Source organism: Pinus tabuliformis, chromosome 9 (assembly GCF_031772625.1).
Source record: "Pinus tabuliformis cultivar Carrire ecotype Pingquan chromosome 9, CPIR1, whole genome shotgun sequence".
NCBI lineage: Eukaryota > Viridiplantae > Streptophyta > Pinopsida > Pinales > Pinaceae > Pinus > Pinus tabuliformis.
In genome coordinates this window covers 1,882,666,700-1,882,738,788 of record NC_142307.1, presented here as the reverse complement: position 1 = coordinate 1,882,738,788, position 72,089 = coordinate 1,882,666,700, and the positions used below count along the sequence as shown (strand labels likewise).

Here is a 72,089-nt window from a genome sequence, read left to right as displayed (position 1 = left end):
AAACGGAGGTGAGACGGAGGAGGGGTAGCCTTGAAATTATATTTTATACCTGGGGGCATGCAAACCTTTTGGAGTGCAAGCTAAGAGCGGTTATTTATCTGTTTTTTGGATTAGTCGTTTCCGAACTAGCATGAAAAAAGGATGTGGGGCAAAAGTTAAAACTTGCCAAATTGGAGTAACTAGTGAGGTATAGCTCCTTAAATATGACTACCTCACCTGAGGCGTTCCTTGTATTAAGACTGGTATATTCGAGCAGTTTTAGCACATAGTTCATGCTCGTTAAAAAATAAACATAAGTTGTGAGCAATCTTCCCCTAGAGTTCAAGCTCACCCAGAAAAAATGAACCGGTAAATAACCTTGGTAAATGTAACCTTTGACTGCCATATTAAAAGCCATTGGTCGTGTTTATATGCCATCACCTCCATCCGTTCATTTGGCCAATCGTTCATCTCCATATGTTTGTTTACCCATTTTGAGGAACAGCTGCGAAGAGTGATTTCACTTAGCCATCCTTGTGACACTGCCGTGATTGGAATATTCCAACCTGTACCTGGAATCTGCTGCTATCCCTGTTTATCACTCGTTCCTCAAAAAACGAGTCTTCTTTGAGCTCTTTTCACTGACTCGTAAAATATGAAAAGTTTGCCGAGTTTTGGCCTTCCAGCTCGTTAAAGCGACCGGAAGAGCTATCCCTCCTCTAGATTTTAATCTTTTTGGACCTGAGGGATTATTGCACAAAAAGATCGAGCGCTTGTTTTATTCGGCTCGTTAAAGCAATCGAAAATTCATCCCTTCTGTATTGTTTTATACTTTTTCGGACTTAAGGGATTAGATGACGAAAAAGGAATTCTGGAGTTGACTTTATGTACCTTTTCAGACTCTCTAAAAATGAAAAGGACCGAGTTATCCTTGTCGTTAGACTCGTTAAATTCATTAAATAGCGACAAACTTGTCTTTAGACGAGAACGAGTTTCCCTATCGCTAGGCTCGTTAAAACATAGCGATGGGCTTGCCCGAAGGGCAGGTTATAGAACAAGCATATGTTATCCTCCTCAAGCTTGACAAAAATAAAGAGGTACTGGTCAGCAATGACTGGGGAAAAATTGGGAGAACCTCACAGCTTTAATGGTAGCAAGTCGCTCTTGAACATGACACTTTGTCCTCCATATCACATCGGGTTGGGTTGTTTCATTCACTGGTCTCATCACCATGGTCCTCGCCACACCATCCACATTTGGGGTAATGCTACCAATCCATCACATCAGTGTCGTTATATGTTCAATAGAAGTTGTTCTGCAAAGAGTCAACCGTGTCCCATCCACTACCATACATTGTCCTTCATCCATTTCATGACCGCCACCCTGAATCATACATCACAGTTTGTTTTCACCTCATCACAATCATTAGCTCCGTTCCGTGTCACTGATGTGGGATTCATTAAGGCCCTCCTTTGACGGATCGCTCCTTGTCGACATCAACTCATTATCCAAGGAGTTGATCTAGGAACAACCCCCTTCAGTACTTTGAAGCTTGCATGCCTCAATGGAAAGTTTCTCACTTCCGGCGATAGGTATACATCAATGACCTTCGACCAGAAGATTTTGCATGGTGGTCGACGCCAAGTCCTTTATTCCCACCATGTGAATTGTACTGCTGTACCTTGAGGGTCATCATCCTTATCTGTGATTCCTCTCGCGCTTGTTAACGGTTTACATCACTGACCGGTAATCAAGCGATGTCTTTCCGTGTTCGACTTCAAGAAATTCTCACATGGATCGACTTGTACATCGAGTGAAGATCGGAAGAGATTGAAGACCCCGGATCTAGTTTCATCCATCCGGGCTGCGATATATATTCAGGATATAAAGACATTTGATATGTACATCATTGCAGCAGATGATCATCCTTCTCAAAGGATGATAATTTCAGCAGAGAATTATCAGTCTACCATCAGACGATCGTCTGTTCTATGTACCAAAATGAATTTATAAAGCTGAGCATGGGAATGCCCGCCTCAGCTAGATCATGAAAAAGTATGAAAAATAATGTATTGTATTGTATCTTATTACAGGTCACTTCTCAGCAGATTGAATGAACTTCGGATCCTCCTAATAAAGCATTTCACCCGATAAACGACCTCATACTTTAGGGGGCATCTGTTATAGACAATTTTGTGCCTTGCAGCATCAGGCATGAATTGTCAATAATCCAAGGGATCCAAAGTCCCTAAACATGATGTTCCTACCCCTAGAGGAACAAGGTCAGCAAACCAACAGCTCTCAGATCAGTTCTCCACCTGAAAACACTCAAAAACAAGCAATCCTGAAATCAAAGCAGGTGCTCCACTAGGCTTCTGCGCTGAAACTCAACTCCTCCATGGTGTACCTACGTTGCAAAGCAGGTAGAACAAAGGCCACCTGCGCTGAGCGAGATGGGACAAGTGGCACACTGAGTCATTGCTTTGGAATCTTCCAAAAATGACACTTGGATCAGGGATTTCGCCTTGTGATGAGTCAGAGGCTCTGTTTCTCCAAGTGGAAGCAAGGTTCTCCAAGTGGACTCAAGAACTGAAGATCAACTGAAGAGAGAGAGGACACAAGGTAGCTACACATCAGTTGCAAGCTGACTCATCCTTTCTCAATTCATCTTTATATTGAGCTCTCTCCTATGAGCTCAGGAGGCTAGAATTTTGTGCAAAGTAATGATATGCTGTTGGTTTCACTATAGAACTATTGGGTGATTGCTTGAAGGAGGTGAAGAGGAGAAATTCTTTCTGCTGGGAGGTGTTGCTGGATTGGGGCCTTCAATGGTTGTAACACTCTCAGAACTTTACTTCTTCTATTAATAAAAGCTATTGAGGTTCTTCTATATACATTTGTTTCAATGATGTGTTGTGATAATTGTATATTTGATTTATGCTAATCCTTGAATCAGTTATGATTGCATGCTTCTTGTAGTTTCCTTCTTTGTTATTTTACAGGATCTCATTGTAGCTGGGCCAGTAAAAGAGCAAGGAGCTGGGAGAAAGCAAGCAAAGAGAAGAGTTTGGATTCGACATTAAGCGCAAGGCAATGGTTAGTGCATTTCTTCATTCTCTCTTGCTTTCATAAAGAAGTAAACCTTAAGTAGTTTTCTTTACAGTTGTTGCTGAGGTACTATCACCCTTAGAGTGGGATAGGGTCATCCGAATCGGATACTTTTCCCTACAACAATTGACACACCCTAACACCTGACACATCTTGGCATGTTTCCATGGCTTCTAATATGCCTTAACACTACCTAGCATACCTTATCACTCCCTCCTTAGCACACCTAGAACTCATTAACACTTCCTGTCACAAAATCTTAATCGTTCATTTGCATGCATTATTTTCACCTATTTCTCCCTTGTTTCCCCTAGCACTCCTTAACACTTCCTAGCACGTGTTTTTGATGGACAAAACACTATATATAGGGAAGCTCATCTGCCATTTGTGGACAAGAAAATTTGGTTAAGTCTGTAATAAGAAGTGCAAAGATAACAAACCAAGAGAAGGAAACAAAGAGAGAAGATTTTGGTGTTGTTTATGGGTCTATTTTAGGGCTAATATATCCACACATGCGAAGGAAGGAAGAACTATCCACTACAGAAAAGGTCGAAGATCTTGTTGTTGTCCAAGAAGCCGAATCAAGGAAGAAGATAAGAAAGGTTACACACCGAATTATAATAAGAGTTCATACCATCATCCAAGTGAAGAAGATCAAGTTTGAAAAGGTTAGTCAACCACACATTTTAGGGTTTATGGAAGAGGGCCAAGAACTACAGATCTGATCCATGGAACTAGAATTTCAAGGATAGTCGAGTTATTGAAGGAAGAAGCTTGATCATCGTTGACTCAAGGAAAAATAAGGAAGTTGAATCAAGGGGGCTTGTGACTTGGTCTTGGAGAGGTCATTGAGTCAAGTGTCTATGCCATGGTCTTGGTATTCATCAATTGAAGTCTATATAAGAAGAAGATCTTGTTTGGATTTTCCTCTCATGTTGGAGAGGTTTTGGCCCTGGTTAATCGCATATTCTATGTGTCTCTTGTCTCGTCATTGTTTATGCATTGGTAGATTTTTGATGAAGAATATTGTTTTGAGCATTGTTTGTTATTGTGGATTAGTCTTGAATGTGTTTGTGTATAAAAAATTGGTGGGTTTGTAAACTATGAGTAGAGAAATGTTTGATTGATGCATGCTTCCTACAATAGAATGTGTATTTTACTTAAACAATTAATTTAGTGGAAGCATGGGCATTTGGACAATTATTTTGGAATTTATGCACCTTACAAGTACATCAACTCATATAATGCATAAATATAATGGAAAGTTGTAACGTGTTGCATCATAGAAAGGATGTTGATAAAATATGATAGCTTAAATGTACATGATATTTTGTAAAGGTGGGGAATAAATCTTATTTAGTCATAGGTAGCCTAATCAATTCCTTTTTTAATATTTAAATGTCCATGATTATTTTGAAAGTAGGTGACTAGCAATTCTTACTCATGTCATAGATAGCCTAACAAGTACTTTTCTCTATCTAGAATGATACTAGATACAAAACTTTTTTGTATTTTGTGCTTCAATTTTTTTTTATAATATATCATGTTATAAAAACTTTAAAATAAACTTCTCACTTTGGTTCTTGCATTTGTGGTAAAATCTAAACCCATCTTCTGAAAGTAGTGTTATTTTGGAGGACACCAACAATATTTTTCACTCCATATAGGTTTTAACCTCTCTTTAGTCTTTGTTGAGTTTTTTTGGATGATTGTACTTTAGAAATAAGGATGCATCTGAAATTTTCTCACTTGCTAATTTAGAATGAATGAAAAACATCAAAATAATTACTTACATTTATTTGTAGAGTTTACCTAAAATTGATGGAACATGGTGATTACATCAAATGAGTGTGAAATTGAATTTCAAAATTTTATTAATGTCCTCAATGCTTGGAAAATGTAATGGGATCAGATGATAAGTTAACATGTAAGGTATTTAGTGAGACATTGCTTCTCTTCTAAGAAAAGTATATCTAAACCAAGTGCAATACCAGGGAGAGAGAGGATTCTGTAGTGTGCAAAGCTTAGTTGTGTGCATTTGGGGCTAAGGCATAGTTGCTCCATTTAATTAAAGTGAAATGAGAGGAAATGAGGCAATGCATACTTTGTAAATCTTAGCTATGAGGATTTGGGGTTCAAAGCTTAGTCACTTCAAAATTGAAATAAAATGAGATCAAATGAGACAAGGACTTGCAAATTATTAGTTATATATAATGACATTAAAGTGAGTAAACACAAAGTATCAAAATTTGAAGTAGAATCAACCCTTGTATATGAAAATTCAATCAAGCATTTTTTAATGGCTGAATTCCCCCTCCAATATACATTTGATTAATGAAAAAGCTTAGAAAGCCACATCCGTGTAATCAAGGTATCCCTCTTAGTTGCAGAAACCTTTGCCCTTGGCTTCCCATTGACTCTGAGGTTGTGTTCCCCTACACTCCTATATGGTTACTAGGGATACTACACTCCAACATGACGTATTCTAAGATATATTGTGATGGGGGGGATGAGGGTTTTGGAAATTCTTGTTGCCACATGAAAGTCTTTCCTTTGCCATGTTTAGTTCAATAATACAGAAGAAAAATTCTCATGTAGAAGGATTTATGGTGCTTTTTCAATTGTGGGAAATAGAAATGCCATACATTATGGTACTTCTTCATGTAGAAGGATTTATGGTGCTTTTTCAATTGTGGGAAATAGAAATGCCATACATTATGGTACTTCTTGGTACAATATTACCGATTCATGGAGAAAGATCAATGGTTCCTTGGGTGGAACTATACCAATGTGTGGGTGGGACGAGGCTCATGAGATTCATTTTTTACTACCATCACAATGAACTACAACCAAATTGACTCATGAGATTCATTTTTTACTGCCATAACAATGAACTACATCCAAATTGGTTATAAAAGATTGCATTGTTAAAAGTTAATTTTTAGGTTTAAAGTTTGACATAATAATTATAAAATCAAATCTCATTTGTTTAAATAAAATGGAAACCCATAATATTAGTATTAGATAATTAAACATTAATAAAAAAATATTTATATTTTTTTTGTTTAATTATATAAAATCCAAATCTGAATTTGTTTAAAATTACAACTTACAACATGGTTAATTATTTTGTAATTTTGAAAAATAAAAAATATAATTTTTTGAAATGAGTATACAATAAGATAAGAAAATATACATTCCATACATTTTGATATATTCATAAAATAGAATGTTTTTAAAATTTATAAAAAAATAAATAATTATAATTAAAAAAATTTAACGATAATCCAAATTTAAAATTTAATTTCTGTCGTGTTTTCTTTCCCACCTTGGTGTATTCGAATGAATGTTGAGTACTTGAAAAAAAAGGAAAGACCATTTTGTCGCCTTTTCTTCCCTGCCTTAGTGTATTCAAATGAATTTTGAGTAGTTAAAAAAGGAGGAAAGACCATTATGTTGTGTTTTCTTCCCCGTCTTAGTGTATTTGAATGAATATTGAGTAGTTGAAAAAAAAGGAAAGACCAGAACAAGTTTTCTTCCTTGCCTTAGTGTATTCGAATGAATGTTGAGTAGTTGAAAAAAAAAGGAGAGACCATGGGCACAATACAATCTGATCTGTGGCTATATGGAAACAGGTACAAGTAGTTGGATCAATCTTTATGGTTTCTAGATCAATGACCATTCTTAGAATTGATTTGCAAATTTGTTTTATATTTTCTCATGAAATGTATGTTGAGTAGTTGAAAAAAAAAGGAAAGACCATGGGCACAGTACAATCTGATCTGTGGCTATATGGAAACAGGTATAGGTAGTTGGATCAATTTTTAGGGTTTTTAGATGGATGGCCATTCTTAGAATTGATTTGCAAATTTGTTGTATATTTTCACATGAAATATTGCAGTAATTCGTTGGCAGTTATTGTTTCATGGTTGAATTTGGATGCATTGAGAAATAAGATTGAGGAGGATCTCTTCAATGGCTTGCTCACAAAGCATGGATCTATTTTTCACTGGGAAAACTTGGACCATGATGGAAGGATCAGAAGTGTTGGTCTCTTTTCAAGAGCCCAAGAAAATACTTGCACAGGTACTCTTTGTCTCCTTTAATTCCTTCCTCCATTTCAATTGCTTCAAACAATTTACCAACTTTTTCACCTGAAATTAGATTATTTGGATTTTGTTTTTTAAGAATTTAGTTTCAAATGAACTAGCCCCACAATTACTATATTGGCAATGAAATTTATATTAAATATACACTGAAATTTTATAGTAGATTGGTAGTATACCACACCAAAAATTACAAAAATAGTAGTTTGGTAGTATACCACACCAGAAAACAGCAGAAAAAACAACAACATAGACTTCTCAGGGTAACTCTCTGCGCTCCCTCATTTCAATGCAACATGAAAAGATTTCCTTTCTCTCTTTCCATTTAATAGTAGTTCTTAATCGGAAATCTCAATTTCAAGCTCCGTTACCAGAAAAGAATGGAAGTCTTCGTTTCTGAAAAAAAAACCCGTATAAAAAATGGAACGGTACGGAAAACAGTGTTTTATATGGTAGTTTTTGTTTTTTAATGCAAGAAACTGGGTTTTCAAAAAATGGTTCGTTTCTTGAAAATGTTTTATGGAAAACGTTAATCGAGTTTATTTGCAATATGGATCTCTTCCCGATTGGACATTGACATGAATCATAAAAGACATTGGTTTTCTGGATAGTTTTTGAAGGCATTTTCATAGTCTATGTTTAGAAGTGAACCATATATAGCTTAGGTGCTAACGGAAGGTTTGTTGCAAATAGGTTGGGTGTTCTCCCTAGTGAAAACAACTTGGAATAGTGTTTAATATATATTCAACAACATTGACTATTTAGGGATTTTATTAGTTGAAGTTATGTTGTTTTTATAATTGTAGCCATTGATGTGTACCAATGTATGGTTAAGTTTTTACAATTTTTCTTTTGTTATTTTTGTGTTGCTTTTATTTAAAAGTGGATTTAGTGATTGTATCTAATATTTAAAATATGTATTTTTATATAAAATTATAAATTTAAATGTATAAGGTTTTTATATATATATTTTTATAAATTAGTAATGTATATAGATATTATATATATATTTTTATAAATTAGTAGTTAAATAATTTAGTTAATTTTTCTAGTTAATTAATTATTTTATATAAACATTGGGACACAATATTTTTTTTTGCCATTGCTCTGGTTTATAACCTCTCAAATGATTGGAAAAGGATTTTGATAAAACCATCCTATAGAAACTTTTATCAACTATTAGACTATATATAATATTAAATATCATCAACCAGAGACATTAATTTCATATATAAAAAATAATAATTATCTATTATCCATCCCATTAATAGTTTTATCCCATAAATACTTTTTTCATCGGTGATAAAAGAGATTATGTTAGGTAATTTGCAATAATAAAGCTTAAGAGCAACAAGCTATTGATTAATATGTCTATAATACAAACATAATTTCAACTATGATAAATATGGAAAGTTTCCTAATTACATAAAAATAGTGATAGAAATAATTGTAAATTTATAAAAATAAACAAGTCCCAAAAATCAAAATACAAAATAGAAATCCATCACTTAATAAATTTTAAATACAAAACAAATAGGAGTACTACTACAAGAAAATACTCCTCTTCATTTATAAATAACCAACGTAGATCTATCTCTCTCGAGCATCAAGAGAGATTAAATCTCTCTCTCTCTCTCTCTCTCACTACAAACCTCTTTAAGTGAAGAGATTTGATCCTCTCAACGCTTGATCCATAGTTAAAATGGATCTAGGTTGCTTTAGTTATTAGCCTTTGAATAGGTTACATTGCATAAAAATACCATGGACAAAAACCATGGGTTAGGAGTACCATGGGAAAAAACCATGGGCAAGAAAAAACTATGTACTGGAGAATTTTATGTTTCTTAATTTTTTTATTTGATTTGGTTTTGTTTTATTTTGACTGAGTTAAAATGCCAAATATTATAACATATTCCCCAAGTGGAAAGGGTCTCTTGGCACAAAAATCTAACAACCAAAAATATATTAAGAGGGGCCTAGAATAAAATACCTAGATTATGACATTTATTTTCAAGATTTCAAGGTCTCTCTCCCTTGTTTTAATTTATAAAATAAAATTGATGAGAAAAAACTAATAAATTAAATAAATATTAAATACAAAACCATGGAATCTAACAAAACCATGTGCAAAAACTAGAAAATTAAATGAATATAAAGTACAAAACCATGGAATATAACAAAACTATTGGCCATAGCATTTTTTCAAAAGTTATTTTAACATAAACAAATCTAGGGACTAAAAAAGAATGGTTTGGTAAGTTCTAACCATGGGTGATAACATTTTTTAAAGTTAGTTTAGCATATTCATATTTAACAACTAAAAATGAATGGTTTGGTATGTTATAACCACAAGAAAGTAAAAAAAATCACAATTTAATAATTTATTTCACTTATTTATATTGATCAATCACACTTGTTAATTGGAAACATTGACTTAGATAACAAATTTTAATGGATCCAACAGAATAAAATGAAAATTAATAAAAAATAACTAATATCAAGAAAGAATATCTAAATTTAACATAAAAATAAATTTACTATACAAAACCATATATATGATGCATTAAAATAATTAATATAAAACATGACTACATATAATAATCATTTAATCAATGCAAATACAAATATGAGATAGCCATTATACACTTTAACAATAATTATGGTAGATAATATATACTATCCTAGATCCATCTTAATTTCAGATATACCAACACCCTAAAGGGTTCAAATCTCCTTTATAAATTAGTAATGTGTATAGATATTTTATATATATTTTTATAAATTAGTAGTTAAATAATTTAGTTAATTTTTTTTCTCACAAACTAGCAATTTAATATCTAGTTCAACTATACTTTTAAAATATATTATTTTTATTAATATAAAGATTAGTTTTCTATTATAATGGATTAAAGATAAATTTTTGAAAGTTTTCTATTTAGATTTTGTGTTCAAACACATGTTGTAGTATTTATGGTTCTGCAAGTCGCAATAGTTCAATACAACCCTCTATTTTTGGCTCTATATCCAATGCAGATCAACTCAATCTCCACCATCTTGTTACCCAACCATGAAAACAATAACCCAATAACTGTGTGGAAAATGATGCAATAGATCCCAAATTTGAGTTCCACTCATGTCACATCCAAGAATATATACAATGTATGTGGGATCATGTACTCATCTAGAAAATGTGAAGGCTAAATCAAACTTGAATTCGGTGCCAAGTGTTTCTTTACTATTGTATTTGCCAGCCTAGAGGATCAAACATGGGTATTCAAGAATGGCTTATGTGAGAAATGTAAGCTTTGTTGATCACTATAAGTATTAAGGAATGGCCAATGTGAGCAGCTAAAGCCTATGAGAAACTACCTATGAACCATAGTATTCGAGAATGTTAATGATGAATGCTTGGTTTTATGTTTCATATTTTTCTTGTTTTCTCTCTCTCCTTGTTTCTTGAATGTGAAACAAATGCTTGGTTGTATGTTTCATATTTGTCTTGTTTTTATCTCTCCTTGTTTCTTGAATGTGAACTCTCCAAACTCCGTTTTTGTCTCGTTGTCATTTCTCATTCCATTTCCCCCTTCTGGTTTCTAGTAACATAGATTTCAAGCCCTTCCTTCTAGCTTTGGGTGAATTTCTGCATTGCGCTCAACTCCAAAAGCAGGTGATAGAAGGGATGGGTAGAAAGCTTGGTACCCAAGATAGAGTTAAAGAGGAAGAAACATTGAGTCAAACACTGCAAGATTCCTCTCGTGGGGTAAAAGGATCACAACAAGGCCACAGTAAGCCCCCAAGAGAGAACAAAGATGCTACCACATGCAGTGGTAACAATCAGAGTATGGTGCAGCGCCGTATATTAAGGTCCACTAATGACATCATATTAGAAAAAATATAAGCATGAAAATAGATTGAAACAAAAACAAAAGGGAAACCCTCACTAACTCGTCAGGCCCTTGCTCAATAATTAGGCAACATTTGGGTATGAAAAATCAGGGATCCCTTCTTCAAAGTCCATGTTTGCTTTTATAGATCTCTTCATATTGATGGATGGCTTCAACCCTCCTCGAATGACCATTGGATGAGTGCTGGGTAGTTGCATTCGTTAAACTTCTTGGAAACTGTTTGAATTTTTTTTAGTTTAAAACTTTTATACAGAACTTTGACTTTCACATTTTGTAATTTGGTGCATATGTTTTCCGCTTATACCACATTTGTTTAAATAAATTACATATTTATTTTCTTTTGATTACATTTCTCAACTATGGCCATGGATTTATCCTGGACAAGTAATGAAAAAAAGATATGTTCCAGGGAATTAAACATATGTTTTTTCATCACTTGTATCGATATACTTTGACAGCACGGGCACGGAAACCTGAACCCATCACTTCATCGCACTATGACCGATAGAGACTTTCCTAGCTGTTGAGCACAACACAGCCCATATCATTCAAAGATATACTGGTGTTATTCTTTCACCTTGAGATGGAAATATGTTTGTTTTATTGCAGCAGGGAAACAACCGCTACATTACGATACACCAACTATACTCAAAGGCAAAAACTATTTTTCCTGTACAAGCACGCTGAGAGTAATAAGCATCTTCCCATGTGTCATTATAGTAACATATTACATTTTGCTAATTCATTGTGTTTCTCATTCTAGTGGCTACCATTATTGTCACTTTTTTCCTCCATGAAAGTTGATAAGAAAATGCTAAGACAATGCTAAATGTCAAATTTTAGAAAACATTCTAAAAACCTTTTTGATCCATTTTCTAACATGGTCCACAATTTGCTTTGATAGTACTACGATGTATCTCTTCGAAAACTTGATTGTCTTTCATAGCTGGACAACTAATTTGATAAATGATCTCTTTAAATCTGTGTTGGACTCGAACGTTATTGGATGTTCTTGAAGATGGGCCAAGTGTTCACCCAAAATGTCTAAACATATCAATAACAACATGTAGTGTAATGGAAATATTCATCCTCATCCAATTATTAAATGTAGAAATAATCCTCTAAAAGACTGAATTTCCCATATACTAGGGCTATTACTTATATAACCCTTAGTTTTAGTTTCTCTTGCATGTTTGGTGATTCAACTGGGATATGTCAAAATATAGAGTTCCTTGATGTCTTCACTCCAACTTCTTGGATGCCATCTCAAAGAAAGTCTCAAAGGATATTCCAAATATTATCTTTAGAGGTGGCCATTTCAACCTGAAAGACAGAGTATCCATGCCATCAGTCACACTCTTCTTTGCATGTGTACATTACCAAGCAATTTATCATCAATAAACATTGTTGCAAGACAATAATTGTTCAAATAAATTTTTGAGACGTTTTGGATATCTAAAGAGATTTCCTTATAAAGCTCAAGTTCAACAAAGCATCCAACATATGGATCATGAAATAGTGGATCCTCACACTAATATATTCACCATGGGACTAAGACAAAGATATACAAATTGTAAACTCCCTCATGTAGATGAGAAAGTGGTGTTGGAAACTCTCCACGTTAGAATTGACATTCTTACCATATTCAAATGGTGTCCTTCCTCAATGTAAACAATTCTTCAATAATATGGCCACTCTCCCACATGTGTCACTTCTCCCAATCCTCACACTTAATTGGCACATTGCACCTATGCATTTCATTCGACAATGCGTATGTCTTGGGACTTTATATCCACTGTAGTGGGCCTTCATCCCTCTTCTATTACAAAGCAGACTTCTCAGGGTAGGGGAAATCAAAACTCCCTATCCTCCCTCATTTAAATGCAACAAAAAAATATTTTCTTGCTCTCTTTCCATTTCATGGCAGTTCTTCAATCATAAATCTCAATTTCAAGCCCTTCCTTCCAAATTTGGTTGAATATTTTCATTTCTATCAACTCCAAAAGCAGGTGATAGAAAGGATGGGTAGAAGGCTTGGTACCAAAGCTAGAGTTAAAGAGGAATAAACATTGATTCGGGCACTGGAAGATTCCTCTCGTGGGGTAAAAGGATCACAACAAGGCCACAGTAAGCCCTCGAGAGAGAAAGAGGATGCTACTGCATGCAGTGGTAACAATCAGAGTATGGTGCAACACTGTATATTAAGGTGCCATTATCATCCCCTCAAGACTTCGATTGATGAGGAGAGAGAAAATATTTTAAAAGCAGAATCTGGCAAATTTGAGGCTATAATTAGCAAAGTGGAAAGCTTGCACAATTTTGTTTAAAGACTTTGTGAGCAAGTTACAAATGTTGATACACTCTTTGATCTCACATCCACACTCCTTGCTACTGTTAACAGATCACAAAACAATGATGGTGATACTCCAGTTGATTTTATTAGTAGTGATATTTTAAGAAACTATAGTGACTAGGCATATGGAAGTTGGTCTTTGGAGGGAAATGATGATCAAACCCAAATATCATGGAGAAATATTGGGCTTTTAGCTACTTCTATTTTCCAGGATGTGGCAGGAATTTGCACTATGCTTGGACCAATGGATAATGAACCCAAGCAAAGGAAATCTATAGCATAGAGAAAACAGACTAAGCTGACATAAAGCACTCGACCTGAAGCAGTGAAAGAGTCCCCGGAAGATGAAAAATCAGAAATAGACAAGAATATGGCAAGCATATTTAACATTTTTCAAAAACAAAAGCAAGCTAGATTAGAGAATTTTGTTCTAAATATAATATAATTTTCCCAGACAGTAGAAAACATATTTGCATTATCATTTCTAGTAAAGGACAGTAGAGTTGAAATAAATATCGATGAAAATGAAAACATTTTGTTGTCTCCAAAAATGCTCCCAGAGCTACAGAAATGGCATCTGGAGAAGCTTCTTATAGCCAATTTGTTTTTCAGTTTGATTTTAAAGATTGGAAGTTGACGATGGAAGCTGTTGAAAGTGGTGAGGAGATGATGCCTCATAGAACCAATCCACTTATGGTTCCTTGTTCTGAGAAGGCTACAGAGACTCCTATCAGAGAGATTTCAAGAAATAGGGGTAGAGTGGTACCTACAACTCTTGAGGTGCAGGAGGATGAATGTGGAAGTGATGATGGTGGTGGAGGTCTTCAAAGACCAGCACCAAAGAAGTGAAATAAGTGCCTCCTATGACTTTTTCTGCCTTTTTGGGTGCTTTTTGTTGGAAACTATTTATGTTTCTATTAGTGCACTGTAATTCATATAGGAATCTAATCTTTAATTTAAGAAATCTGGTATATAAACAATGCTATCTTGTTCTCATAATTATTTATAATTAAGTTTACTGGCAATGCAAACCCCCAGTCATGTAGTACACCACTTTAGGCATGGTTCCAAGGCCTTGGCAGAAGACTAGCATCACATAAAAGGAAATTGTTAATGTAAGATTTCAAGTTTTATCTATTAAACCATGATTAGTCTCCTTGTGACAGTATGTTGTAATTTTATGTTTGAAAAGTATTTTGAGATACCACACAAGAACAAAGTTTTCAATTGTGTAGTCGGTTTAATTTGAGAATACATAGAGATGAGAGTAGGGTAAGGCCAGGCAAAAATAGATGTAAATACAAAGGTTCAAAAAACTAGCTAGCAGCCCTTACCATACCCAAACCATTTTACTAGCACTACAGGGATAGAGAGATCCACCCAGAGGCATGTGGAGAATAAGTAGGGATATGCATGCTCTAGATTGACTAATTGCTTGAGCCTAGCTCAAGAAGGCGCAACTAGTAGATGGCAAGAGATTGGGAATATATATCTATTAAGTATGTGTATATGAAATTCATTATGTCCCCTTTTGATTTTCAAGGTGGGAGGAATGCAATGGAGAAAGGGAGATCGTATTTGTCCTCTATATCCCACCTATCAGGACACTAGGATAAGTCCCAATAATAAGAGTTGGGTTCACTCATAAGTATATGATTGTAAAAGGCCATCATGAACTTTATTAAGCTAAGTCATCCTTTAGTTGAAGCTTCAAGCAAGATACTCAGCCTCTTTTCAACCCTTCAGTCTTCCTGGAATAGCTATAGAACAACCCTATCTAACTCATGTTGAATGCCTCTTCTTGCTGTGATATTAAACTTCAAACTTTGGCCCTTCTCGCTACAAGATCACCCAAGAACAACACTCAAAACAACCTCTCTTTCACACTTGTACCTACAACAAAACATAAGACTTCCACATTGCTTCTAGGGCCTTTTTCTTGCTATCTTATGGATCCTTCTTGTAGTGGCTAGGGCCTCCCTTAGACTATGTCTAAGGCCTCTCTAAGTGCTGCTTTAGAGCTTCCTTGACTGCAGCTATATGCTTCTTCTTGATGGTTGATATGGGCCTCCCTCTTGCAATGGATTAAGGCCTCCTTCGCTGTAGATAAGAGCCTTTCTTTTTCTGCGTATTTGGCCTATTTTGACTATGTCTTTATGCCTCTCGTGACTGCATCTTAGGCCTCTCTCTAGACTATGCCTTAGGCCTCTCTCTTATTGTGGCTAAGCCTCCTTTTGACTGCAGTTAGGGCTTCCTTTTACTGTAGCTAGGGCTTCCTTTTTTACTGTGGCTAGAGCTCCTTCAAGACTACGTCTAGGTCTCCCCTCATGACTGCAGCTAGGGCTCCTTTGTGACTACAACTATGGCTCGCACTATTACAGCCTGCTAGCCTCGTGCTGCTCGGGGACTCCTACATTGTAGCACTCTCTGCTACTTCATCCGCATCTGTCTCTACCCACATCCATTAGTCCTAATACTCTCTCTTCGAGGCTCCCGTAGCAAGGTATAATCTAAGAGGTTGGGTACCTCAAGTATCTGCCCTTCATCACTTGTATTCCTCCTGACTATAGCTCGATGTCTCCCCACCTCTTCTCTAGATGTACATGAGCACTCCCTGTAGTCCCTGGCATGCCCTGGGATAGTACGACATGAGCACTAGTGCATTAACTATGCTAAAAGGTCACTTTCTTGTTAATTTTACCATGAATATCTCTTCTACAAAGCAATATTTCTTAGCTTTGTTTATGTTAGTGGTTTGATAAGAACATTTTTATAGTCTCTTCACTAAATTTCTTAAAGTTTTTACAGTTATGCTTTTTGACAAAAAAGGGCTAACATTTTGCCCTAGCTAAGTAAGGATTCTTTAAATAACCTTCTAGCTTGGTTCCTTTTTGTTCCATCTAAGCTTGGAAAAGTGTCATGAATTTACATTGAAAAATGTAAGAATCTAGTATTCTCCAGAAACAATCAAGACAACTCTTTCATTTTGCAAGTTACCTACCAGTTCTAGACATATTCTTTGAAATTTATATGCTGAAGGTGTTGGATTTAGGTAAGTGATACAGAATGCACACCTACAGTTCTATTGTTCGCCTATTAGACCAGTGAAAATTATAGGCAAAATTGGAAGGGTTGGACATGAATGTTCCAACCATACTCTTATTGGCCTACAATACATATATTCATAACAGATACCTACAATACTATTGTTCACCTATTCTACTAGTGCATATTGTAGGCAAACTATTAAAGTTGGACTTCGTTGTCTCAAGTTCACACACTAGTGCTAAAAATGCAACATGTTGTGTGCATCCTTAGATATGTTTGACATTGCAAGCTAACTGTTTAAATAAATGCATGTATAAAACTTCTATATTAGCAAAATAACCATCAATATTTTTTTCTAGCATTTTGGGCTGAATTCACAATAGTATGCTAAAAAGTTTCATTTCAATGTCTGGAAATTAGGATATATAAACGTGAGATATATACTCTACATCTTTGGGTTATCTTCTTTTCAAATCTGATTTTTTTTAGGCTACATGTTAATTGTTTGAACTTTGAACTTTGAATAAATTCCTAAATGGATTTCGTAAATACTCGAATGAATGGACTTCATAAGGTAGTGGTACCATAAATTGTGTTATTTCAAAGATTTGACTTCCATATTTTCACAAAATACAATGTACTCAATAAATACTTACATGTATAGATACTTATGTTTAGGATTATATATGTGTCGGAGTGGTTCCTTTATATTTTACTATAATCTTGATGCTCAAAAGCTTTAACTGACTTTTTTCATCAATTGTTCATAGAATATGCAAAAAATTTCATTGTCAAAATGTGGCAAAAATTACATTTCTCCTAATTTATTTTTTATTGTTCATGACAAGATAATCATGTTGCAGGAATGAGGTATCCTACAGTCTGTTTCAATTTGTGGATATTTTTTTTCCTCCCATTTTTTTACAAGGATGTAGATTTGATTTTCATGTTGATGGTTTTTGCATGTATCTTATCTAGCCCCAAATGTTGGTAATGGAGCAGATCTTGAGAAGTAGTTGTGGAAACAGACTATCAGAGGTTAATGTTACAATACCACTTTCACCCAGTAGAAAAAGAAGTTTAATGGTAAGTGACATGAAAAGTTATTTAATGACGGGGTTGAAAGGGCAACCTCATGTCTTAGTTCTAAGTCATCTTTTTTTTAGCTTTACCAGATCAATTATTTCACTAATCCAATATGCATGGATTGTATTTCTCACCCGATGTTAGTTACTTGGCATGGTTGATATAAAATTCAATTCTAGGCCACTTTTATTTCAAGTCAGAGATTTTATTGATTAAAATGATGTTCATATTTTGATTGCTTTACTTGGAGCTTGATTTTTATTTTTTTTTAAATTCCACGTGGATGTTATTTTTTCACAGTGATCTCTTTGCACCAATAAGGTCAGATGAGTCCTAGAACATAGGTATACAACAAGAACATCTTTGGCCTTTGGTGTGTATCTGTTATTCTTTATATCATTGATGGATGGTTATTGATTATGTAAAAATAGAGGATGTGAAGGTCATGCCAATTCTCTTGACAAAACAAAATAAAATGGAGTGGTAGAATTTTGTTTTAAAGCGTGAGCCGTAAATCAGTACTTGAAAGGTAGAACTTGAGAATGGAAAGCTATCTAATCTAGACCTAGAGACACAATAGACCATGGAAAAAAAATGATGGTATTGACGAGTCTTCCCAGAAAATAAGCTCTAATTGTTAGACCACTACCCAAATTTCAGTTATCTGCAATGGAAATAGTGACTCTAGCTTTATTTGTATGAATAATGACTTTGGCCATTGTCCTATTCATTTCCTATGAATGATTTTGATTTTCAAACTCCAACTAGTTTGTTGTTAAATTAAGTAAAGCTTTGATGACAAACTTATAGTTTTCAAATCTCTTTTCTAAATCTATTTTCTTGAGAAAATTTGTCTTTTTACTTTAGGTACTGTAGATTGCTACTATGTGACATATGCTATGATATAATTGCCTGGATAAATAGATAGAAGTGTTGTACAACATAATCTTTTAAATCTAAAGAAACAATATTTCCGAATACAAAGTTTATTAATTAAGAACATCTTTTAGACTTCTTTGCTAAGTTATGATTCTATTTTGATAGGGGATTTTGTGTACAGTGATATTGTGTTGTATCTTTTGTTTTTTTCATGTAACAATGGTTAATAAGGAAAGTGTTCTTGAGCAGCAAGCACACATCTTATTCTACTATCAATAGGAAACTCAATGGTTTTTAGGCATGGCAACAAAAACGCAAATGTTATTGGGATATACAAAGTCCATGTTGGATGAATTTAATACTAGTGATGATTTTGATTCGTTGTCAGATAAAGAATTTCATGAGCCAAATCCAAATAAACAGAAGCAACTCAAGAATGAAGGTGAAGCTATTGCTTTCTGTCCAAGTCAATTTCTTTTATTTTTTGGTTGCTGTCATGTTTTGAGTGTGGACTTGTGAAATTCCAAATTGCATGTTGGTTTATGTAAAGGGGATATATATATATATATATATATATATATATATATATATATATAATTTTTTTTTTTATCATATGTCGTTCATGGTTTCTAGAGATCCATGTTACATTTGCACAGAAGTTTAGATATCATTCAAAGATCTAAACACCAAACAACAACAACATTGAGATTTTTCTTTCACTCAACCTATAACATATTGCATCTGTCTTCATCAATGTTCTTCTTCCATATGTTATCAACTTATGACATTCCCTTTGCAATATTTGGTGCATTTTCTAGTTATAGGTCATTTATAGATTATAAATGTCTTCAGACTTTCACTTCTAATTGAGTATTCAACTGAACATATTAATTCTCTTATACATAATTATTTTTCCCTCCACCCACTTGCATAACTTCCATAACTATTAGGTAGGGACCTGTAGCTTCGATGTTCCTTTGATTGTTTAGTAAAATATTGTTGAGACTTTAATTTATTGAAAGAAGTATAATTTACAATTTATGAAGTTTCAAGGTCTAATTTTAAAAGTCTAAGTCTTTAAAGGGTGCTAGCTCAATCGAAGAGCACCTGCTTTACAAGTAGGAGGTTGGTGTTTGATTCCATCGTGCCCTGACATGATCCATATGGAATGGGCTTTTGATCCATATGGAATGAGCTTTGGTGACATTTTTCAACCGTCACCAAAATATGAAATGGTGACAGTCAACGAACGCCACCATATATATGCATCAATAGTGACGAACCTCAAAGGTTTATAACCATAAATCATTTTTGTTGATATGAAATGGTTACGGTCGATGTCTGTCATTATAGTAATTATTCATGACAGACCTTGAATGTCACCACAACACCTATACTTATGGAAATGCAGCTTCTGGTGAGGGTCAACGAACATCACCATATATATACACCAATAGTGACGGGCATGAAAGATCTATCACAATAAATCATTATTGTTCATATGAAATGGTGATGGTCACTATCCATCATTATAATCAATATTCGTGACAGACCTTTAATGTCACCATAACACCTATACATTTGGTAACACCACCTTTGGTGACAGAGGCTATGGTCCATCACCATTGCTCATATGAAATGGTGACAGTCATTATCTATCATTATAAATCATTATTGGTGATGGACTTTGAATGTCACTACAACACCTATACTTTTGGTGACACCACCTTTGGTGATGTTCAGTTTTTGGTGACGAAGGCTATGGTCCGTCACCATTTCTCATATGAAATAGTGACGATCACTATCCATCATTATAAATCATTATTGGTGACGGACTTTGAATGTCACTACAACACCTATACTTTTGGCGATGCCACTTTTGGTGACATTCAGGTTTTGGTGACGAAGGCTCTTTTGACCATCACCATTGAGCTTATGGTGACATTTTCACCCGTCACCAATGTCCTTTTTTCTTGTAGTGACTTCACGGTGCTTCCAAATTGAGGATAACGACAATCTTCACAGGGTCCACCATCAGCCCTTATTTGTAGACCACATGTCCTAGCAGGTTTCCAAAGAGAATGAGGAATGTGCACTTCTTCAGGTTCAACACAATCTGGTGTCGATGGCAAGTATCCAACATCAAACGTAAGCTTGCTACATGGTGCTTAACTAATCCAAAAACAATTCAATCATCCAGATAGACCTCCAAAAATTTGTGGATGTATTCTTTGAACGTGGCTACCATGATGCACGAAAATATAGCTGGCGCATTCTTTAATCCAAATGGCATCATGGTGTACTGAAAGACTCCCCATTCTATTGCGAAGGTCATCTTGCTCCTATATTCTGGCGTGATCTTGATCTGATGGTACCCTGAGAACCCATCTGTGAACAAGTATGCTTCCTGACTACCAACATTCTCTAGTACCTCATCTGTGAATGGTGTTGGGAATGGATCATGTACATAAGCATTGTTCAGCTTCCTGAGGTCTACGCATATTCTTATTTCTCCCTTCTCTTTTTTCTCCTGTACCACCATAGGGCTCACCCAATCGGATTCTTCCACTGGTTCAATAATTCTGGCTGTGAGCATTTTGTCTAGTTCGTCGCGGACCTTTTCTTTATACTTTGGATTCAAGAAGTAAGGTCGTTGCTTAACTGGATTCACATTAGGTTTCAGGGTGATCTTCATCATCCCTAAATCGCCCACAATCCTTTTTAAGTCTGTAATTTTGGTCGGGAACAGGTCTTGGCATTCATGAAGTAACTCAGCGACCTTATCGACCGTGGCATCGTCCCAATAGTCCCCAAGCGTTGCATATTTTGGTTCTGCCTCCATTCCAATGTTGACCTACTTTGTCTTTAGCGGAACGATGATTTCGAGGTCTTCAAGTGAAGGTTTGCCAATCTCACGAGAGCCTTCTATTTTTGAAATGTTAATGTTCTGTGGGTCCTCATCATCCTCCTCAACATTCATGTTATAACACTTCGTGTGCTACTTAACTGTACTACCCATTCTTAGTGAAGAACTTCCATTAGCTCCTATGGTATTTTAAAGATAGCGGCTTTCACTACTTGTAGTGACTCATCCACAGTACCTGACCAACGATCTTCAAATGTGGATGTTAACAAGAATCCCTCGCACAAGACATCCCATTCAACCGTACGATGGCATAGCTCTATCTCCGTATACCAATTCATGGGTATGACGTCCAGGGTATGGTAGAATAGGTGCACCCATTCGGGGTGTGGCTCTTCCCCATACACCTTAGTCCATTTCGCGAGGTGCATGCATGGATCATCTCGTCCATCATATTTGTCTACTAGTCATACTTGGGGTTTTCCAAACCGTAGGTGCATCATTCTTCTACATCTATGCCAATCTTCAAAAGTTCCTTGATGCGTACCCCACCATTGTGCGGGTGTTGCATGCAGTGCCCACTTTAGCGCATCGAACCGCTACTGCTCTAGTACTGCACTTTCAAATTTTCTCAGAAATTCATCAACCTCTAACAATCCATCATATGTCGGCAGCTCCCTTGCCTCTGTTGTCACGCAACGCAATGATCTAATCATCATGTTACAGTTTAGTGTTGTTACTTTGTGTGGCCGATTCTACCATCACTTTATCTCTTTGTCTGAATCCGACGTGCGGGAGCTTTCGCGCTCCCACAAAATCCTTCCATCTGCAATCAGATTCACCCAATCCTCGTCTTGTGCAGTTATCTTGTAGATATAGTCGAGATCGTCATCACTATCGTCATCGTGCACTGGTTCAGTGTATCGCGCTCCTTCGGCTGGGTCCAGTGGTACTACTACGCGTAGTGAATTTTTCTCAAAGTTCATTTTGCACTTCTTCAGATTTATAACTCTATTCATATCGATAGCCCAGTCTATTCCTAGTAGCATGGGATAGGGATTGTTGTCATCAACAATCTCTATCACTTCAAAATCCAACTGCGTGCTCACGACTTCAATATCGACTATCACCCCTTGCAATCTTCCCATGGGCAAAACCTTTTGTTGGTTCACTATCCGTAACTAAATAGGGGACCATTGCAATGCGGGTCTGCCCATGCATTCCCACATTTGATTTGGTAGTACATTTGCATCCGAACCTAAGTCTAGGATTACCTGATCCATTTCGTACTCACCTATTTGTGCAGTCAACCTCATCTCCCTTCATGTGTGCAATGCATGCTTTCTGAACTTCTGGACCACGTGCAGTTCTCCTGACCCCACTCACCTAGTGATAAGTTCTTGTAGCCCTTTGATTGCCTTGTTGTCGTGCAACAGTTTCATGCATGTCTCCAGAAAGGTAGTGAGCATTGAAGGATCCATCCCTAGTTCCAGTTGATCCTTACTACTTGAAGTGGAGGCCTCTATGAAGCTCTTCTTAGCTTCCATGAATTTCTCCTTCGCACGTTCTAATCCAAACTCAGGTTCCTTTGTAGGAGCCTTGCGAACCCATGTGCTTTCTTCTGGCTGCTTCCATTTATCATCTCCTATTGTCATACCACTCCTAAGCATCATGTTTACATTTGGGTCTTGTTCGCATAGTTCAGACCTCATCATTTGTAAATTCTGGGTCAGAGGGGGCTGGAGTACCGCCTTTTCACGCATCTTTGCTATTAGCGAAGGGAAATATTCTGCCTCATGATCAAACTGATTACAGTACCACTTGATATCCTAGTCAAATTCATACAATCGTAGACATAATGCCCTAGCCCTCTACAATTGTAACAAATTATCTATCCACGACCCATTGCTGGTCCCATTCCACCTCGACCCTGACCACGCCCTTGAAACCCAGGGCGTGCCATCCCTACATTTGGGTCGAGGGCTCACGTTTCGTCCTACACCCTATAGGTAGGAGTCCGATCCATCATTAGTTCATAGATTCGGCAGGTGCATTCATCATGGCTTACAGATCTGTAGAAATTACAAAACAACTATTAGGACATCTGCGTATACTTCTGCAACAGATGACAATTATTCATGGTATGTTTTCATGCTATCTGGTAGATCACGCACCACAACATAGACGCCGCGCTCGACCCCGCTTGTGCCTCGGGTCTTAACGGAATTGGTCCTCCTCCAACCAAGTAGTTCGCGAACACTGGGCAGTGATCTTTATTGTGGCCCTAGCCTTTGCATTTTATGCACCATACTTCCTCATGCACCTCTGGCCAAGGTGCCCTATCCTATTTCAAACTCTACATTTCTAGACACAGATTCTGTAACTACATGTGGATCTATTGGACTCCCAATCTAGGGTCTTGTGTAGGGGTGTCATGCAACCTCATTTCCATTTCCAACGCTTCGGCCTGGGTGGAAAGTTTTTGTTGTGACAGTGCCATCCTTAAGTGTGGTGTAAGTATGGCCACAAACCATGCGTGATGTTGTGCATCTGTTAACGTCATATTGGCTTCACGGATTGTACTCTTCAGCCTTTGGTCCAGATCCCAGGGGGTCTCGCCCAGGAGCATTGCGATCTCCTTAAACCCGATGATTGATTATGTCTCTGATTTTGGCCTGCTAAATTCCCTATTCAGCGCAGTCTGGATCTCTGCAATTCCTGTGTTCGGGTGGTCATTAGAATGCTTGATATACCATGTTAATGCATGATCCTGCAGCACGCTCACCAGTGTAGCCTTTTTGATATTATCATCCACGATGCCCTGTGCTTCCCATACTACTCTTACTACGAACCAGAATTGGTCCGGATCTTCATTCCCTACTCCTCTAAATACTGGTAGTTTGATCACACTCGCCATACTGAACTGTGGGGGTGGCAGAGGTGGAGTGGGTGGAGATGGAGGTGAGGGGGGTGAAGCAGGTGGCGGTGTGGGTGGAGGTGGTAAACGCGAAATTCACTGCCTTATCAAACTGACTACGCTTCTCAGAGAAACCTTCGTGAGTTCTTCCCTACTCTCCTGCAAGTGTGAAATTAAGGGACTATTTTCTAATTCTTCACTACTTCCGCTTCTGTAGATATTTCTGCTTCGCGTAGTCCCAAACATTAATTTGTTCGCATAACCCACTTTTCACCTAATAACATCTTAATTCAAGTGTTCAAAGATTTAATATACTTACCTCGTGGTCCCTTGAGAAAATGTCGCTCTGCCTCGCTATAGCTGATGGTCATGTCTACTGTGAACTCAGTGATAAATAATCCTATTATTCAGTCAAGCCAGTGGTCCACAGATCATGCTATCTTATCTTCTAAGGCTTCTCGTCTGCGCACTAGTTCCGGAGTCCACACTATTGGTTTGTCGAGCCTAAACCTTCCCTGGTTGTCTGCTAACTTTGCGATCCACTCATACAGATCAGATGGAAAAGATGCAAAGAAAATTTCATGGATTTTAGTGTACAAGTAGCGATCCAACTATTGTTCCTTAGATACTCACGGATTTATATTTTCCTATGCTGCGAACTTGTGAATCTTCTTGTCCAACCACTCTTTAATTTCTTTCTTTGTAGGGTTCCATTGGCACAATATCAGACGTCCTTTATGCATATCCCAATCCTGGCAACGAAACCATTTGTTGGCTTAGTGGGGCCTAACCCAGGTTCAGAGGTGATTTAGCCAAGAAAATCTTAGTACTATTGGCCCTTTCAACAACAGTCCATGGAGAATGGACTGAGGTCTCACCTGAAGTAGTATGGGAGGGTGTTAGAACCAGGTTTTCGCACCCTAGGAATGTCTGCAGTCTGTCCTATCTCTACACACACTTGTGATCCCTTCGCGACCTGCGGTGTAGCTTCCGTGCAGCCCTACTCAAGGCACGACCTGTATAATACCCAAGATCCTTTCTAACTAACCAATTACTTAACTCGTGTGTATAAGATTTATGGTTATTACAGCATATTCATCAATTATATCAGTGCACACAATACATAAACGAATACAAACATAAAGAGGATAATGCACAAAAAATACATAGGAATAGAAATCAACTTCTCTTTTATTAATCTTCAATCATGCTTACAACCTCGACACTGCCCTGTGCACTCAGCTGCAAAGCCTCTTCCTACTACGACAACTCAAGACACCTAGAATTCTACTCTAAACTTGAACCATTCCTGCACTACTCATCTATCAACTACCTCCCCTTATAACTTAGAGCCTCGCTCTATTTATACAATCCCATGGTCCGTGGACCATGGGTAGGCTGACTTTACACTAATTTACAATACAATGTTTAGGGCAAACAACCCTATGACTCAATTGTATACTTCGCGCTCCGCGCCCACAATTCGGGGAGTTTTACAACATATTTGACCAAAACTTGGGCTTTGAGCCCCAAAACCTGCTATGGAGGGATTCCATGCCCAACACTTGGCCATAATTATTTCCACAGGCCTCTGCCAAACTAGATTTTAGGTTTTCAATCCTTGCATATGCTTGACCTCTCCAGCAACAACTTCTCGGGCTCAATTCCCCAAGATGTTCATCTGCAGGCTGATCAAGAGATCGAGCATTCAAGGGTAAATGAAAGTGGATTTTATTCAGAAACTGTGACTGTTGCATTGAATGCCAACCAGCTTAGTTTATATTATTCACTTCATGTGACTATGAGCATTAATCTTTTTGTTAACGAACTATCTCAAAGAATCCTTGTTGATCTGAACAAATTGCAAGGTTTGAAATATCTCAATTTTTCATTTAATGCATTAATAGGTCCAATTCCTAGTAGTCTTGGGAATGTCACCTCATTGGAATCACTTGATCTTTCACACAACTCTCTAATGGGACAAATACCAGTTGAGCTCGGCAACCTTTCGTTATTAATGGATTTGAACTTGTCTTAAAATGCTTCCTCCGGATCTATTCCTCAATTTGAGTTGTTGACTAGATTTCCTGATGCATTTCTAAGTAATCTAGGTTTATGAAATGATGCTCTACTAGACTGCTCATCAAACTTCTGGGTTTATGCAGTGATGCTCTACAAGATTGCTCATCAAACTTGCCGGTTGCATCTGGGACGGGGATAAGGCAAATGGAAGATGAAAGTTTTTTTTCTCTGTCTGCATTTGGCATCAGTGCTTTGATAAGTTTTTACCTCTCAATTCTAAGCCTGTTCTTTTCTCAACGAGCAAGGGATTACATTATCAAACCCTGGAAACCCTTGTGGTGAAGACCAAGATTGCCAAGGTAAAATATGGTAATGTTCATCAACAATCCTTGCAAACTCTCAGTGTGTAAAGTTAAATTTCCATCACTGAACAACAACACAACTAGGAAATTGGAATCTAAGATGTTTGGCTTGCAATCCATTAGGGATTCTCTGAGTATGCTCATGGAGTAATTGCCATCCTATGAAGTAAAAGTGAGTAAATATCTTATCCATGTTTTCTATTTGTTTGTTTTGAATTGTTCATTCATATTAAACTTTTCAGTGTAATCATCATTCTTTTTGTGCCCTTTTGCAGAATAACGTTGAGGCATGTATTCTTCTTGGCTCGAAGAGATATTTTGGATGAAGAAAGTTCAAAGGTTAGCAGTCATGATTTTAAGCTAGTAATGTTGTTGTACTACTTCAAAGATCACTTCCATGTAGGGATAAATTCAATGCAAGTTGTTCACTCATGTAAATTGTATGCTTTAGTGCTTGTAGTTAAAAAGTTGGCTGAAAGCTTCAACGTGTTAGAGACAGACAACTCCTTTCACCATTGTATGGACTGAATATATCACCATGAACAAAAGAAATTGAAAGAGTGTTTTTTGCGCATTGTTCTTCCATGCTGATATTCTTGATCTTGGTAGTGGTTGTACATAATGTTGATGATTTTGACTTTCAAAATGGATTTGAAATCAATGGAAGAGGCCAAAATATTGTCATGACTTTTTCAAATATTTGTGGGGAATATATTTGGAAATCCAAGTTTTATAAATTTTGAAATGATTTTTGCGAGATCCCATTACATTAGAGAGATGAAGAAAATATTGTTGGCTTTCCCCTATGAAGCAAGCGTTGTATATTATCCTTGTATATATATTTCACAAGATTGCCACATTGTACATGCATTTTCTCTAAAGGTTGCTTGCGATGTGAAAAAGAAAGTTGATCAAAGCATGATATCTCCACATGAATGTATTATAAGATTTTCTAGACAACTGACAATTGTTATATATTATTAATGGTTCTGGTTCAAGCCTCATTGAAACATTTCCTTCAAAATGTTTTGACATGTTTACGGTTTGCGATCACTAAGTGTCCCTGAACTTCATTGATTGAAAATTACTCCTGAATCATGCCTAGTGTCACATAGTTTTTTTTTTATGTTTAACAACATAGTACACTTCTAACTCAAGAGTTACCCCTGCCTGGTGTCACATAGTTGGTTTATGATCATTTTTTAAATTTTCCAAATAGGTTTTGTTTCCATATAAACAAAATATAATAAGGAAAATGTTGTGAATTTTATTTTGTTTCCTATTTACATCTTTTGGGAACCCAAATTCAGTGAAAGTTAGTCATTCTCCTATGAGAAGTATATGTGAAACCATTGAAATTGATCCTCACGGTTGTCTAAGGAATCCAACATAATGTTTTTTCCCTATTTGGTTTGTCATGTACCTTTTTCATATCTTTGTTTTAATATAGGTTTAATCGTTAAGGGTTCAACTTAGAGTGAAATTAACTCTTGGTATACTTTCTTGATTTGTTTGAGTCCCTTCAACAATATTTTTTACTTGTGGTTTCAATGTGCTCGGAAAGTGGAAGAATAAATTTCTTGAGCACAAAATACAAAACGATTTTCTTATTGTCAGAGGAGATACCTCCTCAGTAAGCAGTTTCTCTTGATAGTCAATCCTTAGGTTTCTAAGGATTTTATATTTGAAAATAATACATCCAAACCCATCACTGTTTAATAACACAATACACTTCTAACTTAATGTGCAAGGTTTCGTGTCAAGGAAATACACTATATTCAAGATGGAGTATATTTTGGGGTTTTTCCTCCCTCTTCTTTCTTAGTTTTCTTCAGCAAGCTGTAGCAGGAGGGACTACATCTGTGAAGACAAAGGTACCCAAATTTCTGTTAGTGGGAACCCTTTATTTGTCAATGGGTTCAACTCTTATTGGCTAATGACTATCGCAATGGATCCAACACAGAGAAATAAGGTTACCTTTGTTTTTCAACAAGCTGCAGCTCATGGGCTCAATGTTTCCAGGACGTGGGCCTTCAATGATAGCTGGTACCAGGCCTTGCATACTCCTCCTTTGTATATGATGAGAAATTCTTTCAAGTATATGCATGGGATCTTGGATAGATCAAGCCTTCAAACCCTTCATGCATTTATTTTTTTCGTGAGTTTTTGTTTTTGGGTGTCTGGATCTGCTGGCATTGTTTGTTTTATTTTTATTTTTTGGGTTGTTTGGTTCCTCTGTTTTGTAATAAATGCCTTGGACTTTGTGGTCTCTGAGGCCAACAAGTATGGTGTTAGATTGATACTTAGCCTGGTGAACAATTATGTGAGTTTTGGAGGAAAGGTCAAATATGTACAATGGGCTCACAATGCTAAACAAAATATCAACTCTAAGGATGATTTCTTCATAGATCCCCCTGTCAAAGGTTACTATAAGAACCATGTTAAGGTAACAGAGTGTATACATGTGCATTTCTGTGTAATATTATGAATACATTTCTATTGTTGTGTATATACACATGCATAGCCCAATTTGCATATAAGATATATACACAAATAACTAATGAAATCTACATTTTTTTGTAGACTATATTGACTAGAGTGAACAACATTACTGGAGTAACCTACAAGGATGACTCTACAATCTTTGCATGGGAGCTCATGAATGAGCCTCATTGTCAGAGTGATCCCTCTGGGAGGACCATCCAGGTCAGAAATCACCTTCTCTCTTCAAGGCTCATACTTTGGTGGCTTTCTATTAATAATTTCCCTTTCTGGTAATTAGTTATTTGGATAATGACTATGTGTAACTATTATGAGTAAAAATTGGAGTTGGCTGAGATGAGGAAACAGGGATGGATAGAGGAGATGGCCAGCCATGTCAAATCCATTAATGGAAACCATCTTTTGGAGGCTGGCTTGGAAGGGTTTTATGGAGAGTCCAAGAAAGAGATCAATCCAAGCTTCTCTGTGGGTACATATTTCATCACCAACAACCAAATCATAGGAATTGATTTTGCAACTGTACATTGCTATCCTGACATTTAGTAAGTCTCCATGTTTTTTCCCCAAGAGTGGACTGATTGAAAGTTTGAGATCAATATATTTTTTACAAACTTAGATCTGTTTTCTGGACTCTATTGTATATGTGAGATTTTGGGTCCAGGAGAAGTTGATTGAGCCACACTTGTGCTACATTCATTCATGTAATTTTTATAAGTAGAAAATGAATTATTATAGTGAAAGGTGTTCATTAGTGGAGTATGGTGTAGCACTTACACCGATATATTGAACTGTGATTTGAACTTTACAAGCTTGTTGGATCAGATGAGGAGGGCCAACTTTCATTTGTACAGAGTTGGTTAGAGAACCATCTAGAAGATGGAAGCAACACATTGAAAAAGCTAGTTCTGTTTGCAGAGTTTGGAAAATACTCCAAATAACTATGATTCAGTATAGGTGAGAGAAACTGTTTGTTTCATGTGATTTATAAAAAAATATATGCTTCTACTAGCAGGGGAGAAGCAGTTGGAGGAGCCATGTTTTGGCAGCGGCTGGAAAAAGGAATGAGCTCATATAGAGATGGGTATGAGATTGTCTTGTCTCATTCACAAGGATGGATGCATATGAGAAGAAGACACGGGTATGAGAATCCATTCACAAGTATGGATGCAGATGAGAAGAAGATGCAGGTCCATGAACACAAAAGAGAAAGATGGAACAAGAAATCCATCAATGTTTGAGTTCGATATACAAAATTTGGACGTATATATCTCTGGTCTGTATATTATTGGAAAAACTAGTCATAAAAAATTATGCAAGCATCTCACTCGACTTTCTATTCAATGTTATCATTGAACAAGCGCAAAGATACCATCGACCTCTGCCAGCTCAAAAATAATGAAGGGAAAAGATGGAGAGGGTATATGTAGTATGTATATTTTAATTAAACGAGATTGCACGAGTAAACCAAATTTAAGTATATATAATGTCCACCAATTTTTGAAGTAATGTAAATATATATTTGTAATTGTCATACGATGCTTGTTTTTTGAAGTGTTTAAATTTTGCATTTTATTTATTTTTTCTTGGGAGGAAAGATTTTAATTTTTGGATTTGATTATAATGATTTTATTGTTTATCTTGATGGTTATCACATACATTGATATATTTTGTTTAATTTATAATATTTTAAAATTAAGTAAATTATATCCTAATTAAAATAATATTGATATTTTTTACATATTATTTATAATTATAATATATTTGATTTTATAATATATATTTTTTGTTAAGCTTGGCAAGTCCTCTTTTTTCTATTCATTTATAAGCAAATTTACACCACATAGATTGGCTAGGTGGCCTCAACTTTCCCATTGGGAAACCAAGTTTGTTGGCCACCTATCTGCATTGTATGCCATCCAAAAATAGAAAAGTTTTAGTATTTCTATCCAAGCTATATATGTCTTTGTTTCATGACCATACTCTAGATTTCTACCTATACATATTTTTGCATAACGAAAAGTAAAAGCTATCTACATATAAAACAAAATTAAACAAGGGAGATTATCTAGTCATTATGTTCCTCCGAGGTCGATTCCACTAGTGCTGGTTCTTTGACATTTGATCTAGACATCTCAGAAAGTATCAAGATACATGGGATGTGTCTCTTAATTCTGCCCAACTTGATAACTTGCTTGTGGAGTTGAAACTAAACTTTTTGAAATTCCTATTTTTAGCTCAGGATACCTTAGATAGAAATAGCCATGCCCACCGAGATCTGCTCTATAGCCTTGCCTAATAGGATTTTCATCATCCAATAAAGGTATAAGGTCTTCTTAAATTGCATTATCCTGCCTCTAGTGGGACCAGAGTCTGGGACTAGGGTCCTCCAATCATCCATGTCCTCCTTTGCTCACTACCTTGCTTAACTTCCTCTTCCCATTCCTCTAAAAAATTTTGAATGCCTTCATCAGTGCCCTCGCAATATGCCTCCATGGTTCACTGATAAACTTTTCCACTGATTTTCTCCCCTTGCGAGGCTTAGATGTGCTCAGTTCCTTTTCATTTCTAGGCACTTGGGCCTGTCATCCATGGCCACGACTTTTTGCAAGTTGAGCCATGGTGGAGATGCCCAAAACCTATTCATTATAGCAATTCGTTAACAAAAAACAATTCAATATGATATGGCAATGCTCCTATCCTTGAGTTGAATTACCAATGCTAATCGCCCCACCTTGCTCCTCCCCTTTACCTTTGGTATTGATGCCAGGGCCTTCATGGTTGGAGGTCCATTCCCCAGGAGGGGCCGACCTCCAGCCACCAGCAATGCGCCCTCGTCTCCACACCCATCTCCTCATGACCCTGAGCAGGTTATCTTCCCCTCTCCAAGACCAAGCTAGTGAGATCTGTTGCTTACCAGCATTAAGCCAGCCATGATTTGCAAACCCTTTCCCCTCTGCCCAAGATACCACCACGTAGCTTTTGGCATTTTCTTTCCTGTCTTCCCACTCAATAGTCCTAGAAATTCCCTCTCCACAATAGTATCTATATATTTCCCAACACTTGCATTGGCATCGATAGCAGTGGACCATTCCTAGGCAAAAAATTAACTAACACTCGCTCCCCTCAGCACCTGGCTCATAACCTCTACTTGCATGACCCCTACTGGCATCCCTGCTCAACCCTTGGCCCACAGTTCCCAGGATCCCCATGCGAGACAACATAAGTTCGAAACAGAGGGAGATTGAAGCAATACCCGATAGTGGCAGAACATAGACACAGAACCAAGTCAACACAACCAGGTGCCACCCCCAATTCCACCAGCAATTCTCAACTTCCCAATTAACATTCCTAATTTTCCCTTGCTCCCACCAACAAAAACCCAACCAAGTCAATATTGCAATGAAAGAGATGAGCTGGAAAACATATGCATGGAAACTTGTTGGCCATCTACAAGCTTGGGGCTGAGAATGGTGTCACCAGACCCTTCCAAAGCTCCAATGATGCAGGAGCATTCAGCTCAGAAAAATCATTGTAATTTAGTAGACATACAGGGTCTTGTGTTTTAAGGAAGTTTGATTCGTAAGTGTTGAACTAATGTAATTATTAAGGTTTTGAGTGATTTAAATGAGAGAAGCTAGAATAGGGATTTAATTAAATATAGTGAGGCATATTTGTAAATGTTATCGAATGTAGGAGAACATGAGAGATTTAGGATAGTTGAGAGATTTGAGAATTAATTGTAAAACTTAGATTAGGAGTTAGTTCATGATTTTGTGGATTAAAGAGGATCCTTAAAGATAAGGAAGAGATTTTAGGATTTTGTTGAGAAGGTTAAGGATCTAAACCAGGAATTGGTTATAGAATCCTTTTGTATAAATGTAAGCCAAAAAGGCACAGAAAGAGTTAGTTAAGTCAAGATAGATAGTTAGATAAGTTAGTAGTTAGAGGTTTGATTGTAAGCCTACGGGCAGGTAGGAAAACAGAGGCCATTGATATAGAATATCAAGCCAGAGAGAGAGAGACTCTTATGTCAATGCATTTTTATTAATACAAACAACTCGATTTTGAGTTCATGTATGTGTATTGAGTAATTGAGATGTAGATTGTGTATGATCTTAAGTTATTCTGCAAAACATAGGTTGCAGGTGCATAATCAAAGGTGAAATATAGAGAAGAGTAACAGAGAGGTGTTATGGCTTTACACACATAGATAGTACAGGAGGAAGCCTTTAATGTTACAGTAAAGGTGAAGGGAACATAAAGGCGCGAGCGGAGTTAAGCTCAGGAGGAAGTTGTGATGTAGGACAATTAAAAACCATAACCTGGAAGAAACCCAAAACCACAGAGAACCTTGAGAAACCACATAAAAATGAAGTAAAGGGAAGAACGAAGAAGTGAGGTTTCGATGCTTAGGAGTCGTTGGATCAGCTAGATCAACGGACAAGATTGTTTGTGATAAGCGGCCAAGATTAAGTCGCGTAGAATGGAGTAAAAGAAATGAACGACGAAGATTAACTTAAGTGTTAGTGGAAGAGGAATCTGGAGGAGTTGTTGCAGCCATCGATGGTAGAAGATCAATGGTCATCGGGGGCCAATAAGCTCGGAAATTAGTCAAGGAAGAAAGGTGGGTTTATAAGCAAAAGCGGGTTATCGGATGGAGCAAAATTGGTAAGTGGTAATAGGGGGGAGTCACCTGATCCCATTAATCAAACGACACGTAGCACGTCGGAGGAGAGAGAAAACTGCTTTATCGGGCGGGTAATCCTCGTGCAAGTAGCTCACCCGATATCGTTGTGGACCATCGGATCAAATGGGTTTTGATCTACGGCATAGGATCGCCAAGAAGTTCTATTGATCGGGGGAAGACATCAACCATCGGATCACAGGGTAAGATCTACAGGAGAGGTTGAAGCCGATAAGGCTTGGGAAAGAGCAGAGCTGAGAAGTTTATTAATGCGAGTTAAAGTTATTTGAGTTCTGGAGCATGAGTTGAGATCACGCGATAGTTGTTGATCTAATGGAGTGAAATCAACATTGGAGGATGAATGCGATAAAGATAAGCATCAATAAATGTGCCAAGGTCAAGAAAAAGTAAAAAGGTAAGTTTACGTGTGTTTTATGTGTATTTCTATTATACAAAGGTTATAATAGAAATAAAGCAGATTAATGTATTTTGGGTTAAATCGGGTTTACCCAAAGTCGGAGACCATGGTATGGACTTGGTTAATATGCGCGAGGTATAGATAAACTAAAGTTTATAAGGGTGTATAAAGTCCCGATGGAAAGGTTAATGAAGGGTTAGACTATAGAAAGTCAAATTAAAATGTTTCCGCATTAGATTAAATGAAGGGGCCTTAAAACTTAATTAAGAACATTAAACCTTGGATTAATAAGGTTTTCACCATGGATCAGGTGATTAAGGCTTAAGACAAGTGACATGCAATTTTATTTTCTTAATGTGGGTATTGTCGGCTTGAGCTTGCATCATTTTGGTATCAAATAAGAATAGTGGTTGAAACAATTGATATCAGAACAGAATAAGGAAAGTCTGTGTAAAAGGTTTTTGAGAAATTTAGAACAAAGTTATGTTTTAAAATGTGCATGTAGGAAAGAGGAGATCAGATTCTAATCTGACAAATAGTAGGCACACAAGGATAAAGTGTAGCAGAACTTGCAGTTGCAAGGGAACAGAGGACAATCCATTCAAAGTGTAGGTGAATGGTGGAACAAGATCATGCAAAGATATTGAAGGTGAGATGATATGTTTTTGTTATAATTTGATTTGAATATTGGAGAGTTTGTGGTATCTATATTGATGCACAAGTAGCAACATAAGAAGGTGAGAAGGTTGAAACAATCTAGAGCAAGGAGTGTTCAATTGGTTCCAGAGGAAAGAACTAGAGAGATGTCAAAAGACTGAGATCAGAGGAAAGAAGCTTAGTGAGGCAAATGTAGCAAGAAGGAGATTTGTTACTGCAGAGGTATTGTTGTAGCTCACAAAGGCAATTCCACAGAGGATGTGGGTAGAATTGCTAAGTAATGAAGGAATCTAGTAAGACTTTCTAAGTGAAAGAAGAGGTGGTCAGAAGCAAGTATTTCATTGTGATTGAAATACAAGAGGATAGTTGTGTTCTTAGGAGATGCCGATAAGTTGAATCCTAGAAGGAGCAGAGAAAAGTGCTCAAAAGAGGTTCTAGAGATAGAGAACCAAGTGCTTGCCAAAAGACCAAGTACAGAGGAAATCTTGGTGAGGTAAGTGGTAGCAAGGAGAACTTTTTGTTGCAGAGGCTTTAATGCAGCTCATAGTAAGTGAGTAAAGAGCTCATGAAGATAGAGAAGGAGAAGATGACTACTGATATTCATAGTAGAGGTTTTGACGAAAACCACAGCAAAAGAAAAGTGAAGAAAGAGGATGCCAAGGCAAATGGCAAGAGAATGAGCCAAGAGAAAATTGACAAAGAGATGGCTGAGATGAAATAACAACTCAATGTATTAAGGAGGATAATTGAGGAAAACCAAAGACTAGGTTGGGTCTTGAAGAAGAAGCCAGTGAAGTGGTCTAAGTTACAGAGAAGGCTACAACAGAAGCAATTAAAGTGGCTGATGGAAGAACTCAGAAAAGATAAGTTGGAAATGGAAGTTTCTATTTGTGAACTAGAGTAGGGTGAAGTTCTAGGTGAAGAAGAAGGAATTATTGATGTTTTTTTTAACTGTTGGACAAATGCAAACCAGCAGGAGAATGTAAAACCTTATATTGTTGAATCTAATAATTTTGATGTGATTACATGTTTTGCAGAGGATGAGCAATCTTTTGATGCTGTTAAAATTATGGAAGAGTATCTTTTAGAAGATAAAAACTCTGAAGTAAAGAATAATGGAGAATGTCTCTTGAATGAAAAAAGCAATGAATTATTACAACAGAAAGAATTTAGTAATACATTGATGTTTGAAGCTATGACAACATAGGAAAAATTTCTTGTCAAAGGAGATGAAATTCAGTCTGAAGAACTGATATCTGAAGCAATAGTTGAGACTGTTGAACCTTGTAATTTTGAAACAAATAATTTGTGTATAAATGCAGGAATCGTAAGTAATGATGAAGTACTCATGAAGTGTCACAAAGAAATTGAGTTGCTGGAGTATTTGCTGGGAAATTTAGAGTATGACAGTGTGATTGTAGAGGAAGGAGTTCACTACAGTGGAGAAGAGAAAAAAGACATCATTAGAGCAGATGATGTGGAGGGGAGACTAACTGATAGTCTTGAGAGTACTTTAAATAATTCTTTACAGAATTCTTTAAAGAGGTTGAATCAACATACTGATGTGCTGATAGAAGAGGAGAAATCAGAGAAGCATACTAAAGTGTTGCCAAAGGAAGAAGAGGCACTAAGGCCTTATGTTTTTTATTTTAATAATTGTTTTGTGAGTGCAGGTTTAGTTGCAGATGCTGGAGGAAATTTGGCACAGATGAGCAGTCAAGTAAAGATGGTAGAAGAGGATTTTGTGGAAAAATTTAATCCATGGAACAGAGATGTTCAATTGCTGGAGAGAATGTTGGAAAGTCAGGATTCAATGCAGAAAGAGATAATCATGAAAGAAGGTAAGGATGAAAGAGAGGCAGAAAAAGTAAGAGTAAGAGTAAGAATTCGACAACTTCAAAGAGAAGAACAACAGTTTGAAGAGTTAGTGAACAACAACAACAACCTGAAACAAAGAGAAAGAGGTAGAAGTAAGTGGCAGAGTATGGACCAGTCCAAGGATGTGCTGGAGATGGAGATTGAAGAATTATGGCAGTTGATGATGAAACAGTCCATATGGAGGGAAATGACAGCAGGAAGGATGATCAATCAGAACTTGAACTTGATTGACAAGGAGACGAAGATGAAACAAACGACAACAGACATACAATAGTAGCAAAGGTGTAGAGCTTTCAGACAACTACAAACTAAAGTATGGGACCCTGGAGGTTTTCTATCAACATATGAAGACACATGATCAGGAGATCATGAATATTTTCTACTTTGGGAGTCTCATGTAGGAGCATTTAGCTCAGAAAAATCATTGTACTTTACTAGACATAGTGGGTCTTGTGTTTTAAGGAAGTTGGTTTCCTAAGTGTTGAACTAATGTAATTATTAAGGTTTTGAGTGATTTTGATGAGAGAAGCTAGAATAGGGACATAATTATGTATAGTGAGGCATATTTGTAAATTTTCTCGAATGTAGGAGAACATGAGAGATTTAGGATAGTTGAGATATTTGAGAATTAATTGTAAAACTTAGATTAGAAGTTAGTTCATGATTTTGTGGATTAAAGAGGATCCTTAGAGATAAGGAAGAGATTTTAGGATTCTATTCAGAAGGTTAAGGATCTAAACCAGGAATTGGTTATAGAATCGTTTTGTATAAATGTAAGCCAAAAAGGCAGAGAAAGAGTAGTCAAGTCAAGATAGACAGTTAGACAAGTTAGTAGTTGGAGGTGTGAGTTAGAGGTTTGATTGTAAGCCTATGGGTAGGTAGGAAAGCAGAGGCCACTGATATAGAATATCAGGTCAAAGAGAGAGGGACTCTTATGTAAATACTTGATTATTAATACAAACAACTTGATTTTGAGTTCATGTGTGTGTATTGAGTAATTGAGATATAGATTGTGTATGATCTTGAGTTATTCTGTGTAACATAGGTTGCAGGTGCAGAATCAAAGGAGAAATACAGAGAAGAGTAATAGAGAGGTGTTATGGCTTTACACACATAGATAGTACAGTAGGAAGCCTTTAATGTTACAGTGAAGGTGAAGGAAACATAAAGGCGTGAGTGGAGTTAAGCTTAGGAGGAAGTTGTGATGCAGGACAATTAGAAACCAAAACCTGGAAGAAACTAAAAACCACAGAGAAACTTGAGAAACCACATAAAAATGAATTAAAGGGAAGAACGAAGAAGTGAGGTGTCGATGCATAGGAGTCATTGGATCAGCTAGATCAATGGACGAGATTGTTTGTGATAAGCGGCTAGGATTAAGTCACGTAGAATGGAGCAAAATAAATGAACGGTGGAGATTAACTTAAGTGTTAGCGGAAGAGGAATCCAAAGGAGCCTTCGAAGTCATCGATGGTAGAAGATCTACGGTCATCGGGCGCCAATAAGCTTGGACGTTAGTTTAGGAAGAAAGGCGGGTTTATAAGCGAAAGCAGGTTATCGAATGGAGCAAAAGTGGTAAGTGGTAATATGGGGGAGTCACCCGATCCCATTAATCAAATGACATGTAGCACATCGGAGGATAGAGACAACCACTTTATCAGGCAGGTAATCCTCATGCAAGTAGCTTACTCGATATCGTTGTGGACCGTTGGATCAAATGGGTTTTGATCTATGGCACAGGATCACCAAGCAGTTCTGTTGATCGGAGAAGACATCAACCATCAGATCGTAGGGTAAGATCTATGGTGGAGGTTGAAGCTGATAAGGCTTGGGAAAGAGCAGAACTGAGAAGTTTATCAATGCGAGTTAAAGTTATTTGAGTTCCGGAGGATGAGTGGAGATCACGTGACAGCCGTTGATCTAATGGAGTGAAATCAATGGTGGAGGATGAATGTGATAAAGGTAAGCATCGATAAATGTGCCAACGTCGAGAAAAAGTAAAAAGGTAAGTTTATGTGTGTTTTATGTGTATTTCTATTATACGAAGGTTATAATAGAAATAAACCAGATTAATGTATTTTGGGTTAAATCGGGTTTAACCAAAGTTGGAGACCATGGTATGGACTTGGTTAATATGTGCGGGGTATAGATAAACTAAAGTTTATAAGGGTGTATAAAATCCCGATGGAAAGGTTAATGAAGGGTTAGACTATCGAAAGTCAAATTAAAATGTTTCCGTATGAGATTAAATGAAGGGGCCTTAAAACTTAATTAAGAACATTAAACCTTGGTTTAAGAAGGTTTTCACCATGGATTAGGTGATTAAGGCTTGGGACCAATGACACGCAATTTTATTTCCACAATGTGGGTATTTCAGCTTAGGCTGGCATCATCCAACTCCCCTGTCCGTGAACAAACACAATAACATCACCCACTTGTCTACCCTTTCCTCCATTAAAACCTGCGCCTTCACCACCTTCGTTGCCACCTTTCCCACCTCCCCTGCATGCAATCATGCGAAGGGCCACCGCACCTATCACCTTGAGCGTGTGGGGGGTGGTGATACAATACTCTTCATTAATCCCCGTCTTCTGTCCCAACCACCACCTCACACCCCAATCAGAATGATTTTATAATATTTTTAAATTAAATGACTTATATAATATTAATTATTTTATTACAAAGTGTATATTATTTATTGTTATAATAGTATGGTTGTTTATTAGAATTAAAATTAATAAATAAATAAATAAAATTAATTATTTAATTAATTTCAACATTTTATATTGGATGTGACAATTAAATTGAGTGGGAAAATTAAAATAATTGCAGAGCAGGAATTTTTTTTAACATATAATATATTATTATTATTACAGTGTATTTTCGGATTATTTAAATTCATTGTTTTCAGAGCTAAAACATGGCTCTGTTTATCTAGATTTCCGTATCGTAGTGAATATATGGTGGTGAATGTAACTAAAATGGACATGTGTAGTTATTGAATTGTTTTTCATATGTACAAGTGATAAATACATGGTCAAAAGATAAATATTTTAATTAAATATTAAAATACTATATCTTAATATTAAAAAAAAGTTAAAACTAAAAATATAATCTATAAACATTAAAAAAATACACTAAAAAAACTAAAATTTAATATATCAATTATTATTTACTTGATTATAAAAACTAAATTACACGTTTCTCCAGTTTAAAATTCCTATGGTAATCTATATCTCCTTACCCTTACCCTGTACCTTTTGAATCAATTGCTAGTAAAATGTAGTATTAATTTTGATAAGAGTATACAGCCATCAACCATCTCACTTTTAAATCCGTGCAAAATTAGTGAGATACCACTCATCAAGAGTTGCAAACAGCATATCGACGTCAAACAACATTATATCTTCTTCTTAATCGTGCGCACTGTGAGGGTTGATCAACCACAAAATCACAACAAGAAACGGTGGGAACATCTTCACAGGATTTCTGCCTTCACCACACACGTCGAATGCCGATTGTATCCAAAGAATTAGGATTACTTCAAATAGCGAGTAATTGGGTCTGAATTGGCACGTTTGGAGTTTTAGCCTTTCATTTCCTTTCTCGACGTATTCCCTTCGCCGCGTACTGTGGCCAGGCGGCCTTTGGGTGTTGATAGAGTCATTTGTCCTCACAATAGTGACTCTCCAGTAACTATTCAACAGAATCTTGTTCTTCTGAAGGGGCGGAGATGAAATGGGATCCCAGAGTTTCATCTCTCTTAAAAAGAAAAAAGACCACCCTTCATTTCATTTCGGAATACGCATTCATTTCCAGTTCTTGTTCTTCGGTAGGAAGTGACGGTTGCTACCTTTCTTTTGCAACTTGTTCTTTTTCTGTCGTTAGGTGTGCAACCATACAGTTCCCTTTTCTGGTTTTCAGTTTTATACTTGGAAATTACAAAGCATCGGGTTTAATTTGAACTAATGGGGTATTTTTATGCAGAAATGAGCTCTGCGGTTGAATTTGTACTGTGGCATATAGTGGTGATTATGTGTTCAGTGGCATGGGCTAGTGCAGGGGCTCACTTCTCCTCCTTACCTAATACTATGGAAGTCATAGCAACCATCAATTCATCAACAACAACAGTGCCCAACGGTAACAAGCATTAACTTCATCTAAATCATTATCAAGGAAAACTTCAGAAGAAATCTAAAGGATATCTTTGTTGTAAATTATGGAACCTAATTAAAAGATGTTGTGAATTAGTGTGTCTAATTTAAAGACTTTGAACTGGAAAAACACTGAATACAACCATTTTACCTAACAGGCTTTTTATTCAAATTATTATACTCACTTTGTTAGATACTTAGTTTTAAAAGCTCTCAACTAAGGTTTAATATTGCAGCGGCCATGGCAGGGAGAGACTAGCTGGTGGTATCATGCTGGGTAAAAGAATTATCATCATCATTGGTGGATTCAGAATACAAGACTCTGAAGGTTAAGCTGTGCTTCGTTCCAGTGAGTCAAGTGGACAGACAATGGAGGAAGACTGACGACGATCCGAAGAAGGATAAGACGTGCCAGTTTGGTATGAGTGAACAACCCTATAATTCAAATATCAAGATAAACAGCCATCAAATGGACTGTGGAGAGGGACGTGCCTAAAGGAATTAACTTCGTGAGAGCATACGCATTGAATGCGTTGGGGAATGAAGTGGCACACGGGCAGACCAGCAACCTGTTCATGATGGAGGCAATCTCTGGGAGGCATGCTTCCCTTGACATCGCCACCGTTATTTGCTCTGCTTTCGCCATTGTATTTCTCCTTGGGTTTTTCATTCTGGAAAAATGGAGTGCCAAGAAAGCTGCGTTGCAGAAGAAATAAAAGGAACACTGTCTCAATAAATGCAGAAGAAGGTAGACCAAGGAGAACAGATACAATGGACAATAGACCTTCGCTCATGTCATTCGGAAAAGCACTAAGCTACAATAGGTCAAACTTTGTGTATAAATCCGAGCAAGCATTCAATGCATGCTCATAATGCTGTTGTGTTCTCATATTTTTCTGCATTGTAGAAAAATATATTTATACAAAATGTATTGATGCCGTTTTTCATTAACATTTCAGTGAGGTATTTATAATTTTATATTCAGCGACAGTCGAAGAGTTGTCTGTGGCCTGTTTTTTGGTTCAAGTAATTTTAAAGAAAATTAAAAGATGTTTGACGATTCTAGCAAATCGATTATGTTATATAAATTACTATATTAACTTAAAAAAATTATATTAAATATTTATCTAAAATTATAACAAAAAATTATGAAGATAGATTGAGAAATTACAACATAATAATATTAATAATTTTTTTTTTTTAAAACTTAATTTTTAATTGATTTATTTTTAATAAAATAAGAGTTTTTTTTCCTCCCCACTAACAGTATCTAATGATAATGGTAGAATACATGGAAAATACATTTAGACACGTTTTATTGTATGCGTCTTCCTTTCCTTTTTAAGATATTATAGTTGTACATGTATTCCATGGGAAGTAGTCTCTCACATTATAAATTTGACTTACCTATATATAACTTAATCGGCATATAGATTGGTTTCTAGATAGTTATATAATCTAAATTACACAATAATACATGATTTATTAAATATAAGTCTAGATCCATCTTAACTTTGAGCCTATCATGAATCGAGAGAAATCAAATCCCTACATGTGCAAGTTTTTCCTCAAATTTTAATCCCTATCAATGCGAACGAAATGACATATCTCCCTCATATTAAGCAACACATCATTGAAATGCTTTAACTACCATATATTAAGAGTGTTCAAATCCCTAGAGGTGCATCCTCAATTTTCGGTTTTGTGAAGCCCCCTTACTTGGGGCCTCAAGCTTATACAAAAAAGGGTGTTTGTTTCATCTCTAGTGTGTATATATATATATATATATATATATATATATATATATTCCCTTGGGAAAAATCGTAATTTTCATTAGAGAAGAAAATTACATGCTGTATATGCAGATTGCATATGCTGTAGAAGAACCAAGGTGTCTATCAAAACTTAAGGAAAGACCAAAAAATCAGTAACAGGTGCCTTAATCTGCGCAGGGAGGCACTATTGCTAGATGAACAAAATTTTTTAATCAAAATTGCTCTTGTCAAAGAGTACTTGTCTGTTATGAGTTTGGTAATTTGATGCGACGATGAATATTTATAGATGATAACTTATGATAAAAAGACATGTTCCAGGCTTCCCATAAGCCCTTTAGACTAGAGCATCTATATACGGCCGGTGGTAGAACTAGTAATGGTGCCTGTCCCTCTGTTCTTGGATCAGCCAGATGCCTGGAGGCCTGTCCGCAGCTTCTTTGGATAGAGAATCGGTGACTGAGTTTCTTTCCCTGTAGATGTGAGAGCATACAAAGGAGTCAAAAAAAGTGATGAGACGATGAGCCTCATCCAGAATCGGTCTCAGAGTAAAAACTGAACAAGAGGATTTTTTGTTTGACCAGTCACAGAGTACTTTTGAATCACCAAATAACTGAAGAGCTCTACAATGTTTTCCCAGTGCAAATTGGATGAGGAATTTGGCTGAGGATAGTTCTGCAAAGTTATTTGTGCCTCTTCCCAAGCCCATTTGCAGTTTTGAAGTAATGGGAGTCTAATAAGAACAATAAGGCTCCTCCCCCACAGCCTTGCTCTTGAGTAGAGCCATCAAAGTAGGCCCAGGGTAGCTGGTGATTGATGATTTCAGGGACAATGGATCTAGGCTGATGGATAACATCCTCCTCTGGAATGATGTTAAAGTCATCAGCATGAAACGGGTAGAAATGGAAGGCCAGTGGGGCGAGATGTTCTGGAAAATGAGTTTATTGCGAGCTATCTAGAGGGCCCAGCAGATAAGAAGGGGAAGGTTCCAAGCTTTAGGTGGGACTGCATTAGCCCACCAGTTCATCCAGGCCTCATACCTCGAGTCACCCTGCCATCTGCAAGGGGTAGTTAAGGATAAGGTGCACTGGATCCAGAGGTCGTTAGCAGCCTGGCAGTTTAGGAAGAGGTTTTCCACTGATTCATTATTGCTTTTGCATAGACAACACCAAAAAGGTCCATGTTGTGCTCTCTTAAGGAGGTTGTCCCCTATTGGGATTTTGTTCCGTAGAATCATCCACATGAGGAGGCGAGTTCTGGGGGGGGCTTGTGCCTCCATAAAAGGCGTCTCCATGCCTGGAGAGTTGGAGGTTTATATTTATCTGCTAGAATCAAGTAGCCCTCCTTAGGAGAGTATTTCCTAGTCTTTGCATAAGCCCAAATTAATTCAGTAGCTCCTTCTCGAATTGTGACTTATGCTTCTGTCAACACTGTTGTATAGTTGTTCCAAGTCTGTTCAAATTGTACAGGAATGAGTAGGCTTCGAGCTGATTTCCAAGCTTGTTGAAAGATCGAGGTTTGGTTAGGGTCGACGATTTTCCTGATATGAGTAATGCCCGATTCCCAGAGGTGAGCTTTAAGCTCAGGAGGTAGCCTATGGGCATTTTCGTAGCCTATCCAGGGATCATCTCCTATCCTCACGACATTTCCATCATGTATTCTCCAGATGATGCCCGATATGGTGATCTCCATATATTTTAGGACCGCCTTCCAGATTAGTGATATCCCTGAAGTGATTCTTAATGGCTATCTTAGCCAGTCTAGGACATTTAGGGGGGAAATATATTTGGAGATGACCACCTTTGTCCACAAGCTATTTGAGGTGATGATCTGCCAGCCTAGCTTTGCTGCTAGTGCTAAGGAGAAATCTTCGAGCTTCTTAATTCCCCAGCCTCCCCATTTTTTTGGAATCGATAAACCTTCCCATTTGACCCATGCAAAAATTTTGCTTGTCTAATTGCCTTTCCATGAGAACCTGCTGCAAAGGGCTTGTATCCTGGTGAGAATGCCTCTCGGGATCCAAGCCAGGGCCATCCAATATACTGGGGTAGCCTCCAGTATTGCTTTTATTAGAGTTAATCTGTCAGCCCTAGATAAGTACTTGAGGTACCAAATATTCATCCTTTTTTCCAAATTACCTATAAGCCAGACCTAGTCTGCTATTTTGTAGCCCAGAGGTTTGAGCTTGTAACCCAAATATCAGAGCCCCTCCTCCATTCTCGGGAGGGTGAAGTTGAAATGAAGGAGGGAAAAATAGTCTTGTGGGGCAAGCAGCCGGGAGCTGTTAGAGTGGACTTGTTGCAATTTACAATCATCCCAATGGTTGTCTGAATTAGTGAGAAAGAGTTCTTCAAGGATGTTAGGTCCCCTATTCCTCCATTGAGAAAGATCAGAACGTCATCCACAAATAGCAAGTGAGTCAGGATACATCCATCAAAGATTTTAATTCCTTTGAGTCTACCTCGAGTGTGATCTTCTTTGATAAGCCTACTCAAACCTTCCATGATTAGCAAGAAAAGCAGAGGGGATAAAGAGAAACCCTGTCTAAGACCTCTCTCAGAGAGAAAGAAGGGGGAAGCCGCTCCATTGACCAACACACTGAAGGGTATGTTAGAGATACAACACATTATCCATTTGATGGAAGCAAGGGGAAACCCTAAGTGAGTTAAGAGCATTCTTATATAGAGCCAACTGACTCTATCAAAGGCTTTAGAGATATCCACCTTAAGGATCATTCCTTTCAATTTCTTAGTTTGAAGGGTATGCAGGACCTCCTGTGCAGTTCCAAACACCTCATGGATTTGCCTATCTTGGAGGAAGGCAAACTATTCTAGAGAGATGTGGGAGGATAGGATAGGTCATAGGTGGTTGGCTATGATCTTAGCTATGATTTCGTAGAGGCAGTTACACAGATAAATAGGACGGAAATCATCAAAAGAGGTAGGATTGGCAGACTTGGGGATGAGAGCAATGAAAGTGGATTTGAAGGCATCCAACATCTTGCCCTCTCTCCTGGTGACCTCAACTACTTTGAGAAGATCAGGGCCAATAGTCTCAAGAAAGGTCAAGTAAAACTCAACAGTCCAGCCATCCGAGCCTAGCACCCATCAAGACCTCCTTTTGCAAATCTGATGCTTCCTCTTGATCCACAAAGCAAGGGAAGAGTTGGGATACTTGGATGATTTCTGCTAGTGAGACATTGGTGGGAGCTCTGTAAATTTCCTTAAAGTATGAAGTAGCCATACCCGAGAGCTAAGGAAAAGTGTTTGAGGCGATCCCATTTTCATCATTGAGCTGCCATATGGTGTTAACTGCTCTCCTCCCATTTGCAAATTTGTGGAAGAATTTCATGTTATCATCACCTTAAAGTAGCCAAGTTTCCCTACTTCTCAGTCTCCATATCTCTTCTCTATCCTTCAATATCTTACCTCGAGCAACATAAAGAGATTGCAGCTTGTCCTTTTGATCAGGAGAGGTGTAGACTCCCCTATTTTCATTTTCTAATTCAGCGATCTTTGTTCTGGTCTCCCTGAGGATTCTATCATCCATCACTCTCTTGTTATGTGCCCAACATTTTAAGAGTTTCTTTAATTCCTCTATATTAGCCATAAATCTTTCTGCAATATTCCCTCTCGCAACAGGGGGGTGGGCCTGCCAGAAGGTCTTGACCATTTGAATATAGGAATCCTCGTTTAGTCAGGAGGAGTTGAATTTAAAAGGGCCCTTAAGCTTTTCTATCCTTCCTTTGATTTCGAATAGATGGGCAAATGATCTGAAAGTCCTCCTTTGCCCACCCATTGCCTAAGATTGAAACCAGAGCTAAGAAGGCCTTCCTTAATAAGGAATCGATCTAGCCTTCTGGAGAGGCTGGCTTCCCCGACTCTGCTATTTCTCTAGGTGGGACGTAGCTTTTCTAAGGGGAGGTCCACCATGCTATGCGCTTCCAAAATGTGCTCAAAGAAGTCTGAGAGAAGGTTAGCCTGGGTATGTTGGCCCTAGGATTTCGAGTGGCCTATTGAGAAGTTAAGGTCCCCTCCCAGGATTAGAGATTCCTTCCGAAGAATCTCAAAACTCAGGAGTTTTTCCCAAAACTCAGTCCTTTGGTGACAAGGGGAATACACATTAATGAACTTGAACTCGGAGTTCAATTCTGCTGAAAATGGATCGGCCCCAAGTGCCCAGTGCCTCCCCAGTATTTTATAAGCTTTATTGTCTGGGGGTTGAAGCCTAGGGCCAAACCCCTAGATCTCCCGGATGCGTCAAGGGCTTGAAAAGTCCAGCCCAAGATCAATGAATCGAGCAACCTAGAGATAACTTCGGTGCTACCTAGGGTTTCTTGCAGAAAAATAATATCAACAGGGTCTGTCATGATCAGTCTTCGAAAGGCTAGTTTCTTATCGGGCCTAGCTAACCCTCTACAGTTGAAAGAGAGAATCTTCATAAAGGAGGTTCACCCTAGGTGTTCCCTACTCTAAGGGCGCTATGGATAGTACTTTGTCTTCTTGAGGCTACATCCTCCCCAGCTTGAAGTTTAGCTTTGGAAAGGGAAGAAGGTCTGCCTCGAGGGAGCTTTAGGGGGAAGGTAGTCGAATCAAAAACTATGCCTAACAGATCCGACATTAAGATCCTTGTCTTGGAACGAGTTGGGTAGTGGGGAGGAGGGAGACTAGCTTCTTGAGTTGAGGAGGGATGAGAGGGGGAGTCTGGAATGAATGGAGGGATGAGTGATTTAGAAGGGAGGGACAAAGGGAGAGGGCAGGTCGCAGGGGAAGGGGATAGAGACGGACCCGAATCACTCTTTACATGAGCAGATGCAGCAAAAGAAACACAATTTTGCAAGGAACAGGGGATTGAATAGTTCTTACTCGGATTTCTCGATGTCCCAGCAGCCGTCCTTGCCCTGGTAAGAGGAGGAGAAGGTGGCTAAAGCTGAGGATTTTCCCACTTCTTCGAAACCTCTTTGGGACGAGTTCCATGGACTACCTCAGGGTGAGCTTGAGTCTTGGCCTCACCTAGAGGGGGTGGGTGTTCATTAGCTGGATGGTTGCTTGTTGGTATTCCCTTACCTATCTTCCTTGCCTTGGCCTTAGAGTTAAGAGGGCAATCCTGGAAGAGATGGCCAACCTTGTGGCACCTTCTACAGTGAAAGGGAACCCCTTCATAATCCAGAATCTGCGACCTCAAAATTTTTCTCCATTGGAGAGTAACATTCTCTTGTAATCCCTCCCTGGTGTCCAGATACACCAAAATTCTTGCATATGCCATCATGCCAGTGGATATATAGGCTTTTTCATGGTCTAAGTAAGTGCCTAAGGTATTTCCAATGTGGAAAAAAACATCCTTGGACTAGAACTGGAGAGGGAGACCTGGTAATCTCACCCAAAGGCGGCCCACTCCAGGTGTTCGCTCTCTAGATCAAAGAGTGGATTCCATCTTTGCAACAGGATATGAGCCTGTTCGATATGCCACATTGATGAGAGGACCCACTTAGTGTGCTCAACATGAGAAAATCAGAGCGTGAACCAACCTTTAACAAAGGTTTGAACGAAAGGGATGTTAGCTAGATGATGGCCCCAGACTTCGGCCGCCCATAGCTTCAGCCTAGCCCATGAGTCGTTTCTTCCTCGAACTCTCCCAACCAGCACCCGATCTGTAGTTTCCATGGAGTCCCCTAGCTGAATTTCCTCTCCCAGACAGAGGACAGCTTCTGTTGCCTTCGATCTTATGCACCTCTGCTTATTATTAGGGCGGGGCCCTACCTTAGGATAAGCTTGTGGCATACCCCTCGTAGGTTAAGCAGAGAGAGGGTTAGGGTTAGGGTTTGCGGCCTCCGCAGGACACCCTTATAGGAAAGCTCTAGAAATCAGTGGAATTAGGGTAAAGCTGCCTGATGCGGGAGCCGAGGAAAATAAGACTGCCGGGGTCCCTATTGGAAGACCAGGGCGATTCGAAGGGAGGGTGTTTGTGCTAACAGAAGGTAGATGAGAAGAAAATTTAGAGGATGTGTCATCAAGGGTGACTTCTGCAAAGTCGGAGATAGGAATTTGGGCAGACAATGGCTCAGGATCAGATGAGAAAGGTAGTCAGGAGGAGGTAAGCACAGGGTAGGTAGCTATCAAGCTCAGAGAGCCAGAGAAGGAGGGTAGCGTTACCAGTTCATCCAAGAGCTCATTGGAAAACTGATGCAAGATCGATAGGTTTGCGCGAGCTGTTGTCCAGATGGGGGTACCCTCTAGAGGGTCCTCCAAATAATCTACTATATCCTCCATTACCACTCCGACAAAATGCACCACCTAACTCAAATAATTCTTTGCCCATCGTTGTTGAGGGAGTGAAGTAGGTGGGAAGAACGGCAGATAGAGCTTTGGGGGAGTCCTACCCTTGACGGATAATGGCAGGAGGAGTAACGAAGAAGGTTGTATGGGAATAGAGATGACCCACGGTCAGTACAGGATTTGATCACGGGGGCAGAGGACTTGTCAAAGCCTCAGATCACTAGCTTTAGGGAAAACCTAACCCTTGTCTGGTTGCTTCTATCGCCTCCTCTGTGCCTTCGCCATCACTTTCACTCTCCTTTCTCCACTATTGTTATCATATATATATAGAGATAGAGAGAGAGAGAGAGAGAGAGAGAGATTCCTTTTATCTTCATTTCAACAGAATATTCATAATGTAAAAAACTTGTTTTATGATCATATTTAAATGGATTTAATAAATAACAAAAATTTACCTATTTTTGTTTCCCTTCTATTATGTTGCTCCTTCGAAGACCATCTGTCTAAATATGGCACCTTACCGACTCAAAACATCCTATCTAGCCTCCTATATTAGGGAACTTCCATAGGTTTCCTATCCCTTCAAGACCAAATCCATAACCACATCCATAGTGTGTATCTATGTGTTTCCAACCACTAGATATTAAACAACTTCCTGGATCCAATATATCCACTCCCAACTCCAAAATATCATTGCCAAGCTTCCCTAGATTCGTCATTTACCCTCCTCCACTCCAATACAAAGCATCCTCATCCCTTCCCCCTAGAGAGATCAACCTCCCCGCTTTCAACCCTTCACCTTATCTATCCCCTCCAATGGTCCACCTACTCCCTTCAAGTTTCTACCTACCTCATTTATAAAAACCCCTTCCAAATCTCTCAAGACCACCCCCCATCTCTCTCACCTACCTCACCATCCCCTAGTTAAATAGGCTTGAGTTTTCAAATCATTCATCTTACGACACTTTACCATATAATAATTGTATAATAAAATAGTACAATCTCAAAATTATTTCACCTAACTCTTTGTTCCCAACTTAAAGAACCTTGAGTGGTCAAATCATTCATCTAACTACACTCCGCCATATAATAATTGCATAATAAAATAATACAATCTCAAAAGTCTAATCAAAGTCGACGAATTAGATAAGAACCCCATTTAACTTTAATACGAAATTAATCATAAGAAAATATGCATCATTAATTAATTAATAATCAAGATTAAGGGCTAATCAAGCTTAAAGACTAATCAAAATATCATATTAATTAATCTTAATCAACCTTTAAGCTTAATCATGAAGTGACATTATGATTCAGTTATCATAATAGACCATTGAATACTAGTGTATTTGTGCGAAGTGTGGCTATGTAGATACCTCATACATATATCCATAGGACTAATAAGAATCTATTATAATAATCAATCTCCCAATAATTAGGCTAATAACCTAACAAAGTATAGTAAAATTAGGGAGTTGGGATTACATAAACCGCTCCTTTGGAAAACTTTGTCCCACATTTAGAGTTAAGATGATGCAAATAGTCAAGGAGTTATATGATGATCAAACATAATAAAATAGGGAGGAAAATGTAGTAACCAAAATTAAGTAAAAGCATATGAAGCAATCACTTCAAACCTGTTCATGGCTAATATATATCCACCCATCCTCCTAACCTATTTCCATCTTATATGTTCTTTATTTCTATATACTATGGTGTTGGCTATACTAATATAACCATTGATAGAACCAAAATGATAGAAACATTGGCTATATTAACTAACTTCCCCAACAGGGAATTAGTAGTAATTATCACACGTCTAGGGGAGTGTAACACCACACCCCACATTTACCATCCCGATACTTACTACAACCTTGAGGAACACCAAATCATCCAAATGTCAAGTAGAATGTAACAACCCACCCCACATTTACCATCCCGAAACTTACTACAACCTCGAGGAACACCAATCATACAAATTTCAATTATCATCTACCGATCAACTTTTCATGAACTAGAAATACATTCTTGAGTCACTCCACAGCTTAGTCGCATGCATGCCAAGCCTTCCATGTAGCCAAAAGACTCCATCCACACACACTAGCCTTCCTCCATGCAACTACAATTGAAATTTCTCAGTTAAGAGATGATGGTTAAAAGTCTTGTTCCAGATTTTTTGGGCTAGACTTCAGGCCAACAACCCAAAAACTTCCAGAACTCTGTCATTAACTGGTAAGAGTCTTCATTCTCTATACTTGACTCTATTCCTTCTTAAACTTGTCCAATATATAATAATCATTTAGACAAACACTCGGTAAGCATAACACCTATAGGTCATGAATGCATATTTGTTCATTGTATCATTAGTTCCATTAGAAAATCATCAAGAAGGTTCACTGCCCTCTCAAGCTAGCTGCAACAACACTTGTTAGCTCATACAATCATACCACTGACCACTTTTTACTGTCTCAGAGTAGTAATAAATATTGAGTAAAATATAATATTATAATATTATATTTTATCCAAGATTTCCCCATGAGTAAACTTAACTCCTATGTAAACATTTGATCCTAGCATGGTTGAGACGTTGTAATGTTTAATATTTTGACTCGGTCAAAATAAAATGAAAACCAACGTAGATCCATCTTAACTCTAGATCTAGCAAGCACCTAGAAAGATCAAATATCTTTTCAATTTAAAAAAATTGCATCTCAAAAAATTTGATCTAGAATTAAAATGAATCTAGACTAATTTATATGCCAACTTTTTTAATCCATAATTAATTAACATGTTAAATAATAATGTTAACATTAATTTAATTATTACAATAATAATAATAATAATATATATAGATTACAAATAAATAAAAATAAATAAATTACCCTAAAACAAAATAGAAATATACATATACATTCTAATGAAAATTAAAAAACATAAGAAAAAGGTTAGGAACCTAGACCTCATACAAACCAAGGCCTTTGATGTGAGCCACATGCCACCTTACTTGCTGACCCCAACCCCTAAATTCGACAAAATAAACCCTCATGAACCAGCACTCGCACTCCTCACTCCTAGCTCGCTTGGCCTCTCTTCATATGCAACCATAAGGGATCCAACTAAGATTGATTTTGAAGTTAGGATTTAGGATTGCATCACAAGTATTTATGGTTTTCGAAGACAAAGAAAATGACTTCAATGAAAGTAGTTAGGGTTCTCACAAATTTCATCTGAACATTGGGCATGGCAATGTTTGAATCATGTGGGCATGACATTTCTGTTTTTGGGTTGATCCCATTTCTAATTTTTATTTTCTTCACATGTTAATCATTTCTTTCAATGGATTGTGCGAAGCGAGGAGTTTGAGTGAAGCTGAAAGGCTATTACAATCCATGTTGGGAAGAAGATACGTGCCCAATTTTGGGACATATGCAGTCTCCTTGTTGGGCTTTGGAGGTATGGGAAGAAAATGGAGGCTTTGCATACAATGGGTTCAATGATATAGTCTAGTTATGTTCCTACTATTAAGATTCGAAGTTCTCTTATTAATGGGCATTAATGTAGACTAGGAGAAATTGAGGCATCTCATGAGCTTTTATTAAGATGAAAAGATGGTATGCAATCCACCTACATCATTGGGTAGCTGATACATGTTATGTTTTGATTCCCCCAATTTTCTCAACACGCAACATAGCGGGATGGCTTAATAGCACGTCTTTCCAGTTTTGACTATAAAAATACTACTACTTAGTTGCTGGCCGCTCATTTTGTCAACTTGAACGAGATTGCATTACAACTTTTTAGTAAATTTTCTAATAGTGCCCCTTCAATATTCACTTGGAGAGAGAGTATAAGAAAAAGCTAGAAAATGGATTACAATATATGGATAATCTCCACAGTGCCGAAGAATTTATGGACAATGATGGCTGCGATTCTAAAGGGAGTGATGTAATAATAATGAGGAAGGGAACCTCAGCTTTTGCAGTCTGTTGGATAATAATGACATCACACTGTTCTTTTGTTCTCCCTCAGGAAAAAAATACAATAAATTTGGTCTACGCAGAGTCTAGATGTTCGAATTGGTCGAAACTTCCGTTTTTATTTTATGGTTGACTGTGATTCTTAATGAAGATGACCTGCTTCCCGGAAGGATAGCTCTTTAAATCTAACGCATTCTATTCTAATTTTATAGAAAATTGATAAAAATATATTTCAAAAAATATAGAAAATATAAACATTAATATTTTCCAGCTGGGTTATTTCATTATTTTAAGTCTTGAAATTTTTTATTTGAATTTCGCTGACTTTTATTTTTATCAAATTGCCGTAAGGCATAAATTGAAGAACACAAATACAACAAAAGAATACTTTGATAAAGAATAAGAATATATTGAACGCTCAAATCAATGCCCCATTAACTGGAACCACTTAGTAGACATATCTATCAACATTAGGATTATACACAATGATCAAGAAATTTCCCATATACAAACAACACCTTCCACAACAACCTTTTGTCACATCCACATTTTAAAAAATGCCTTGGAAAGTGATTGGAATCTCCCATATTGCCTTCTTCATTATGCAGATGAATCTTCCATATTGCTATTTTCATCATGAATATTGTTAGTTCATTGTTGTAAAGTGTTAGTGTGTTAAATTCAATACTATAAGTTCAACAAGCGAGAAACATTCCTCAATTAGCATAATATGAATTTTTCTCTCAACCATGCATAAAATGAATTGTTAAAGAACAAGATATCATTTTAGTTTTGTATTCTAAGAATATACTAAAGCTTTAGGAAGCTTGATAAAAGAGTTGTATACAATAAAGGATTATTGAAGAATTTGAAAAGGATGACTAAAGAATTTGAGAAGGAACAATTGTGTACATTAAGAGATCAACTAAAGAATTAAAATTTGAACATTAGATGAAATGAGTATTTAAATTAGAACTTCTCATAAAAAATTCTTAACTTGTGAGGTAGGATATCAAATTTCAACCCTACATAGAATGACCTTGTTTAATAATAAAATACCATTTTAGTTTTCCAACCCAGGAACATATTAAGGTTCTTAGGAAGCTTATAAAACAATTATGTACTTTAAGAGATCCTTGAAGAATTTGGGAAGGACAAAAAGAGCAAGTTGTTCCACATAAATGTCACTTACTTTATGTATAGAGTTTCCAACATGATAGGAAACATGTATGTACAGAGTTTCTCTTTTGTGGTTTCTTCAATTATTTCAAGGATTAGCTCTCAAAATAACTAAACTATTGTAACAAATTTACTTCAAAAGAATTGAATAAGAAACACAATAATTCACAAAAATACAATCATAACAAACATAAACACATTGAATTGTTTATTCCATCTAGTTCAATGTGAATTTAGGCATGGAGGTTTTCAACTAAAGATAAATATACTATTCCATTGAGACTTCAAGCCAACAACAACTTAACTCCACATTCTATTCTAGGAGAAAATCTTGTTGGAGAGAATCTCTCATATCCAACTAAGATTCAACAACCTCCACAATAATAGACAAGGCATATATGTGTAGATAATGAGGAATACTCATTAGGCACACCAACAACGACTATTGAAAAATAATAAACCAGCTAGCGAGCACTAGAGTCATATTTTCTAAGAAAACGAAGATTGTCATTCAATATTTCATAATTTAAGCTGCCGTGATTTTGCTTGTGACAAACATGAAGCATCGAAGCTCCTATTTTGAAGTATACGACTCATAAAGTTTGTTTCAAATATCACTTTAAGACTAGGATGCCTCTAGAATAAAAAAATATAATATTGAACAATTTGTAAGGGTCCAAAGAACAATTTGGAGATAGCTAGTGAAATTTTAGAAAATTCCAATATGGTGATGATGATAAAGATAATGAAAAAAAGAACATCCATTAACACTTATATGATCTATCCTAACTTAAAAAACAAAAATAAAAAAAACAATTGAGATTTTTTAATACATTGTATCCTACCATAAACATCATATATTAAATGCTATAAAAGCATTTTTGGAAGTGAATATAAACAAAGTAGACAGACAAGTTTGTCAATAAATACTACCATGGGACAAAAGCTCATTTATGAGGTTATTATAGTACTCAACACTTTTTGGGTTGATGGGTCCTTCGCCATCTGCATCAATATATGTGAAATAGTTATTTCCTACCATTGTCCATTGAGTGTTTACTAAATTCTCAGGATTAAACATGTGGTCAGAGCTCAAACAGAAATATACCAGGAATAAGCCTGGGCCATGAGATTGAAAATCTAAAGGCATCTACTCCCATCGCAGACATTAGATCAATATCCTCCTTCAAAACCCACATGAAATTTTGCATCAAGTTGATACCCAAATCATCTAAGAGTTTAACTATTGATACATTAGTATGAAAACAACAATAATGGGGTTGGACATGCACCTAAAGCTTGAGGATGGCTTACAAGTAGCCACTGCATATAGGTTGTCCTAGTGACATTTATTGTTCTTAGATTTGCAGATAATAATACCTTGTAACGATGGTATTGATCAACAACTACATCTCCCTTACCTCAATCCACAGTAATCCCTGACAATACAATTAAAACAAACAACAGCTCACTTCCAGCCTTGGCCTTGAAAGTCCCAAAGTAAAGTAAGGAATTGGGTAGAATGAAAATGAAGGGATGAATGAAGATATGTGATGAAACATACCTTCCCTGTGAGTGAAAGTGTCAAAGATGCTTGTCTCCCGGCCATCTTCTGCTGCAGCTCCTTCATACTGCAGAAAACCAATTGTTATTTTGCAAAGAAACACGCTGGACAGTATTCCATATGGGCACAAACTGGAATTTACTAACAGAGACCAATTAACATTTCACATTTGTAGCTTTTCTAACTGTTTATGTTCTATAAATACTGATAAAATGATAACCTTACAGAAAAAGAAGACATCACTTTGTAGGGTGTGTTATTTGTATTTACACAATTGATTTTTTTATTCAATCAGCTATGCTATTCTCTGTGCTTTTGCTGGGTTCCTTCATCACCGCCATCATTGGGAAATTAATTTCCCTCTTGAAGTATGAAACGAGTAGCAATTCCCAATTGATCTCACACTACCACCACAAAGAAGCTAGCAATCCTCATATACAAATCGAACCAGCCATCGTATCAAGCAATCCATGTAGTTCTCAATCTATAGCTTTGATAACCCAAAACTCAAATCTTTTATATCTAATATACACAGAAATTTTCACATTAATATGTCTGGATCTCATTCTAAGATCTTTACAGATCTGATATAGAGGTAAACCAGATTTTTCATTCCATGACAAGCAATATTAGCAAGTCTTGGAGACTTTCTTATGTAATGTCTCCTCCTTATTTGATATTGTTGCTTTAGTATGGTTTGATATAGAAACGTAATTGCAGGTATGGGTCTCCTGATCTCTTGCAAACATTCTGATCTGATGATTGTTATAGCTATGCATCCCATGAATACTATGGAGATTTTAACTGCAAACCTTCTGATTGAATATAGGAATATTATCATACAAGTTTTTGCTCTTATGCAGAAATTGGAAGTATAAGCCTTCTCATCTTTAGGAAGGCTTTTGTATGAACAACTTGTCTACTCCTCTATAAACAATAATATACCATAGTGAAATGCTACAATGGCCTGATGAATAAAGGCCTGAAGCCATAGACAGTTTCTTTGCACCTGATACACTGATTGTATATACCTATTGCTATACACAGAATATAGTAAGCTGCTACCGTTCGTTCCATGCACAAATTATGACAATTTTCATGTATACCATAGAAACTATTATACAGATCAGTTGTAGAAAGAACAATCTATTTTGAGTGAGTATCCAAAAAAATTTGACGTATACCAATCTTAGTCCTGTTGAAAAGAATTCAAAATCTTTGTGATGAGCAGTTGCTTGGGTGGTCCAATGCATGTTCTGAATGTAGGGAAGTCTGAAATTCTGTTGACTATCATTCAATGCGCTTAGGAACTTCTGCTTTTGGAAAGTTTGATTGCGCTGCATTGACTTAAGCAAGGCTGAAACATTATTGTTGACGTTGTAGCTGTAGTTGTTCAAATTGCTTCATATGTTCTCATAACAGTGAGGTAAAATAGTCTGCACATAATCTCTGTAGCATTAGGACTGACATGGTTTGATCAATAGACAAATACCTCTAAAGGCATCCCTGCCAAATTCAAGGGCACAGTCTGCCAAGCATTTTCTGTTGCTCTCTCGTCCTTGCACTATTGTCAATGCTTCTGGAATAGAAGAAATAATTCAAAATTCATCCTCAAATTTTGAAAAAACCATTATTAATCAAATGAACCTAAAAGACCATAACAAAATACCATTATTAATCAAATGCTCCTAAGAGACCATAACAAAATCCATGTAGCTAATGGTTGAATTTACTTTTGCACCATTTCGAATAGTGATATTGGCAGGCCCTGTTTCTCTCGATTGTTGTGCAATGAGGGATCTAACTTTGCTGCCACCTAACCATGGATGTAGAGAATCTAATCAAGATAAATGCTTAGATTCTTCATTTTACTACCCAATACCCACTACTGACAAATCTACCACCGAATTTTCTAGACTGAGGAATAATTGAAATTCTCGGCTTAAAGAAAGGCAGATGCTGCATGGTTAACCTCTTTCTCAATGATTACTGGTGCTCCATATTCGTAAGCCGCTTGCTGTCAGATAAAAAAGAAAAAAGAAAAACACTGAACATAAATTTACATGAATGGAGGATGTATTTCACTTCACATTGTTGCATGAAATTTTTAAAATGAAATCAATTCCCCATTTATTGAGCCAATCTTATTTGTAACCAATAATAAGAGGGATAGACACAAAGAATTTTCAAATCTGCGTTACCTGTGTCGCCTCATCATTCAATTGCTGGAACCCTACACTCACCGTACATTCCTTCAACCTGTTTAAACCCTCTTCCATATATATATATATATATATCTATCTATCTATCTATATATATATATATATATATATATATATATATATATATATATATATATATATATATATATATATATACGAAAGCTAATATGGATCTAGGATTCTATACTATTTTAACTTGCAGAGTTGTAACCTATAGAATTGAGATAAAAACGAATGTCAACAATTCATATAGAGCAACCAACCTGGAGCTGAGGGGTTTGCCATGGCAGAATTAGCACTACCAATTTTGTTGATCCTTTGTTAATATGGAATCAATAGAATTTTCATCAGAGTAGACTACTTTGATCCAAAACACCCAAAAGAACATAATAAACCCTGAACACGTCAAATATAATTGAGGAGCTCAATTCCTAAGAAGAATAATGATACGCTATACTATGACTCCTCAGATACTAGGAGAATAACTCCTGATACCCAAAAGATTGCAATATCAAATGATCATAGACAATTGTGCATGTCAACGATCATAATAATATCATATATTTACACCAAATATATACTAATTCTCAGCCATTACTAGTGTATTGCAGTTCCAGGACTCCTTCAATTCACTGGAGGGCCATAACAATTACCTCCCTTCTAGGAATGCTTCATTCCGAAAGCATAAGATCCAAATTACTCAAAAATTTCTACCAAATTTTATCATAATCTTATCAAAATTCCCCTTATTTTCTACTCTAAATTTCCAACCTAGGTTTTAAAGACTACCCAATTTTGGATTATAAAAAAGAATGCAGTTACAAACACTACCTTCTGCAGTGTTATGGGGACAGACGAGTAAGAAGCGAAAAGGAGATGGATAAAAAGCAGAGGCCTGAAACATGCCACAGTCACAACACAGCGCAGTATTGAACAGAGGATGTAAATCGTAAACACTTGCTGCCAACATCACCGTGTAAGAAGATTGTATATTTCTTTGCTACCAAATTCTATAATTCATTCCTTTCTCGATTAATATAGTCTTCGAATTTTTTTATCCGGATAGGGCTTCTCCAGTATAATCTCGTGCTTAATATATGGTGTGGATTCATGTAGTTTGTTGTTCACTTTAAACTATTCATGCACAACGCTTTTTGAGGCTGTAGAAGAATTATTTGCGCAGATATTATCAGTTATGGGAGCTTTTAGTGGCACACACAGCATTTTTCCCAAAAAACACACCATCTTGCCTATAGTTAGGATTCAATACGGGGCAATGTGTTGATTTCTAAAATATGCTAAAACCATTGGAGAAAACTTTCTTCTCACTAGTTAAATAGTTTTGGTATCAAAGCATTTGCATCCTGGAAATGCAAAGCCAGAAGGAGAGATCCATGACCCATAGTTAAATAGTTTTGGTATCAAAGCATTTGCATCCTGGAAATGCAAAGCCGAAAGCAGAGATCCATAACCCATACGACATAGGACAGGTGTTAAAACATATAGTTTTGGAATCAAAGCACTTGCATCCTGGGAGTGCCAAGCTCAGAACAGAGATCCATGACCCACGGATCAGAGATTAAGACATGATTTTGGTATCAAAGCATTTGCATCATGGAAATGTGAAGACAGGAACCGAGATCTATTAGCCACAGGTCGGATGACCATGTGAAAATAACTGTGAAGGAGGGGCCAAAATTAACTCACCAGTGTTTATTAGAGTTTCTCTGGCAACGTTGGACGAGGAGACAAGAGGGAGTAAAGGCAGAAACTCGAAAAATATTCAGTCACAGCAAGACACAGATTTGAACATAGGATATACATTGTAAACTCCTACCGTCAACATTATGGTGCAAAAAGACAATTTCTTTGTAAATCATTCTTCTCCGATTAGTAGTTAATAGTCCTAGAGTATTTAACTACCACAGGGTTTTCTCCACTTATAATCCTGTGCTTAATTATAGACTGGATTTGTTTATTTTGTTGTTACGTTTTTACTGTTCATGCATGGGTTTTGTTACTGTTTTAGAAGAGTTTTTGGCTCAGATATTGCTGGATGCAGTGGCTTGTAATGGCACAACCACAGATAAATGTCACAGTATTTCCCCAAGAGGGCACACCGTTTTGCCCACAATTATTCTATTATAAATGGAAATATCATTCAGATTGGGGCACTATCTTCATTTTTAAAATATATTTAAACCATTTTGAGACATTTTTCTTCACCTTGGTTAACACAGATAATTTTGGCATCGAAGCATTTATACCTTTGAAGTGCAAAGCTCAGATCAGAGATCCATAACCCACATGTCAGAGAGCCATGTGAAAATAACTGGAAAGAACTTAGAAGTAAGAAACCTTAACTCTGTCGTATTAATCGGAGTTTCTCAGATGACAATGGGTGCAGAGAGGAGGAAACCGCGACAAGGAGATAGAGAAAAGGCGGAAGCCAGAAAGATGCAGCACTGAACAGAGGACGTACATTGTATACCCTTGCCACATAGAGAAAATGCAGAAGCCAGAAGGATGCTTCAGTCACAACAAGATGCGGCACTAAACAGAGGATGTACATTGTATACCCTTGCCACATAGAGAAAAGGCAAGAGCCAGAGGGATGCTTCAGTCACAACAAGATACAGCACTGAACAGAGGATGTACATTGTAAACCCTTGCCACCAAAATTAAGGTGCAAGAAGACTGTGTATTTCTCTAGAACTAAACTCTGAAATCATTCTTCTCTCCATTTTTATTGTCATAGAGTTTGTAATCATGTAAGGATTTTCTCCACTTATAATCTTATACTTATTTTATACTGTGGTTGATTTGATTTCCTATTACATTATCACTGTTCATGGAGAGTTTCTGTTATTTTTTTAACAAAGTTTTTCGCTCAGATAATGTTGGTTGTAACAGCTTTAATGGTACATCACTGGCGAGTAATGATACAACCAAACGTTGTACGATTAACTGGCGAGTCCTGGCCACAGAGCAGACTATTGAACTCTAATGGCATTAACTTACAACTACCATTCAGGTCCATGCTAGATCTGCGAGTGCCTTGCGCCCCCTCTGAGAGCAGAAGCTCTATACAAAAGAAAATAAAAAATTGATAGTATAATTCAAGAAAAAAAGGCTGATCTGTGTACAGATATAACCCTGCCCCAGGAAAGCTGGTCCCTGTACATTTACAACAACCTCTCAAAATAGCAGACCTCTTATTAAAAAACCTTTGAAACGCTGCAATTCACAGGCTCACCTTTCCACTATTTAGTCCAACCCAGATATAGTGCGATACATTTTTTCAGGGTAGCAGATATTGCAGGACGAACGAATGATTTTGGCCAACATTTGCCCCCTCCTTTTAAGGACATTGGGTGATGCCAGAACTGATGCCGCTACAGCAGCAAATATCAATCCTTTTATGGACCCCCGTTTTGGCAGAAGCCTCACCATTTTTTCTTGGGGTCTGCTAATGCCGCTGACAGGCCCTGCCTTGAGCACACAAAAATATCCAACTTGCTTATACTCCATTACCCCGATTCGTAGTCTTCAATGGAATTCTAATGAAGCACCAAAAGAGAAGTAGTTCATGATACAAATGAGTGCGGAAGCCTTCTTATAAGCTGAATCTGATATTATCAATGAAGCATCTGAACTATCTGTATCAATGAGGTATTGAGAAATTAACCCAATGTCTTAAGAAACCCAGATTAATTCAGACAGCGTATAGTTAACCAAGTTACATTTACAGAAGACAAATAAATTCTGATTCGTAAATTGACAAGTTTAGACCATAAATACCTCTGTAATACCCTCGGGCTGCCCAACTCTAGGAATGGAAATAGTTGCCAAGAACAAGAATTGAAATCCCCTTAAAATCGTATGAAAACAGAACAAAATTGTTTCGCTTAGCAAATAACAGTGCTTGAATATAAAACTTTTTAAAGACGATTTGCAACGTAATTGTCCGAATTATATAATTTGAATGATCTGGACGAGCCTGGAAAACTGCGGCCAAGTTTCTGTCAAACTCAAGTCATGTCATTTTTTTTCCATGCGCACAGGGTTGCTATTAATATAACAACACAAGGCTACGCATGCAGGGAAGAAAGACATGAAGAGTCTCATCGCCAGCAGAAGAGTCTCATCGCCAGCAAGTAGTCTCTGCGAAGAGTCTCATTGCCAGCAGGCCAGTCGTGGCCTTTCATGGCCCATTACCATGGGAAAAAAACCATTTTTCTATGAAAAAAACAGATTAAACGAATGGCAGAAAACACTCCAATCATCTAACACACATAATCAATGGCTCAGGATCGCACACGTCACATTTTAGGGATGTCTTTCTCAGAGGGAACGCCTTATGGCGTAATAAAATAACAAATTATATATATTTTTAAATTTTTTTTTGTATTTTATTAATTATGATTTTAATGATTTTATTATGTAATGATTTTTTTCTAAATGTAATGTATATTGTTAATAAGCTATAAATTTGACAGGGATTTTTACTTGTCAAGAAATTTTTTATGATGGTTTTTTTTTTTTAAATTTGCTTTTCACATTGTTATCACTCAGGTTGTTCCCTTTGACTCCCAAGGGAATACGGCCGAGGTAACCACTAACCAATCTTTTAGTCACAGGTTCTAGCCTACTTGTGACTAGAGAGGGCTCTCTCTTTATGATTTAACTTTGTTTGCGTAAGATTTTAGGCTAGTTATAATGTTTAAGGTTTTGTTTAGGAATTTGCTGGATGGTGATTTCAGTCAAGATATATATGTGCTTTACCAGGGTGTTCTAGGCCATTGGGCATGGAGTCTGTGATGCTTGAGCTGCTTGGTATGTCTATGTTGTTGCCATAGTGATGCTACAGAGCCAGATAAGTGTCTGAGAAACAATTCTTTGAATCTGTGATTAAATGAGATGTAACCAGGGCATGAAAGGCAATTAAGAATCTTTCGACAAACTGGTATGGAGAACAGTGAGAATATTATTTAGAAGTAGTGAAGAGTTTCTACATAACATTCATATTTATAGAATTAATGAAAACATGAGCAGTTAAGAATTCATGTTCATGCTCAATTCTGAAGAAGACATTTACAGCAATAGAGATTGAGCACAAGGTGTAATCAAACATTTCCTGTACTATTCCTTTTCCCTACTGCTAGATTAGTGAAACATGTATATGATTTAGATACACATAAGAAGACAAAACATAGATAGAGAAAACTTATTGGTCCATTAGACAGCACAGGAATTCTGTAACAGCACGCATAGCATCAGCAAGACATCAAACTTCTCAGGAAATCACTGAACTTTTCCAGCCTTTTGTATTAGATAGTCTGAAAGTATACAATACATTTGCCTTAGAATGAAAATCACCAACCCCTTATACGCTGCCAGGGGAGGTATATATACATAATTTACATAGGAAAATATCTAGCTGATGAAATAAATGTTTCATTAATGTCGTGCCAACTCTTGGAGCATGGTAGCTGAGAAAGTAAATGTTGTAATAACTCTTCATTGCCTTAGCTGTCCAAAATAGTCAGAAACTGTTGACTTTGTGGCTGTTGGAGTCGGCTGAGGATACGTTGTCCAAAAATTGGGTATTTCTTATCTCTTGGGCTTGCTGTCGTTGTCCATATGCTGAGTCACCTTTCAGCTGCCTTCAATGCTGTTTTTATTCTGCTGTTTTAACTTTTGCTGAGTTGGAGCTGGCAATGACTGAGCAGCTGAGGCTATTGTGGCAAAATTTGCAGCATTGCCTGCCACCAATCCTCCTTGGGCATTTGATGTCTTCGAATTTTCACTAAAGTTTCATCTGCCTCTGTATGTTTGGTGATGGATTGGTCAATTTTGGCCCACATGATTCTTTTTATTTCGGCCATGGTACTTTCTAGATTCAACTCTTTCTCCAAGGCCTTTATCTTTTCTTTGAGGGCCTTTATTTCTCTTCCTTGCTCTGCCACAGTCATTTTTGATTTATCATATTTGGTATCCAGCTCTGCCAACTTTTCCTTGGCTTGTTTTATCTCAGTGGCCTGGAGCTCCATTTCTTTAATAGCCTTGGTCAAGTCTTCCATGCTTGTACTGGAGTCTGGAGCTGTTGTTGTTGCTGCTTCTGTTGTGGTTGTGGTTGTGACAGGGGCTACTACTGCCTCTGTTGTTGTTGCAGTGGTTGAAGTGGTTGGAGGAGCTTGGGATGTAGATTCTCCCTGCTTATCTTGTAATTCCCCTTCAAGTTCCTTCTCCAAATCGAGGACCTTCTGGTTGAGCTGCATTATGAGGTCCAGTTGCTCATCGGACTCCTTTTCCTTCTGTAACTCTGCTATTTGAGGGTGCTCTGTGGGCAGCATCTTTAACCTTTTCTTCAGTGCATTAAGGTCATCTTCTTTTTTCTTTAGGAGGGCCCTTACGCCCTTCGGATCCTTAGGATCATGTCCTAAATCAATGATTATGTCCTCCAGCGATTTTATTCTGTTGTCCTTGGCCATGGAGGACATTCTTTCAAAATCCAACTGAATGTTGGTATTTTTCAGTGATTCTTTTAACTCATGGGCCATGGTTGCCCTGTCCACCAAGGTGGCATAGACCATTTCTCCAGTTTGCTTGTGGAGTTCTATTTGGTCCATGGGATGAATGTCCTTGGCCATGACCTCCACCCTTGTCCTTATAAAATCTGCAGCTGATTTAGGCTGCGGCACTTTAGGCTTAAAATGACTGAGGATCATTTTCTCCTCTTGCAAGTCATAAACAGACATCAATCTTTCTTGCTGGGCAGGTGTTGCATTTAGAAACTGTTTATAGACTTCCACCCTCAGCAAGTCATTTTGTGCCTTTATTTGCTTGAAAGAAGCCTTAGTGCTTTTAGGCTTCTTGCTCTGCTGAGTGGAGGATGGAACCTCCAAGCCAAGTTGTATTCCCTGCTCTTGCTGAAAGGAACTTGTACCTGTTTGCTGGCTGCCTTCCCCATCTTTCCTTGAGCTGTCAAGGATTTCTTCACTGATCACTTCTATCTCAGGGGAGTCAGCCCTTTGCCTTTTGGTCTTCGGCTGCTGGGAGGATCCACTTGCAGGAGTGGACTCTTCTCTTTCTCTCTTCTTACCCCTCTCCTCATGTGCTGGAGTTTGCAAGATTGGGGCTGTTGGTGGCTCAGTTTGTGGAGGGGGGGTCTTCTCTTGTTGCTGCTCACTAGAAGGGGCAGGCTGTTCTTTTGGTGCTTCCTCTTCAGTACCCATTATTCCTTTACCTTTACCTATATCTGGTGCTGCTGTAGAAGGTGCCTGTTTGGTTGGTGCAGCCGTTGAGGCCGAGGTCCCTTCTCCTACTGGGTGCGATCGCTTCAAGGGTACCTGCTGCACAGAATCTAGGTCAAGAGTCTTTTCTAAATCCTTGACATTCTTTTACATCAACTCTTCCTCAGTCAATTTTTCAACTAATGTATCTGGTTTCCATTCTTGCTGATTGGCATATTGTTCAATGTGTGGGTATTTGCAATGCTCATATCCTAGCAGCCTGTACTTGACTCTCCTAGCAGTGATGAAGCCTTGAGGGTCATAAGGGACCCACAGGAAGCTTTTTGAGAGTTTGTACTTTTCTTCAAGGATTAGTTCAGCATCTTGCCATCCCTCTTTCTTATTCATAATGAAGGGGCCCAAGTGGTGCTTGAACTTGAGATGGGCTTTCTTTTTGGAGCTGTGAAAGTGAGTGAGGTCAGAATGAATGAGCTGCTTATAATATTCCAGAGCAAACAATCTCACAGGAACATATTTTGGGAGCTTGTATGGACAGAGCTCACAGCCATATATTCTGATGACTGTGTGATCCTGGTATAGGTACCAATCACCTATTTTGAAATTCTTGGAGAGCTGCAGGATTTTTTGCATATCAAATGACACTCTGGAGGGAGGGGACCTCATCAATAAACAAGAGACTGGGTAAACAAATTGATCTATGAATTCACTATATGAATAAGGTGAATCTTGCACTCGGTGGAAGACCGCTGTCCAGAAGATAACAGATCTTCTTTCTCCTTTAGAATACAGCTTTTTGATGTGGCATGAAAAAGCCTCGGACTGATAGTACATGAACAGGTGGTAGATGTAAGATGAATACTTGAAGATGACCTCCCTGTCTACTTTGACAAGATGCTCATGTATTCTGTTGGCTATGAACTTGGCAAAATTGTATTTGTAGGCAGGAGGTTGGCCTGGGCTATAGGCAGCAAGTAATACCAGCACTGTCTCATCAACAAATTCGCTGGTTTTGGACCCCAACACATGGGCAATCATGTCCAACAGAAGCTTACCTACTTCAGTGAAGTGCACATACAAATAGGGAGGTGGCCCTGAGGGTTGGCGGTCTGGCCTCATAAAAGTCTGGGTGACTTTCTGGATGTCAGTAGTGGACATTTTGGCACCTGCATCCAGCAGATAGTTCATAGAGAAAGGGAATAGCAGCTGAGTTTGTTTGAAATTGAGCATTTGGTTTATGGACTCAGCATTAATGTGAAAGAGGATGCTCCCAGATGGAGACTTCACAGCTCTTTGACTGGCATCATAATTCTTAGTGCACAGTCCGATAATCTCTGGAAAGATATTGACAGAGGGGAGGAAGTAATAAGGGAGATTGGATTCCCATATCCCATATTTGTCATTATTGTTTAAGTAATCATCCCTCAATTCCCTAAAAGTCTGCAAATGGTTCCTATCACCCACGAAGTCTTGGATGAGGAAATCTCTATCAGCAAGTGGTAAGGACTCCAGGTCTTTATTTGGTGCATTTATGGGGGCAACACTGAGAGCTGTGGGTGCAGGAGCAGCCATTATGTGATTTCTGAATTTGAATAAGGCAAGTGCAATGGTTTGCAAGACTCTTCAAAACTCAAGTGACAGACTGAATGCAGACAGTGATAGAGATTGCCTTCAAAGTAGGATAAGCAGGCTATGCAGGCTTGCCTTTGCTGTTTTTTAGTAGGTTCACAGAGATTGTGAATTGATGAGGATGATTTGCAGAGGGTATGGAGGATTCAAGCTGGTGAAATGCAGCGCTGGGCACGCCCTCGGCAAAAGGGAACAATGCCGAGCACCTCGAGGATGAATTTGTAAGCTTTTAGACCGTGAATTATTGTTTCAATATTAAATTATGGAGCAGAGGGCAATGCAGGGTGCTTTAGATCTAAATTAAGTGGTAAACAGTCTTCAATTTGGGATTTGACAGGTGCTTAATGGAGAATTTGCAGAGAAATGGCATGCATAGGGGCAAAACAGGAGAATTGTGGTGAATACCTGGATGAACAGCGCAGAAAGCCTCTGGGTCGAACAGTAGGTGCTCAATGTAGCTGAATTGACAAGTTGTGGCAGCTCCAATTTTGAATTTGGCGGTTGGAGGTGAATTTCGCACTTGGACAGCTTACAACGTCTCTGGCGACTATTTCAAATGATAATGACACAAAAACGGCCGAAAACGCCCGTTTTAACGACAAATTTGGATATAATGGGACATTGGCGCTTTTCCGCCAATGACGTCAGCATGATGTCATGGCGGGTCCGGGTTACGGAGGGTAACGTGGGCGCTGAGCTGGAGGCCAGCATGGCAGGACAGGGTGGTGGACAGTGTGGGGTGGCATGGTTAGGTGGAGGGCCACGAGGAGTGAGGGCGGGCAGAGGTGGCCTGACGTCATGATGACGTGGGGGCCGAGGTGACAGCGGAGGGGTGGTATCGGGGAGGGTGGTAAGCGGTCTCCCCGCACCGCTTTTTGGCGAAGGCGGTATCGGGGAGGGGGGCTCCGAACAACCCCGCCGCTTGCCACGCGTCCTGGGTACGGCCACCAATACCGCCATCTCCCCGGACGTTAAAGGGAGGCATGTCGGGATTTAAAAAAAGACCGCCACCGTTAGATCAGGGGCGGCGGATGATGGACGGTTGGCGGGCACTGTGATCGATCGCGCAACTTTGGGTTGGCTCCCGCCCGATAATAAAATATTTATTTAAATTGCGCGGGTTTAGAACTTTGGGTTAGGGGGTTTTGTGGGTTTTTCGGGGTATGGATTAATCTGTCGGGGAAAACAAAGGGTTAGAGTTAGGTTTGAGTAGAGGGAAGGGGTTTTTTATGAAATTTTTCGGAAAAGAGGGGAAATGAAGGTTTAGGGTGGGCTATTAGTCTAACCAGGGGTTAGAGTAATTCCCAAAGCAGGGTTGACCATAGTCCCTGGTGGACTAATGTCTCCCTTAGACCTGCTTATTAAGCTATAATGCTAAAGGGGGGATATTTATACATTGTCTGGGGTTTATACACCATGGTGTTATAATAATAGGGAAAGGGGAACATAGGGGATTTAATGTAGACACAGTTAGTAATTAGTACTGGGAGGGGAATGAGAATGGGAAGTGATGGATACTAAGCTTTTCAGGAATCAAACTTAGTTTAGGAAGTAGATCAAAATGAAAAGAATTTTTACACAAGAAATGTGGCTTCTTTTCAAAGAAAGAGGTCATTTATGACATGAAATTTGTACAAATGAAGAGTGTAAGGAGGGCTGATCAGGCAGATCCTGCAGTGCTCATGGGGAGATTAGTAAAAGATTTTGAAGGGGATGAGGGGAGTTAGAGATGGTTTAGTAGTATGCCACATAGGCCATTGCTCCTGCCTTTCTCCTACTGATGGCAACATTTGATTTACTCCAAGCGATGTGCTTGGATCTTGCTTTCTGCAACCTTCAACTGCCTACCCTGCCTATTATGCCTAACATTTTTTCTTTATTTTGTATGAGTGCACTTAGCCTTGCAAACCCTGATAAGTCTCTTTTTCTTTCTGCTGCCCTCCTATCTAAGTCTACCCTTATGACTTCCAAGGGCCCAGATTAAGCAGTTGGGCTCCTTTCTTTCTCTATCCACCTAGTCATCTGTCAAGCTTGAACTGTTTGAACTGGTACTTCCTCTCTAATCTACAACATGCAATTTAAAACATGGTGAGGCCCAGCTTGAGCTGTTGGGCCATCCATCAAGGTAGTAGTGGCAATTTGAACTAGCCACTTTCATAGTCTTTGTTTGGGGTTCATTTCTTTTATTTTTTCTCTGACCAATTCATTTTCTTGCCCTTTGATTTTTCTTTTAAGGCATACCCTCTTTACATTTTTTAACATGTCTACTATCTTCACAAAAAATGGAACCTTAGTGGCATTGAAGGTGAGCATTTTTGGCACTTCCACTGTCAATCATGAGAGATGAGAACCTATTGGTATAGGAGGCTAACAGTGGCTCCACTTGGGGATGGATTTTCCAGATGAAAAGCCAAGAACAGCAGGTCAGATTGCCTTAGTTTCTGCTCCCTTGCTGCTGGCTGAATTTCTGTGTTGTTGGAGCCCAATGGTTAGGACCCCAAATGGTTGCAAGCAGCAGCCAGTAAGCTTATTTGCTGTGAATTTGCAGATCTGTTTTTACCTGTTTCTCAAACTTTCTCTTGCTGATTTGATAGTCACCCTTTGCTTTGCTTGCTGCCCAAATGCCAGGATCCAAATTTCCCAAAAAATATCATAGTATTTCATCCTGGTCTTCTCAAAACTATGATGCACTTTGCTGCTTTACTTATCTGCTGTAATTTAAAATACTGGAAATACAAATATTTATGTACAATACATGCCTGTTTAGTGTTTGATCAAGGGGATTCAAAATAATGCTTGAGCATTCTCCCATTAACTGGGCCTTCCTCAGTGTTTGAGCCATCCAAACTTCTTAAAAAATAGGTGTTGTTTCCTTGTATAGCATAGATGACATAGGGTCCCTTCCATAAAAAATCAAACTTACCATGTTTGCCTTTTTCTTCCCTTCTGGAATCCCATCTTAACACTTTATTTCCTATGAAGAAATCTTCAGCCTTGGTTCTTTTGTCAAATATTCTTTTAAGCTTTTCTTGTAGAATCTGATTTCTTTGATAGACTTCTTCTCTTGTTTGCTGTAAATGAATTGTTTGATTAATTCTTCTTTGGATATCATTGGGCTTAGCTTGTATTTCTTGCAGCAATTTAATCACAGAGATTCCTAGAGATGTAGGAAACTTTGCTTCTAGCCCATAGACCAGTTCATATGGACTCATGCCAATTGATCTCTTGGTGGTCAGTCTGTCAGCCCATAGTGCATTTACCAACTTTTTATGCCAATTCCTTTTGTTTTCTTCCAGAACTTTTTTGATGATGTTGATGAGACTTTTATTGGAAGATTCAGCTAGGCCATTACCTTGAGGGTAATAGGCAGTGGAATGACCTAGGGTCATGTGATATTTGTGACAAAAATTGATCATTTTCTTGGATTTAAAAGCTGCAGCATTGTCTGTGATAATTTTATCTGGACAGCCAAACCTGGACAAGATGTTGGTTTCTAGAAATTGTATAATAATGGAGTCATTGGCCTGCCTGCAAGGGATGGCTTCTATCCATTTGGTAAAATAGTCTGTGGCAGTGAGAATCCACCTGTGCTGGCCAGAGGATGGGGGATGAATTTCACCAATGAAGTCTAAACCCCATTGTTGGAATGGCCTCTCAGTTGAAACTGGTTTAAGTGGTAAAGGCAGCAGTTTCCTCTTGCCCTCAAAAATTTGGCATTTGTGGCAAGACATTACAAATTTCTTCACATCAGAAAACAAGGAAGGCCAATAAAATCCAGCCCTTAGGATTTTATCAGCTGTGGATTTCCAGTATAAGTGTCCCCCGCAGTCACCTGCATGAAATTCTTTGAGGACATTGTCAGTTTCTTCTATTGTTAAACAATTGAGTAGGATTCCTTCATGATTTCTCCAAAACAAAACATTGTCAATAATGCAAAACTTGGATGCTTTCATCTTTAAGAATCTTTTCTTGGTTCTGGACAACCCTGGAGGAGCTTGCAGGTTCAATAATACAAAACATATATCAGTATACCAGGGAGATTGCATAAAGGCTTGGTTGATCTGTGGAGTCGCCATCTCGTGTTCGTCATCCAGTTCATTAATGTCAAGGGCTTGAAAATTGGTTTCAGTCATTAGTTTGGCTAGGCCTTGTCCTTTTATCAGTTTAGTAGGCTTAATCTCAATGTCATATTCTAAGATATTGGCAATCCATTTGCCCCTCTTGCCTTCAATCCCATCTTGGGTTAAAATATCTTTGACCACTGCATTAGGAACATAAGCAATTATGTGAGAGTAGAGGATATAAATTCTGAATTCCTTAATGGCTTTTACCAATGCATAGGCTTGTTTTTCCATGATCTGATATTTCAAAGGAGCATCCCTAAGGGCTCTACTGAAAAATGCAATGGGTTTTTGACATCCTTGTTCATCATTTTGTAGCAAAACAGCAGCAATTGTATGCTCATAAGCAAAAGAAAAAATAAGGAAATCTTGATCAAATCTAGGGCTTGTGAGGACTGGTGTGTTTGTCAATGCTCTCTTGATATCCTCAAAGGCTTGTTTAGCTTCCATAGTCCACTTGACCTTGGAATCCTTTCTCAGCATATTGTTTAGTAGTCTAATGAGTTCAGCCAAATTAGGGATGAACCTCCTCAAGAAGTTGATCTTTCCTAGAAAGCTTTGTAGTTCTTTGATGTTTCTTGGATGAGGTACTTATAGGATAGCTTGAATTCTGTCCGGGTCAATCTTGATACCATCTTTTGAGATTATATGTCCCAGGAGTTTGCCTTCTTCCAGCCCAAATAGTGACTTCTTTGGGTTCAGTGATATGCCATACTTTCTACAAATTGTGAAAACTTGTCTTAAATGTTCTAAGTGTTCTTGATCGGATTTTGAAAAGGCAGTTAAATCATCAAGATAGACAACTAGGAAGTCATGAATTTCCTTGGAAAAGGCAATATCCATTGCTCTTTGGAATGTGGCCCCTGCATTTTTAAGTCCAAAAGGCATTTTGACATTTTTAAATGTTCCCCAAGGTGTTGTGAAGGAAGTTTTGTCTTGATCATCGGGATGTACTAAAATCTGATTGAATCCTGAGAAACCATCTAGTAAAGAGATCCTAGCAGCTCCTACTACCATTTGCAAGATATGATCCATTTTTGGTAAGGGGTAATGGTCTTTGAGGGATACTTTGTTCAGATTTCTCAGGTCAACACATAATCGGATTTCCCCTGTCTTTTTCCTGGTAGGCACTAGGTTTGAAATCCACTCTGAGAATTTGATTGGGGCAATGATCCC

General features: G+C 37.7%; 3 pseudogenes; all 3 read left to right on the top strand.

Moving 5' to 3' along the window:
• The first annotated feature begins 14,021 nt into the window (after positions 1–14,021).
• LOC149156438 (uncharacterized) lies at positions 14,022–26,608 on the top strand (annotated as a pseudogene).
• A 162-nt stretch (positions 26,609–26,770) lies between these two features.
• Positions 26,771–30,368, top strand: LOC149156437 (mannan endo-1,4-beta-mannosidase 1-like; annotated as a pseudogene).
• A 10,388-nt stretch (positions 30,369–40,756) lies between these two features.
• LOC149156436 (high-affinity nitrate transporter 3.1-like) lies at positions 40,757–41,637 on the top strand (annotated as a pseudogene).
• The last annotated feature ends 30,452 nt before the right edge of the window (positions 41,638–72,089 follow it).